Source organism: Heloderma suspectum, chromosome 2 (genome assembly GCF_057233095.1).
Source record: "Heloderma suspectum isolate Gila_16-S chromosome 2, 16-S_ref, whole genome shotgun sequence".
Classification (NCBI taxonomy): Eukaryota; Metazoa; Chordata; class Lepidosauria; order Squamata; family Helodermatidae; genus Heloderma; species Heloderma suspectum.
In genome coordinates this window covers 400,674,697-400,746,785 of record NC_139459.1, presented here as the reverse complement: position 1 = coordinate 400,746,785, position 72,089 = coordinate 400,674,697, and the positions used below count along the sequence as shown (strand labels likewise).

Here is a 72,089-nt window from a genome sequence, read left to right as displayed (position 1 = left end):
AAAGGTGTCAAAAGAGTCACATAAGCATGCTTGCTTACGCAGTTTGGGTTTTCAGGGTCTTACAGCTTTAAAAGACATTGAATACTTTATTTGTCTTTCTATTTAGCTTCAACATGCAGATTAGAAATCAGCATAAGATATTTTCATGGTGAGGGCTTCTGCAGTTGTGGTCCTGAGGCAAGATCTACAATTTGCAAGTGTTGACTGAGGAATTAAGGCAATCAGAGCACAGTGGCTGGCCAGAAGGTTTATGCAAGATGTCTGCATCTCCTCTTGGTTTGTGCAAGGCCTTAACATCCTATGGGACCTGTTTTTCTGCCTTCTCCAAGACCAAAAAAACCTAGTCTCCATCCAAATTAGGGATGGCGGAGAATTTCTCCCCGAAACTTTGGGGGGCCAAGCGCCAACGTGTTTGGCCCCCTGAACAAGTTTCGGGGAGAAATTCTCTGCACCCCCCTGCCCCCCGCACCCCCCCGGGACGGGACTTAACTTTGCCGAATGTCCCTCCCGGCGGCGGGTACAGCCGGCGGTTCATCGGGTCTTCGTCAGGGGTGGGGGCGGCAGCTGATCTTTCGACCGGCTGCCGCCGCCGCCATTGCAATAAAAGAAAAAAAACGCCCCCGTGATAAGCTACGTGACGATTAACGTAGCCTATCACGGCTAGATTTGCAAAGTCAGCCGTGATAGGCTACGTAAATCGTCACTTAGCCTATCACGGATGACTTTAAAAAAAAAGCGCGTATGGATAATGGCGGCCCCCATAGGGAGCCGCCATTCCTGTTCCTTATTTGGTCGCTGTAGTCTACGTAAATGTTTACGTAGACTACGGCGAAAATAAGGGCAATGCAATTCGCGTTGCCCTTATTTTCGCCGTAGTCTACGTAAACATTTATGTAGACTACAGTGACCAAATAAGGAACGTGAATGGCAGCTCCCTATGGGGGCCGCCATTTGCGTACGCGCTTTTTTTTTTTTAAGTCACCCGTGATAGGCTACATGGCGATTTACGTAGCCTATCATGGCTGACTTTGAAGATCTAGCCATGATAGGCTACGTTAATCGTCACGTAGCCTATCACGGGGGCGTTTTGTTTTTTTTAACTGTTTAGTTGGCGGCCGGGCGAAGCGAGGCGCCTCCTCCCCGGCATGAATTTCGGCCGGGCGAGGCGGGAAGCCTCCCCCCCGGCCTGAATTTCGGCCGGGCGAGGCAGGAAGCCTCCCCCCCCAGCCTGAACTTCACGGGGGGAGCAACGAAGTGCCTCCCCCCCACCGCGGGAAATCTTCGAGGACAGGTAAGTGACTTTCGTCCACCCCTAATCCAAATACAGGCCACATTTTCCAAGATCAGCAGAATTTGGGGGTACTACATAACAATTCCCCCAGTTCTTGGGGTGAGGACATAAAGCTCACTTCCAACCCTGTAATATCTTTCTGGTGGCTGCCATCTGCCTTTCTATGTCATGGAGTTTCCACATTTGGTGCTTCATCCAGCAGGTCAAGGCTATCATACATCCTCCCAAAATCACTTGCATGGCCAATGTCACCACAGTGGGGTGTAATGCAATGGGGAAAAAGTGCCTCTTGCTGTAGGGCTCCAACCAAGAAGTGTTTCCCACCAAGAATAGCTAGCAGCTGTTTCTACTTTGGCCAAAATTGGATTATCAACTTGATTGGCATGATTGACTTGTAGCACCGCATTGTTACCTAGTTCTTTTACTTGAAGTAGTTCTTCTTGTAAGCAAGGGTGAGAGAGAAAGATATATATATATATATATATATATATATATATATATACCAAGACCAAGAGATACAGGGGGAAGGGTAGTGAAAAGAGAGGGAAATGCTCTTAGGTGTTCTGTAGTCCAAAGAGGTGCGTAGAAAGAAAAATCACATCCTTGCACAAAACTAATATTGCAAAAACAACGATTGATCTAGAGTAGCATAGGCTGCATGGTTACATTGTTGTTGATGATGAAATCACTGTGGATTCAGATGCAAGTACTTCCTTTTCCAACATATACACCTGTTGAACTATTTTCTTGAGTTGCATTAAAAGATCAATAAGAATTGTTTACAAGTTGTGGAGAAAAAAACAATCTTTATAAACTTCAAAACTATCATCTTCACATACAAATCCTAAATCTTTTTGTTTGTTTGTTTCTGCATCCTTCTACATTAACAGTTTCCCAATCACCTTCTCTCATGCGAGCCCTTTTGTCGGTATCCTTTGGATACATTACAAAATTTGTGTCGGTTGGAATCCCTAATGAAACTGCTGGAAAGATGGGAAAGGCATCAGCATCTCCAGTGATTATGAGTAAACGGAGCATGTTTTGGGGATGGTGATCTGCAGCATTTACTAACCTCCACCATGCTTCGAGAGTGATTTCTCTCAAAGAGAGGTTTGGCTGTATTCAGTGCTTTCCTTCTATAGGAATGTGTCCCATCATGAAAGCTGTTCTAATCATTTCCAGTACTATGATCCATGAAAGAGACTGGGGTTGAATGCATGCTGAGGGGAATGAAATGTTGCCTCGTAGTGCTGGTAGGCTCATCGCAATATGAATATTGTCTTGTTCCATTGGGGACTCCCACACTGATAACAGTTTACTTATGGCTTGTGTTTCTTTAGTTAGCTCTGTGAGTGATTTGGTGAGCAGTGATGCCAGCTTGCTGAATTCTTTTGCTGAATATATTAGCTGCATCCCAAAAAGGACACTCCTGTTCCTAGCCATCCTGTCCAGTCTCTTTTAACTCTGTTCTCTAGTTGAATTTTACTCCACATTCTTAGCCATGAATCCCATCCGATGTGTCTGATCCGAAGATAGGGAGCACACTGTGGTATTTTCTTGGAGATGTTTATTCCTAGGAAGTATACTTGAATTTCTTTTAGGGATGTTTTGGGGTGCAAGACTAGTTGTTCATGCTGGTCCCATTTTAGCACACATGAACCTACCACAGGGTTCTTCACATGGCATAAGGAGGTAAGGTCTGAGAGTACTGGGTGAAATGTAAACACTGGTTGAAGTAGTTTCTACTTTACATTCCCCCATTTCACTTTTACCTTCTGCAGTGGTAACACAACCTTAGGATTTAAACTGAACTGGAGATGCTTGAGCATAAGTTCCCTAAGTTCCAGTGAGCCATACTGCGAGAATAGTTTCTTTCCAATGGAGAAATTAGAAATAGCAAGAGTTCATTTCCTGGGGGTGGGTTCCTATTATGACTGTTATGTGGAGGAGTGCATTTACTGTCCAGCTTGCAGCAGCAAGAAAAGCAAAAGCACAGACCTTGTTCTTACTGCTGCTGTTGTGTTCAAGTTCCAGTGTCTTTGATTGAGGAAATATGGGCATACAAAACATTGGTGTGCTGGCACCCCCAGGTACAGGCTTGTGGTAGAAGTGTGCAAATTTTCCTGAGTTAGTTATGGTGCAGTTAGCTAAATGTTCCAGAGGGCAATTGCTTGGGAAGCTCGAATGGAATCTGTAGAATCACTGAGGTATACATGGGTTCTTGGGTTCATTGTCATAAAATCCATGCATGCGGCAGAGCAATCTGGTTTTGCCTCTTAGAAAACAGGTCCAATGACTAACTTGGATGGTGGTGTTGACATCAGGGCCATCATTCCTAGCGAAGATCCATCCACTGCATGTTCTTGCTCCAATACTCAGTATCAACAGTAACTGCCACATCTCATTGGTCAGCAGGTTGTACCTGTTAGGGAAAGGCAGAAAGAGAGATTGCAGTTCCCACACCTCCCCCCGCTGTATACTAAACACATCAACAGTATTACATTCTTAATTGAGGGATAAGATTAGGGGGATTTTCAGGGTACAGGGTGAACATTTAACTTGGCCATCATTTCAGCGCTCTCTCTCTCTCTCTCTCTCTCTCTCTCTCTCTCAGTTCAGTGTTTATTTTGATAGCCTAATGATTTGCAACAACCTAGAGCAAACTTACAAATTGGACATGAACGTGTCCCTTAAAAGTACTTCTTCTGTGTCAGCTACAGCATCTGCTGGGTTGTGGGAGAGAGATGCAGTTGTGCCAGACATATCTTCAGTGGAAGGGATGGCTGATTCAGGAGGAGGAGGAGTGTCTGGGGGTTTTCCCTTCCACTCTTTTAGTCGAGATACATGAAAGTACTTTCCCTATGGCTGGCCTCTTTTCCCTCCTGGAATTTCCACCTGATACGCTGCGGAACTTACTCTGTTTATTATTCGAACTGGACCTTCCCATTTATGTGTTAGGGAATGCTCATTTACTGAAAACTTCCTATACATGACTGCCTGGCCAGTGTCCCATTGGATGGGCTTCTTGACCCATCCCACTCTTTTGTCCACTTGGTCCTGTGCTTCTGCTAGGTGGAGGGCCACTTGTTTGGGCAACTTAGCAATCTCTTCTACTAAAGTTTGCACCCACTGATCAGTCCCCACTTTGTCTTCCCACAAACTAGGAAGCCCTGTTCCGAGCCACCAAGACTCTGGCATACGCATGTTCCTGCCTGTCATTACTTCATGAGGAGTGTATCCATGTCTTGCTTTTGATCCCCTTAGTGCTAGCAAAATTAAGGGCAAATCTTGACTTGTTTGTGAAGGGCTTCTTTGAGAGTTTGATTGGTACATTCTACTAATCCTGAATGTGCAGGGTTATCTGCAATATGAAACCTCCACTGGAACCCAAAGCTTTCCATAGCTCTTGCATTCCTTCTCCTACGAAACGTGTTCCCAAGTCTGAATCAATAGCATGGATGGGGCAATCTCCATCTGCTTAGGACTACATTGAGCAACGACCCTCCAGTGGTGGCTGATGTGCTTGTCTGGCAAGGGACGGCCTCCACCCATTTACTGAATGCATCAACCAAGACTAAGCAGTCACAGTTTCCTCTAGCAGTGACAGGGAGGGGACCTAGGAGGTCCATTTGAGGATGACTCCATGCTCTATGCATCGATGTTGGATTGGGGCCTTGACACTAGTATGATCTGCATTTACCACTGCACATGACAAGTAGTTGTAACACCATTGGTCTACATCTACCTTCATTTTGGGACGCCATCCTGTTTCCTTCACTCCCTTTAAAGTGTCTGCTCTTCCCTTATGCCCTTGCTCATGAAGAAATTGTATTAGATCTGTTCTTACATCACTAGGAACAATCCAGTGTTGTTTGCCAGTTGTGTCTACTGCCCAGCAGATGTTGTCTTTTTGTTCTATGGTGAGTTTACCTGTTGTGTCTCGGCCTGCTGCAATCAAGTGCCTAATTTCCTGCTCTCCTTCTTGTAAGGTACTTAAGTCTAAGATGGTTGTGCCTGGGGCATGTGCTTGCCAGCATGTTGTGACAGGTGCTATTGGTAGGGGATAGACTTCTTCTAGTTCTGGAGATTCATCTATGTTGAAGGAGGAGCTTTCAGCAGCTGCTTCTTTGGGCACAGCACCTGCTTGGTTGTTCCAGTAAGCAGGCTCATCCTGCTTCTCGGAGTGGCCATCAGTGTGTGCAATCCATGTGTCCCTTTTTCTGTTTGGTATTAACAGAGCTATTTCATCTCATTTGTCTGCATGTGCTACCAGTTTCCCATCTGAAGAAGTCATAGTATTGTTCAGCCCGACGGGAAGCCATGAGGTAGTGGCTCTGGCTGTCCAGTCTGAGTCTGCATAAATTGCTAAGGGGGCTTCTGGAGATTCAAACTTAGAGACCTCCAAGACAGCCAGTACTTCAGCTGCTTGAGCTGAGCATGGTCAGGTTGGTCCATGTAGAAGTCGCTCATCTGTTACTCAGACAGCTCCATAGCCAGTTTTGGGACTTCCTTGTTCATAAAAGGAAGATCCGTCGGTGTACCAAATGGTGAAGCCTTGTGCTACTGCCTCTGGGTGCGTCTCTCCCCATTGCACTGGCCAGCCCATTATCTAAATCTGGTAGAGGACAGACATGTTCTTTCCTTCTACTATGAAGCCGTCAGGAGCAGGGGGACTACAACCCCCATATGCCCAACCAGCATATCCAATGGTCAGGAATTATGGGAGTTGTAGTCCAAAACATCTGGAGGGCACCAGGTTGCCTATCTGTGTGATATATGGATAGGGGAATCTTTCTATGTCACTTACACACCCATAATTCTATTCTGTTCTGTTTCTGTATTAATCTGTGATTTTTAGAACACACATACACACAAACAAAAAATATTCTCAAAACACATACATAAGTCATTATTTTCATTATTTTTTTTTCTTAAAATTGACTCCCCTGCTTACTAGTGCTAATGTCCATTGTACAATTCTGGGATTGCTCACTTATCCATCTTGCATTTTACCTGAAATTATGTATTTTAGCAGTGAATGCAATGCTTGCACAATGACCTTTGAACCTCCAATTAGGAATCCCCACTGTTTTAAACTCCATATTAGAGGGAGGCATATCTTTTCACAAGAGCTGTATCTCTGTCCTGCCTTGCCCAGCAATCTGGTAGCACATGCTATTGCGCTCTGCTTCCCAGGTTGCTGCTGTGTGAAAGTGGATCTATGTCTGTTTCTGAGACTGCTAATTGAGTGCAGAAAGGAAGAGTGGGGTTGGGATGTGCTACAGTTGGGGCTTTGAGAAGGTCTTCTTTAAAAGTTGCAAAGGCTTCCTGTTGGGCTGGTCCCCATTTCCAAGGTTGCCTTTTCTTTAACAGTGAGTTAATACAGTGGTCTTGCCTTGTTGGCCAAATTCCTGATGAAATCAGGGGGAAATTTCAGAGTCCCTAACAGTGCTCTGAGAGAATGTCTGTCAGTTGAGGCAGAAATTGGAGGGATGATGTCTACCCTCTGTGCATCCAGGGACCTCCCCTCTTCCCCTAAGGAAATTCCCAGATACCTAACTTGCTGCTGAACTAGCTGTACTTTCTCTCTATTGACTCTGAACCCTGTGTCTTCCATGATGGCTAAGAGTTCATTAGTCAGTTCTCGTGTTAATTCCTCTGTGGGAGAAAGTATCAGAATATCATCAACCTAAAGCAGAATGTGCCTCTTGGAATGGGATTGTAACCTGTCCATCATGTGAATCACCTGAGAGTGGCAGATGCTGGGTGATGAATGGAAACCTTGGGGAGTGCAGCTGAAGGACAGCTGCTTCTCACTTTAGGTGAAAGCGAACTCATACCAACAGGCTGGATGCAATGGGATGCTGAAAAATGCCTTAGCTAAGCCTAAAACTGTGCACCAGCATGACTCTGCAGCCAGAGCACTCCTGATTTCATTACATTTGGTTACCACTGGTGTGACTTGGGGAGTCACAGAATTCAAGGCACTATAATCAACTGTCATTTGGAAAGTCACATTATCGCTTTTTAACTCTGGCCAGATGGGAGCATTGCATGCAAAAAGCATTTTCACTATCAATCCCTGCTTCAGAAACCCTTATAATGCCCCTTTCTCTTCCCCTATGAACAGCACCCCTTCATGGATCACTGCCTTGTTGTGGCAATGGGGCTTGTGTAACTCAGTGAAGCCATAAGCTATGCTGCGCAGGGCCACCCAAAATGGACAGGTCATGGCAGAGAGTTCTGACAAAATGTGGTCCACTGGAGAAGGAAATGGCAACCCACTCCAGGATTCTTGCCAAGAAAACCCCATGGAACGTATCACAAGGCTAAAAGATATGACGCCGGGAGATGAGCCCCTCAAGTCGGAAGGTTTCCAATATACTACAGGGGAAGAGCAGAAGGAATTTCCAAGTAGTGCCAGAAAGAGTGAAGCAGCTGGGCAAAAGGACACTCAGCTGTGGATGTGTCTGATGGTGAAAAGAAAGTCTGATGCTGTAAAGAACAATACTGTTGAGGAACCTGGAATGTCAGATCAATGAATCAAGGTAAGCTGGAGGTGGTCAAACATGAGGTGGCAAGATTGAACATCGACATCTTGGGAATCAGTGAACTAAAATGGACAGGCATGGGCGAATTTAATTCAGGTGACCATTATATCTACTACTGTGGGCAAGAATCCCTTAGAAGAAATGGAGTAGCACTCATAGTCAGTAAAAGGGTGGGAAAAGCAGTAATGGGGTACAATCTCAAAAATGATAGAATGATCTCAGTACAAATCCAAGGCAAACCATTCAACATCACAGTAATTCAAGTCTAAGCCCCAACCACTGAGGCTGAAGAAGCTGAGGTTGATCAGTTCTATGAAGACCTACAACACCTTCTAGAACGAACACCAAAAAAAGATGTCTTCTTCATCATTGGGGATTGGAATGTTAAAGTAGGAAGTCAAGTAATCACCAGGATAACAGGCAGGCATGGCCTTGGTGTACAAAAGGAAGCAGGACAAAGGCTAACAGAGTTTTGCCAAGAGAACACGCTGATCATAGCAAACACTCTTTTCCAACAGCACAAGAGGCGACTGTACACATGGACATCACCAGATGGTCAACATCGAGATCAGATTGATTATGTATTTTGCAGCCAAAGATGGAGAAGCTCCATACAGTCAGTAAAAACAAGACCTGGAGCTGATTGTGGCTCAGATCATGAGCTGCTTCTTGCAAAGTTTCGGCTTAAAATGAAGAATGTAGGGAAAACCACTAAACTATTCAGGTATGACCTAAATAATCTCCCTTATGAATATACAGTGGAGGTGAGGAATAGATTTCAGGGATTAGACCTGATAGACAGAGTGCCTGAGGAACTATGGACTGAGGTCCATAACATTGTTCAGGAGGCAGCAACAAAATACATCCCAAAGAAAAAGAAATGCAAGAAAGCGAAGTGGCTGTCTGATGAGGCTTTACAAGTAGCTGAGGAAAGAAGGAAGTGAAAAGCAAGGGAGAAAGGGGAAGATATATCCAACTGAATGCAGAGTTCCAGAGAATAGCAAGGAGAGACAAGAAGGCCTTCTTAAATGAACAATGCAAAGAAATCAAGGAAAACAATAGAATGGGAAAGACTAGAGATCTTTTCAAGAAAATCAGAGATCTCAAGGGAACGTTTTGTGCAAAGACGGGCATGATAAAGGATAAAGAAGGCAGGGACCTAACAGAAGCAGATGAGATTAAGAAGAGGTGGAAGGAATACACAGAAGAAGTATACAGGAAAGATCTGAATGTCCCTGATAGCCATGATAGTGCGGTCACTGAACTTGAGCCAGACATCCTGGAGAGTGAAGTCAAGTGGGCCTTATGAAGCATTACTAACAACAAAGCTAGCGGAAATGACAGTACTCTAGCTGAGCTATTTAAAATCCAAAAAAAATGATGGAGTTAAAGTGTTGCAATCAATATGTCACCAAATTTGGAACACTCAACAGTGGCCACAAGACTGGAAAAGGTCAGTTTACTAGGGGTGTACAAAACCCCACTTACCTGGCTCCGCCGGGTTCCGCTGGGGGGGGAGGTGCTCCATCCCTCCCCCCGGAATACTTGGTGGGGGGAGGCGCTCTGCACCTCCCCCCGGAATCCTGGATGGCCAGCTCCGCTCCGTGGGGATTCTGTGGAGCCGCTGGCTGGCTCCGCCAGCAGCCGGACATCCGGCCTCTGGCTAGCAGGGACGCAAATGGCCACTGCCGCAGCTGCCGCCATTTGCGTCCCTGTATTCAGCCATGATAGGCTACATAAAGACTTACATAGCCTATCACGTCTGGGTTAAAACAAAACAAAACACGCGTACGCAAATGGTGGCGGCTACAGCCGCCGCCATTTGCGTTCCTTATTTTTGGCCTTCTTAGTCTACGTAAATATTTATGTAGACTAAGATGACGAAAACAATGGGGAACGCAAATAGCGTAGCGGGCGCTATTTGCATTCCCCTTTATTTTCGCCGTAATAGTCTACGTAAATATTTACGTAGACTAAGACGGTGAAAAATAAGGAATGCAAATGGCGGCCGCCATAGCCGCCGCCATTTGTGTATGTGGTTTTTTTTTTAACCCAGACATGATAGGCTATGTAAGTCTTAACATAGCCTATCATGACACTTAAAAAAAAAAACCCGACAAGACTGGAACATCCGCCCCAGGTAAGTCTCGTCCCAGGGGGGATCTGCAGGGGGGCGGGGGTGGCAGGCCGTTCCACCACAGATGGCGGCGGCTCCGGGGGTGGATCTTGTCGGTGGCGGCTGCGGCAGTTGCTGGTCTTTCGACTGGCTGCCACCGCCGCCATTTCCATCTTGGTCTTTGCCATGATAGGCTACGTAAGTATTTACGTAGCCTATCACGGCAAGCCAAGCAAACAAACAAACAAACAAAAACCACGCACACAAATGGCAGCGGCTACGGTGGCAGCCATTTGCGTTCCCTATTTTTTGCTGTTTTATCGTACGTAAATATTTACGTAGGCAATTATCGCAAAAAAAAGGGAACTGCAAATAGTGTAGTGGGCACGATTTGTGTTCCCTATTTTTTGCCATTTTATCATATGTAAATATTGATGTAGGCTTTGACAGCAAAAAAAAAAGGAACGCAAATAGTGCCCACTACGCTATTTGCAGTTCTCTTTTTTTCACCATAATTGCCTACGTAAATATTTATGTAGGATAAAACGTTGAAAAATAGGGAACGCAAATGGTGGCCGCCATGGCCGCCGCCACTTGCATATGCGGGTTTTATTTTTTAGCTTTCCATGATAGGCTACGTAAATACTTAATACATTTGTGTCCGCAGCAGCCTGTCTGCGGCCAGAACTCTGGCTGTGGAAGGACCTGGCCGGCTGCCGTGCAGATCTGCCACGGAGTGGAGCTGGCCAGGCAGGATTCCAGGGGGGAGGACGAAATCACCTCCCCGCCCCCTGTTGAGGATTCCAGGTGGAGGGACGGAGCAAAGGTAAGTGAGTTTCATACATCCCTAAGTACCATACAATTGCGCTCATTTCACATGCCAGCAAGGTGATGCTCAAAATCCTACAAGCTAGGCTTCAGCACTATGCGAACCGAGAACTACTGGAAGTACAAGCTGGGTTTCGAAGAGGCAGAGGAACTAGAGATCAAATTGCCAACATTCGCTGCATCATGGAGAAAGCAAGAGAATTCCAGAAAAATGTCTATTTCTGCTTCATTGACTATGCTAAAGCCTTGGATTGTGTGGATCACAACAAACTGGCAAATTCTGAAAGAGATGGGAGTACCAGACCACCTTACCTGTCTCCTGAGAAACCTGTATGAGGGTCAAGAAGCAACAGTAAGAACCAGACATGGAACAACCGAGTGGTTCAAAATTGGGAAAGGAATACAACAAGGCTGCATATTGTCGCCCTGCTTATTTAATTTATATGCAGAGTACATCATGAGAAACGTTGGGTTGGATGAATCACAGGTCGGAATTAAGATTGCCGGGAGAATTATCAACAACCTCAGATATGCAGATGATACCACCCTAATGGCAGAAAGCAAAGAGGAACTAAAGAGCCTCTTGTTGAGGGTGAAAGAGGAGAGTGCAAAAGCTGGTTTGAAACTCAACATCAAAAAAACAAAGATCATGGCATCTGGCCCCATCACTTCCTGGCATATAGAAGGGGAAGAAATGGAAGCAGTGACAGATTTTATTTTCTTGGGCTCCAAGATCACCACAGATGGTGACTGTAGCCATGAAATTAAAAGACGCTTGCTCCTTGGGAGCAAAGCTATGGCACAGTTAGAAAGCATAGTAAGAAGCAGAGACATCACCTTGCCAACAAAGGTCCGCATAATCAAGCTATGCTTTTCCTAATAGCAATGTATTGCTGTGAGAGCTGGACTATAAGGAAGTCTGAGTGCCGAAGAACTGATCCCTTCGAACTGTGGTGCTGGAGAAGACTCTTACGAGTACCCTGGACTGCAAGGAAGTCAAATCAGTCAATCCTAAAGGAAATCAACCCTGACTGCTCATTGGAAGGACACATACTGAAACTGAAGCTGAAATATTTTGGCCACCTAATGCAAAGAGAAAACTCCCTGGAAAAGACCCTGATGTTGGGAAAGATTCAAGGCAAAAAAAGAAGGGGACAGCAGAGGATGAGTTGGCTAGATAGCATCACCGATGCAATGAATATGAATTTGAGCACACTCCAGGAGAGAGCGGAGGACAGGAAGGCCTGGCGTGCTATGGTCCATGGGGTCATGAAGAGTCAGACACGACTGAACGACTGAGCAACAACAACACGCACAGCCCATTCCATGTGTCAGTTTAGATGACCAGTTTGAAAAGGGACATGCTGCCAAAAGGGGGCTTCCTGGGTTTCCCCTCTATGCCCACTGAGGTGAACTCACCTGTTAGTCTTTTCCCATGTTTTCCCATTCTGGATCTAGGATATTTAATGAAGTGCCAGTATCTACAAAAAGAATGGCTAGTGGTCCTGGACTCCCTATAACAGTCCTGGGAAATTTTGTCCAGATGAAAAAGTTTCACTAGGTTTTTCATCCCTTCTTCTGCATAAACAGACTGCAAATTCATCATACTAATTCCTTACTCTACATGAGTTCCGGCCGCAGACGGGCTGCTGCGGACGCAAATAGCAGCCGCCATAGCGTCCGCCATTTGCATCCAGCCAGGCTGCCATGATAGGCTACGTAAGTATTTATGTAGCCTATCACGGCTGGGCAAAAAAAGAACAGACAGCGTAAGCAAATGGCGGCGGCTACAGCCGCCGCCATTTGCGTTCCCTATTTTTCGCCGTTTTAGCTTACGTAAATATTTATGTAGGCTATTACGGTGAAAAAAAAGGGGAACGCAAATAGCGTAGTAGGCGCTATTTGCGTTCCCCTTTTTTTCGCCATAATAGCCTACGTAAATATTTATGTAGACTAAAACGGTGAAAAAAAGGGAACGCAAATGGCAGCCTCCGTAGCCTCTGCCATTTGCATATGCCGTTCTTTTTTTTTTTTTGCTTGGCTTGCTGTGATAGGCTACGTAAATACTTACATAGCCTATCACGGCAAAGACCAGGATGCAAATGGCGGCCATGGCAGCCGGTCAAAAGACCAGCCGCCGCTGCCACCACTGGAGCCACCGCCATCCGGAACATCTGCCCCAGGTAAGCCTTGTCCTGGGGGAAATCCACGGGGGGAGGCAGGGAGGCAGGCTGTTTCACTGCGGATTTCAGGGGGCCGAATGCCAGTGCAGTCGGCCTCACTGAAATCCATGGTGGAATTCTCCGCCATCCCTAGTAAATTTCCTTCTTTTGTCAGCGATTTCTTTAGTGTAGTCCAGAAATAACATAACTTTGTCTAATGTCGCCCCCCCAAAAAAAATTCTCCCCCTTCCCTTGCCAAAAGCAAAATAGGATTTTTTGTGGAAACTCTTGCATATTGAACTATAACAGTATAGGCAGTCCCTTTGGTGCCACAAAGTGGACCTGGAACATGGTATGCATGCTCAATATCAAGTAAATAATCAGATGGCAGAGTGAGTTGCCCATGCAGAAATTTATCCAAGAATTTAAACAGTCTTACATCAGGAGGCAGATCTTTGATACCAATGATACGCAGATTAGCTCTATGAGTCTATGCCTCCAGCTGGGAAATTCTCGCAGACAGGATATTATGAGAGCCATGCATAGTGGTCTCTTGCACAGACACCTGGTCTTGGAGACCATTAACCTTCAATTCCATCTTTTGGAAAGAACTATTAATTAAATCCACAGCCCCTTGAAGGTTAGTAATAGAATCTTGGATTGTATCCAGCCTCTTAGCCTGTTCTGTTAATTGAGAAGACAAAGTTTTTATCAGAGCCAGCAACTCCTCTACATCTCTGGCATCTCTAGAAACCTTTGCCAAGGGAGGTGTTGGGGGAGTTGGTGGTGGTCCTGCAGCCATTTTACTTCCCCTTGATGCTGCCATCCTCCTCTTCCGTAAAGAATGCAAATAAGTATAATTACAAACAAACAGTCACTTCAACAGATTTTGCAGGTCCTCAGATGTTGTTGGTATTTTTAATCCATAAATACTTGTGGAACTTGTCAGCTCTGAAATCTCCTAATTACATAGGAGTTTCAAAACAGCTTTGAGTAGATGATGCTCCGGAAAACTCCCCTTAGAGTCCAGCTCTTCTGCTGCTCCGCAAAAGGAGTTGTTCTTCCAAGATCTCATCCAGATGGTACTCTAGCTTCCTCTTTTAATTCCAGGGGAAGATGAAAAGGTTTTTCAACCTTTTAAAAGCTGTTTGAGGAGGCAACCTGCAGAGCCTCTGCAGGACACTTGCCAGGGTGACATGGCTCCTCCCGGAAGTCCCCAGCTTGGGTCATTCCCAATTCTGTGTCTGTATTGAAAAAGTAGTCCTACCCATGTTCCTTGATATCCCTTGTTTTTTTGTGCTTAGTCCCTGCCCCATTCCAGATGTGTGGAAAGCTGTCACCCCGGGTTCATGAAGGCAGTTCAGGAAGGAAAGCCATCTTGCTGCTATGACTGTGTCCCCTGTGCAGAAGGAACCATCTCCACTCAGGAAGGTGGGTGACTCAGAAGGTCATCTTGTGGATTAGGGCAAGGGCAAAGACTCACCCAGATATTTCCTGTGAAGTATTTGTACAGACATTTCTAAACATGGTGCAAGACATAATCTTGGGAGACGGACTGGGCAGGGGGCAGGCAATGGATTGGGCAGGGCTCAACTTTAGGGCGAGGGCAAAGACTCACCCAGATATTTCCTGTGAAGTATTTGTACAGACATTTCTAAACATGGTGCACGAAATAACCTTGGGCGATGGACTGGGCAGGGGGCAGGCAATGGATTGGGCAGGGCTCAACTTTAGGGTGAGGGCAAAGACTCACCCAGATATTTCCTGTGAAGTATTTGTACAGACATTTCTAAACATGGTGCAAGAAATAATCTTGGGAGACAGACTGGGCAGGGGGCAGGCAATGGATTGGGCAGGGCTCAACTTTAGGGCGAGGGCAAAGACTCACCCAGATATTTCCTGTGAAGTATTTGTACAGACATTTCTAAACATGGTGCACGAAATAACCTTGGGCGATGGACTGGGCAGGGGGCAGGCAATGGATTGGGCAGGGCTCAACTTTAGGGCGAGGGCAAAGACTCACCCAGATATTTCCTGTGAAGTTTTTGCACAGACATTTCTAAACATGGTGCACGAAATAACCTTGGGCGATGGACTGGGCAGGGGGCAGGCAATGGATTGGGCAGGGCTCAACTTTAGGGCGAGGGCAAAGACTCACCCAGATATTTCCTGTGAAGTTTTTGTACAGACATTTCTAAACATGGTGCACGAAATAACCTTGGGCGATGGACTGGGCAGGGGGCAGGCAATGGATTGGGCAGGGCTCAACTTTAGGGCGAGGGCAAAGACTCACCCAGATATTTCCTGTGAAGTTTTTGTACAGACATTTCTAAACATGGTGCACGAAATAACCTTGGGCGATGGACTGGGCAGGGGGCAGGCAATGGATTGGGCAGGGCTCAACTTTAGGGCGAGGGCAAAGACTCACCCAGATATTTCCTGTGAAGTTTTTGTACAGACATTTCTAAACATGGTGCACGAAATAACCTTGGGCGATGGACTGGGCAGGGGGCAGGCAATGGATTGGGCAGGGCTCAACTTTAGGGCGAGGGCAAAGACTCACCCAGATATTTCCTGTGAAGTATTTGTACAGACATTTCTAAACATGGTGCAAGAAATAATCTTGGGAGACAGACTGGGCAGGGGGCAGGCAATGGATTGGGCAGGGCTCAACTTTAGGGTGAGGGCAAAGACTCACCCAGATATTTCCTGTGAAGTATTTGTACAGACATTTCTAAACATGGTGCACGAAATAACCTTGGGCGATGGACTGGGCAGGGGGCAGGCAATGGATTGGGCAGGGCTCAGCAGAACCAGCAGCCCAAACACTCATCCTGCACATGAGCATTCCCTCTGTGTTAAAATAATGATGTCATAGACTTCTGTTTCAACACATGAGACACAGAGTGTGGCTCCTTCACAGATTGAAAGTTGACACCAGGTGGACCTGGCTGAGCCCTTCCTACAGTGCATACATGATGCAGACTGGGGGTGCTCAGAGAGCCGATCAGACACTGACCACCTCAGCCTGCAAAGTGTGGGGAGGCAGGAAGGAGGAGAGCAGCAGCGAGGTGGCAGCAAATGGGTCTGGTGAAAAGCAGCTCTATCTGTCTTCTGCAAATCTGAGGAACAAAAGCCATTCAAAATAGCACTCTAAGAAATACCCCCCCCCCTCAATTGTGGCAGGCTCAGCCTTCTGACACTCACTGGCAAATTGACACAGATCACAACCAAGCCGTTTGTTGCACTGATTCTGGTTACGCAGTTCAGCTTTCCAGAGCTCCTGGCATTTATAATCCTCAATACATCAAACTGCCAGCATAGAAGCTATCGGCACAATGCTATTTTCAAGAGGCAGCCTCAAGGCTAGAAATCATACAGAGTCAGAGTCACAGCAACACACTGCAAGTCACAGTCCGAATGATACAAGATTCAAGGCAGAGTTGAGTTCAAGACTCCATATAAGTCCAGTCAACCTTCCAAGCCTCCAGCGTCCCATGACTGGATTGGGTTCTCAATCCTCCTCCTCAGTCTCCAAATCAGACTCTGGCTCTGAAACCAGAGCGCCCACCGCAGCACTGTAATGGCCCCAGGCCTGTAACCAAGTCACCTGTAGTTTCAGAGGGGCCCAGAGACCCATAATGCTCTCTTTTGATTCATGGGCTGCAATTCTCCTGCTAGTGGGCCTCTTGGCTGGCAAGATGAGTCAAAGGTCGGTATCGCCACCTCAGCACATTCCATGCTAATGAGCTCTGAATCTTATCAGGGCCTGGGAATAGGGATAGCGGATAATTCCACCATGGATTTCCGTGAGGCCGAATGCATTGGCATTCGGCCGCCTGAAATCCGTGGCGGAACAGCCTCCCACCCCCTGCCTCCCTGAGGAATCCCCTGGAACAAAAACTTACCTGGGGCTCCGGGCGTGACGGCGGCGGCAGCTCCGGGGGCAGCAGCTGGACTTTCGACCAGCTGCCGCGGCCGCCATTTCCATCCTGCACTTTGCCATGATAGGCTATGTAAGTATTTACATAGCCTATCACGGCAAGCAAAAAAAAAGGGGAAAAAAACACGTACGCAAATGGCGGCAGCTATGGCGGCTGCCATTTGCATTCCCTTTTTTTCGCTGTTTTAGCCTACGTAAATCTTTACGAAAGCTATTACAGCAGAAAAAAAGGGGAACGCAAATAGCGTAGTGGGCGCCATTTGCGTTCCCTTTTTTTCCGCTGTTTTAGCCTATGTAAATATTTACGTAAGCTGTTACGGTGGGAAAAAAAGGAATGCAAATAGCGCCCAATATGCTATTTGCATTCCCTTTTTTTTCACCGTAATAGCTTATGTAAATATTTACGTAGGCTAAAACAGCGAAAAAAATGCAACGCAAATGGCGGCCACTGTAGCCGCCGCCATTTGCGTACACCGTTGTTTTTTTTTCCCGGAAGGCTGCCCAGTGGCTGGATTTCCGGCTGCGGGCGGCCCTGTCCGGTGACTCTGTGGAATCTCCGTGGAGCGAAGCTGGCCGGGTCAGGATTTAAGGGGGAGATGCGGAGCACCTCCCCCCCCCCACGAATCACCCTGCCGAAAAGGTAAGTGACTTTCGTACATCCCTACCTGGGAAGCACCTGAGAAGTGAGGCTCTGTTTGGGCTCTGTTTACAGTTGTCCATGCTGGGAAGGGTCTGATTGTTGCCCCTCTGATGTGGGGCTGTTAGCCTATGCTGGAAAAGTAGCAGATGAATGCTAATTAACGCTTGATGCTGTCATGCTGCCTCACTGCTAACTTGTATGGCATAAGACCCATTTTACCCCTTGGCTCTGTGTTCAAAGAAGCTGTCTGATCCAACCATGGGTACACCTGTGTGCTGTACGTACTCCATAAAGTCTCCTTGTAAGTAAATCTGGATCTGGCTTATAATTTCTGCGGCACCTCCAAACCTTAGCAGCCCACGGCCGGGGCATACAGGCACTTGGGCTAAGCCCAACAAGTTCTTGTGTCAGGTTACATTCTCTCTCTCTCTCTCTCTGTGTGTGTGTGTGTGTGTGCCTGCCTTGTTCTCATCCAAGATGGAAATAAATTAGAGGGGTGGGCTGGCAGACAACGGTTGCTCTGCCACTGCCACCATATAGGTCTGTGTGATTTTTTGGCTCAGAGGGGGATGCACTCTCTTCCCCTTTCCAGGGTTTGCCTCCCCTTCCTATCCTAGCTCACCAGCGGCAACTTCCCCACTCTGGAAGAGTGGTACACAGATGCAGGAAGAAGGGGGAGGAGTGGTAAAGGCATAGCAATGTGGAGCTCCAGACCCATCAATTCACCCGGGAGCTTTGGTTTTCCCATCCTGGGTGCAAGAAAGCACAAACACCTTCTTCCTGGCTTCCCCTCTATGGCCTCCTTCCCACCAGCAGGAGAGGGCCAGGGCTCTCCTCTTTGCCATGGCAATGTTACAGCTCCTCCTCCAGATATCCCTCCACCTTTGGGTGTGAGAGGGAGGATTGGGCGAGAGTTCCACTGTTTGATTTAATATAGATGATGCCTGATTCTATTTCTTGATTACTCAAAGAGGAATCTCTTTAAGTTCACTAGGATTTATTCGCAGGTGACTGTGTGTAGGAGTGCAGGTTCACCTTACCAGCCACTCCACTTTGATCCAAACAACACATAAATTCTTCCTTGTACACATTCACCACATGTGTCCATCCATCCCCACCCATTCCTGTGGTCCCTGGCGAAGATTCTCCAGTTCCTTCATCAGATGGACTGCTCACTTTGCTGCATCCATTTAGGTCCAAATGTGCAGGAGAAAACCTGGAGTTTCTGACATCGGAGCAAAGCCTCCTCTATTAATGAGCATGCTCCCCCTCACTGCCCAACTGAAAATGGACAGTTCCTGCCCCCTCCCCACCCCCAATCCCAACTTGGTTCTTCTAGCTCTTGGACAGAAACGGTCATCTCAAATATATCTTTCCTTCAGGGTGAAAGAACAGAGACTCTGATGGATTAATAAAGTGGATGTATCTCTCTTTTTTTCTTTTTTTTTCTTTTTACAGATGCAGAACATTGCAGTAAGTGTCCAGACCATCAGCACCCAAACAAGGACCATGACCTGTGTATCCCCAAGGCTATCACCTTCCTCTCCTATGGAGAATATTTAGGGATCCTCCTGGCCTCCTTTGCCCTACTCTTATCCTTCGCCACTGGCTTTGTGTTTGGCATCTTCATAAAATTCCGAGAAACCCCAATAGTCAAAGCCAACAACCGGGACCTCTCCTACGTTTTCCTCATTGCCCTCCTGCTTTCCTTCTTGTCCTCCTTCCTGTTCATTGGCCAGCCAAGGAAAGCGACCTGCCTCCTGCGACAAACAGCCTTCAGCATCATCTTCTCGGTGGCCATCTCTTCACTGTTGGCCAAAACAATCACTGTGGTGTTGGCTTTCCTGGCCACAAAGCCCGGGAACAAGGTGAAAAGATGGCTAGGAAAGAGTTTGGCCAATGTGATTGTCATTTCCTGTTCCAGCGTTCAAGTGGTCATCTGCACCATCTGGTTGGGAGTCTCTACCCCATTCCCAGACTCTGACATGCACTCCCAGCCAGGAGCGATCCTACAGCAGTGTAATGAAGGGTCTGTTGCCATGTTTTATGGTGCCCTTGGCTACATGGGCTTCCTGTCTGCCATCTGCTTCACAGTGGCTTTCCTAGCCAGGAAGCTGCCTGGGGCCTTCAATGAAGCCAAGTTGATCACCTTCAGCATGCTGGTCTTTTGCAGTGTTTGGGTGTCCTTTGTGCCCAGTTACCTGAGCACAAAGGGGAAATACATGGTAGCTGTGCAGGTCTTTGCTATTTTGGCCTCCAGTGCTGGATTACTGGGCTGCATCTTTCTTCCCAAGTGCTACATTATTGTCTTGAGGCCTGATCTGAATACAAAGGAGCATCTAACAACAAAAAACTAATACTGGTATATGATTCTTATGGAATTCTTGTATAGGGATGTGATTTAGCAAGCAGCTGCTTGACTCCAAGAGTGTTTCAGATCATCTATGATTCTTCTTCTGGAAAACTTATATCTCTGGCTACTTTGCTGGATCTTGACATGGAATGATAATTGTACACTTCTGATATAAAAACATAAAAAACTTTTTGTTTTTGTTTTTTGGGTTGGTTGGTTGTTGTTATTTTGTTTTTTATACAAGCCATGACATATTTTGGGAAATCACAAATTAACCCACAAGAGCTGTAAGACTAATAATAATAATAATAATAATAATAATAATAATAATAATAATAAAATAAAACATACCAATCAGGGTGTGTGTATTCAAGTTGAATTATATGACATTATTGCCTTCCAACTTGTGGATGGAACATAGCAGGGAATATCGATACAAAAGTGCAATACCTAATGAAATGTGGAAACGCTGTGTCAGTTCCACATGTAACTTCCAAGTAGGGCTGGTCATGAACACCCCCCACAACCCAATCCAGGAGCCTATTCAGAGCTTTAGATTGGACCCCAATCTACCTTGGGGCGATCTGGAGCTGATCTGAACAGATCTGGATCCTGAACCCTCATCCTATATTGTTTTTAATATCAGGATATGCACTTTTCCTGACATGGGGGTAGCCCCTTCAGAGCTTGTTGATGACCCTGGCAAGTTTCAAAGGCATATCCAGTGGGATTTGCAAGAGGTAAATAATTTCTTTTCCAATGATTCTTTTAAAACAAAATAAGGGCCACCTAGAAGGCAGCTATGTCATAGCCCCCAGCAGTACCAGCCATCCACCACTCAAGTGTGCATATTCATTGCTGCCACAGTCCCCCTGGAGGTGGGGAAAAGCAGATACTGAACAAAAGAAATAATAACAACAAAAACAACAACAATAATAATAATACACAAGCTAAAGGGTTTGGGAAGAGAATTCCTGAACTGAGATGCCACTACTGAGAAGCCCTTTTCTCTCTTAACCCCTAATAAAACATAGGGCAGTGGAGGTAGCTAGAAAAGGTGTAATTAGCAAAGGAACTTAGAATAAAACAGACACTATCATACTGCCCCTATACCAATCTATGGTGCAAACTCACTTGGATTACTGTGGACAGTTCTGGTTACCACACCTCAAAAAAAAAAAAAAAGAAAGAAAGAAAGAAAAGAAAAGAGTAGATCTGGAAAAACTGCACTGAAGTCCAACTGAAAATCAAGGGGCTGGAGCATTTCCCCTATGACAGAAGTTTCCAACAGCTGGGATTATTTTGCTTGGGAAAAAAGGAGGGTAAAGGGAAACGTGATAGAGGTGTACAAAATTAAATGTGGCTTGCCGAATGTGGATAGGGAGACATGTTTCTCCCTCTCTCGATATACTGGAACTTGGGCTCATCCATGAACCTGGCTGGTGGGAGATTTAGGACAGATGAAAGGGGAACTCCTTCACACAGCGCAGAGTTAAACTATGGAATTTGCTATCACAGGATGTAGTGATGGCTGATTTTTTGATGACTTTAAAAGGGGGTGGACAAATTCATGAGGAAAAAGCTATCAACAGCTACTAGTCTTGATGGCTATGTGCTGCCTTTTCCATTTTGGGGAGACTTTTTTCTCTCTTATTTTTAATACACACACACCCCACCAGGGAGCGTGGAATTTCAGGACAAAGACGGGCAGGTGGGGAAACTTACACCCACCCCCCGATTGCCATTGTCTCTATCTAAATTGGGACTATGTACACTTAATCTGGAGTAAATAAACTGAGATGGGCAATCCTTCAGTCCCCAAACCCCAAACCATGGAGGGCTTTCAGAACAGAAGAAGAGTCCTGATACCAGATCAGACCAGGGGTCCAGTGAACTTAACATTCTGATGACACAGTGGCGAACCAGCTGCCTGTGGGAAACACACAAGTAGGACATGAGTGCAGTTGCACCCTAGTGTCCCCAGCCACTAGTGCACATAAGCGTACTACCCCTCATACTGGAGGTAGCATATACCCATCAGAGCTATTAGCCACTGTCCGCCTTATCCTCCATGAATTCACCCAATCGCCTTTGAAACCATCCAAAGTGCTGCTCATCACTTTGTCTTGTAGAAGTGAATTCCATAGTTTAACGATGCATTGCGTGAATGAGTGCTTCCTTTCATTTCTCCCATTCCTGAATCTCCTTTTCACCTTCACAGTCTGCAGACTGAGATGGACTGGCCATTGCTTTTATGCTCTCATTATGGGAGTCCAGAGGCCTTTGGTGGGCTGCCCTTGGGCACAGAATGATGTACTGGATGGACCCTCCTTGCCCTGATCCAGCGGTGCTTGGGTCAAATGCCCTTCTTGCCTTCAATTGGGAGTAATTAGTTGGGTTTATGGATGATGATTAGCAAATTGTATTTTGTTCGCTGCTTCTAAGGCTTCATGTACTTTTTTTTCTTCTTAAACATTTTTGTTGACAAATATTTACTGACACCTAAACAGAATATTGAGCAGCTTCAATAATGACCTTGCACAAACTTGTTTTTCTCCAGCTGTGCACCTCTGCTTGGAGCCACATGGACTTCAGGATATTGCAGCGGTCATGGTTCTTCTCGTAATTATCTAAATCATATTGACGTATTCTTATGCTTGCCAAAGCTCCCCCCCCCCCACATGCTTTACCTGGGAGTCCAAACCCATCAATATTACATCTGAATCAAGAGCAGCATGACGCAACATACTGAACTTCTTACATCTGAAGAACATCTTACAAAGTTTGTTCCTAAATGACTCTTGGTCCACTGAGAGCCTGGACTGAGATTAAGCACACGTTGTGGGTAGGGATGTACGAAATTGCCCTTACCTGTGTCCGCCGGGTTCCGCTGGGGGGGGGAGGCGCTCCGTCCCTCCCCCCGGAATTGCTCCGCGCCTCCCTCCTGGAATCCTGGCCGGCCGGCTCCGCTCAGCGGGGAGTCCGCAGAGCCGCCAGCCAGCTCCGCCAGTAGCCGGACATCCGGCCGCTGGCTAGCAGGGACGCAAATGGCGGCGGCCAAAGCCGCCGCCGTTTGTGTCCCTGTAGTCAGCCGTGATAGGCTACATAAATCTTTATGTAGCCTATGACATCTGACTTAAAAAAAACAACAACACGCATACGCAAATGGCAGCGGCTATGGCCACCGCCATTTGCGTTCCTTATTTTGGCCCGTCTTAGTCTACATAAATATTTACGTAGACTAAGACGGCGAAAATAAGGGGAACGCAAACAGCGTCTGCTACACTATTTGCGTTCCCCTTATTTTCGCCGTCTTAGTCTACGTAAATATTTATGTAGACTAAGACGGGCCAAAATAAGGAACGCAAATGGCGGCGGCCGTAGCCACCGACATTTGCGTACGCGCGTGTGTGTTTTTTTTTAAGTCAGACGAGATAGGCTACGTAAAGATTTACATGGCCTATCACGTTGCTGTTGTTGTTGTTTTTAACCTAGCCATGATAGGCTATGTAAATCTTTACGTAGCCTATCATGTCTTTTTTTTTTTTTAACACTGGAAATGGCGGCAGCCCAGCCGGTCGGAAGACCGGCCGCCGCTGCCATCGCCGCTGAACCATCACCGCCACCGCCACTGGAGCCGCCGCCGCCCGGAAGATCCGCCCCAGGTGAGTCTCGTCCCGGGGGGGGATCTGCGGGGGGGCAGGGGGGCAGGTCGTTCCGACATGGAGTTCGGGGGGCCGAATGCACTGGCATTCAGCCTCAGCAAGATCCATGGCGGAATTCTCTGCCATCCCTAGTTGTGTGGGGCAGATGAGAAACTTGGGATCTGAAGCCATGGAGGAACACCATATCTCTGAGCAAAGGCCCTGCAGTTCAGGCTTCAGTGTCAAGGTGTTGCCAGACACACACACACACACACACACACACACACTAATATTCTGCTGTTTTTGAGGTGGAAGGGAAGATTTCATGCAGGAGAATCTTGGAAGTGTAAAAGCCAGGACTGACAGAGACTTAATCCCTTGACCTCTCCCCTTCCTTGGACCCTATTTTCAATTTACATTAAGGCTCCAAAATGTCAGCTCAGGAAAAGTCAACGGGACTTTTCCTCAGCTAATAGGTATATTTAACGTACCCATTTAAGTTGAGGAAAGGGAAAGATGGTCAGTGTATTCCCAAACCAGCACACATCAGAGTTTGGATGAGCCAGGAGAGACAGCATTTTTCCATGCTTTGCATTTTAACAATTAAATTCACATTTTGGCCCAACTAGTGACACCCAGCCAACCCAATGGTTAGGACTCTTTCACCCAAAGTAGCCTTACTCTCTCACACACAAGAGGAAACTCAGGATCCTCTCTTTCCTCTACCTCTCCTCCATTCCTCAGTCTTGGTTGAAACAGAGGCACCCCATTGCCTCCAATTTCATGACGCCCCACACTACACTGAGGAAGATTCAAAATGCTCCTTCCTTACTATCCTCTCCCCTGCCAGTCCATTAGATTTCCAGATCCCCTTCCTTCACGATTCCCACTTTTCTGAAGAAGCCAGAGTTTTTCAACAAGAGGCATTTAGGGTGCACTTGTCATTTCCTACTTTTTTACGGGTTCTTTAGAGAGCATTGCGACCTCCAGTTTCACTTCTGTACCTAAAGGGCACTTTCAGCACATTGGAAAAGAGCAGAAGAAATGTAGTGTTCAATTGTAAATGGGAAAGAAACCTCTTTTTCACTTCTGTATTTGTGCTATTCAGCTATACCACGATGCCACCTAGAGGTTATGTATTGGAAAACAGGAAAAGAAACACTCTTTATGTAATGCTTGTATCTCAATCCTGGGGAGAAAGCAAAAGTGGATACAGGAGATTATGAGCCTCATGCAGAAAAGCTCCCAATCAGCTTTTCCCTGCTTCTTTTTTTGTATCTCTTGTCTATTTATTATTTATTTATTTTATTTATTATTGCATTTATATCCCGCCTTTATTCCTCTTGCAAGGAACCCAAGGCGGCTTACATTATCCTCCTCCTCTCCATTTTATCCTCACAACAACAACCCTGTGAGGTAGGTTGGGCTGAGAGCTTGCACATCTCCAGGGGTAAGCAGCTTGCTCACTTTTTCTCCTTGCTCTCAAGCTCAGCACGTCCATTCTCAGCTTGGTTCCTTGCCAGCCATTGTTCACATCCATCACCTGCCTCCTTCTCCCCACTGCCAAGAATTTTTCTCCCCCATTACCACCTGCTAGTCGACAGCACAAAACTATTGCGTTTGATGTGTCTGTCTTAATCATTAGAACTGTTATCTTATATGAATGGAATTTAACTTTTATGAAAGAAACCTATTGCCTCATTGTGATCTTTTGAATGTACTTTTCTATTTCCTCTCAATGAAATATGCCTTGGCTAAGCAACTGTGTCTACGCTACCCAAATCCCCGTAACGCCTTGCAGTATGGATCTTTGGGATGCTCGGTGTTAAAAGATCCCCTCAAATGTCAAGGCTTTATCTCTGAAGATGCATGTTCAGGCATACATACATGGGAAAAGGGGTCACTGGCTAACCAAGGACAAGGCTGCAGTTGGTTCTAGTTCCCAGTTCTGGATTCACCATTGCCCTGTTCTGTCATTATATCCGAGGAGGGTGCAGGAATGCATGCAAGAGGTTCTGGGCTCTGTGCAGGGAGTATGGTAGAGAAGGAGAACAGGAGACAGTCTGCTGATGGGTAATGCCATCTCTTGCTTGACTGAGGAGAACTGGGTTTCAAACGGGGTGCAGTTCACTCATCACTTCAGTGTAGTAAATGACGATGACTCACAATCTCTCTCTCCTCACTCTTCTCCTCATGGCTGTAGACAAAGAGGCATGGATGAATAGATGGCCAAAGTATGGGGCGGGGGGCGAGAGAGTGAGATCAGGGTTACCACATTTCATTTCCACATAGTTCAATGTACTATGACTAATACATTCTTCCTCTTTGGGGTGGGGAAGTCTGGAGTGTGTAAAATCATTTCCTTGTGCATTTCACAGGTAGGGATGGCCGAGAATTTCTCCCCGAAACTTCGGAGGGCCGAGTGCCAATGCATTCGGCCCACCGAAATTGGTGGGGAAATTCTCTGCCAGAATTTTCTTTGTGAGGAAGAAAAGGTGGAGCTGACCTTCTTCCTGTGGACTGTGGGCTCCATTTTCTATCAGTGTTGCCTGATCAGAACAGATTTTTTGTTGTAATAAAGGATGCTTGAATGTACACACTTAATGAAGCAGCATATACCTTTCCCAGAAAATGTGGGTGGACTCATAAGTGACTTTGCTGGGCAAAGTCTAAGAACAACTTGTATATAATATGGCATGCAAATGCTTTCTAGTGCAAGGGAGTGACAGCATGAATGTGAGGGATGGGGAGAGATCCTGAGATTTTCCCCAAAGAAAGTGCCCCTTTTGGACCGACCCATCTGGAGTTCCTTCGCTGCATCCACATGTTGGACCTCCCCCCCCCCAGGCTTTCTGTTAAGCCCCAAAGTCCTGACATAACCATCCTGAGGTAGAACTCAAAGAGTTAGTTCTCTGGGAGTACTTGGGATACATTACTGGCTTCAAATCAAAGTGAAAGATGACAGTGCAAAGAGGTCTTGTTGTTGAAGGAGGGATGGAAGTGATCCAGACACAACTGGCTGGGGTGGGGCGGGGGGTGTCAAGTTAAAGACGGAAAGGGGTTGTTAGGCTTGGTCAATAAGAATAGAAGAAGAGCCCTCATGCTGGATCAGACCAAGGTCCTACCAAGGCAGCATTCTGTTCACACTGTGGTCAACCAGCTGTGGTCAACCAGCACAGGAAACTCCAAAGCAGGAGATGAGTGCAACAGCAGCCTCCCACCCATGTTCCCCAGCAACTGGTGTACATAGACATACTGTCTCTGATTGGAGGTAGCATATACCCATAAGGATTAGTAGCCATTGGCAGCCTTCTCCTTCTGCATGAATTTGTCTAATACCCTTTTTAAAGCCATCCAAATTGGTGGCCATCACTACATCTTGTAGTACTGTGTTCCATAGTGTAACTGTATGTTGTGTGCAGAAATACTTCCTTTTATCTGTCCAGTCCCCTAATCTTCTTCTCACTCCCACTGCATCCACACTGTCTTGATGGCTGAAACACACTGGTTGTCACTTTTGTGTGCTCCTTGTGGGAATAGGGAAGAATTTGATGGGCTGTGCTTGGGCTGATCTCTTGGATGGACCCACTTTGGTCTTTTCCAGCCATGCATTCCTTGTGTTAAATGCTTTTCCTGCCTTTAATTGATAGTAGTTAGTTGGGTATATGGATATTTTTGTTTGTGTTTTTCTTGTGGAAGTGATTTCCATAGTTTAACTATGCACAATGTGCCAATATGTACATCCTTTCATGTGTCCAGTCCCCTCATCTGCTTCTCACTCTCACTGTCCGCAAAATGTTTTGACCACTGAGATGGACTGGCCATCACTTTCATAGCCTCCTTATGGGTGTCTGGAAGCCTTCTATGGGCTGCACTTGGGCACAGAAAGATCTACTGGATAGAACCACCATGGCTTCATCCAGCAGTTCTTGGGTCAAAGGCCTTTCCTGCCTTCCGTTGGTAGTAGTTAGTTGGGTTTATGGATGATTATTTGCAAATTGTATTTTGTTTCTGTGCTTCTAAGGCTTCATGTACTTTTTCTTCTTAAACATTTTCGGCCGTCAAACATTTGCTGACACCTCGTCCAAATACTGAGCAGCTTCTTTGCACAAACATGTTTTTCTCCAGCTGTGCACCTGCTCTTGGAGCCACACAGAGCTCAGGATGTTGCTAAGGTCATGCTTCTCCTCCCTATAATTATCTAAATCAAAGTGATGTATTCTTATTCTTGCCAAAGCCCATGGGTCCCCACCACCACCACCACCACCAGGTTACTTGGGAGTAAAATAACATCAACACCAGAATCAAGAGTGGCATGATACCAGGTATTGAACTTATTACATCTGAAGAACTTCTTACAAAGTTTGTGCCAAAATTACTCCTGTGACAGTGAGAGCCTGGACTGATGTTTATGGAAGCTGGAGCAGGGTGGGTGGTGGGGTAAACTCTGCCAGGGTGGAATTCACTATCATTCCCTTTGGTTTTATAGCCGTGGCTGGATTCTCTCTTTATGAGTAAAGGCCTCGCAGATCAGGCTTCAGTGACAAGGTTTTGCCAGTCACCCCAGTATTCTGCCGTTTCTGACTTGGAAAGGAATGTTTCATTCTTGCTTGGGAAAGCACACGAGATGTTTGCCATCCTAAAAGTTGGCTGTGACTAGGGATGTATGAAAGTCACTTACCTTTTCGCAGAATTGATTTGCGGTGGGGGGGAGGTGCTCCATCCCTCCCTCCAGAATCCTCAATGGGGGGGAGGCGATCCGGTCCTCCCCCCCCCCCCGGAATCCTGCCCTGCCAGCTCCTCTCTACGGAGGCTCTGAGGAGCAGCCAGCCAGGGCCTTCCGCAGCCGGAGTTCTGGCCGCGGATGGACTGCTGTAGATGCAAATGGCAGCCACCATAGTGGCTGCCATTTGTGTCCAGCCAAGCTGCCGTGATAGGCTACATAAGTATTTACGTAGCCTATCACAGCTGGGCAAAAAACCCACAAAAACCAGCATACACAAATGGCAGCGGCTACAGCGGCCGCCATTTGCATTCCCTATTTTTCGCTGTTTTATCTTACATTAATATTTACATAGGCTAAAACGGCGGGAGGGAAAGGAACGCAAATGGCGCCCACTACACTATTTGCGTTCCCCTTTTTTTTCGCCATAATAGCCTATGTAAATATTTATGTAAGATAAAACTGCGAAAAATAGGGAACACAAATGGCAGCCGCTGTAGCCACCGCCATTTGCGTACTCTGTTTTTTTTCCCTCCCAGCTGTGATAGGCTATGTAAATATTTACGTAGCCTATCACAGCTGCAAGGACGCAAGTGGCGGCCTCAACAGCCTGGCCGCAGCCGCCCAGCCGCAGTGGGCCAGGAGACCAGCCGCCGCCACCAAAGCCGCCGCTGCCGCTGCCTCCACCCCAGGTAAGTTCCATCCCAGGGGGATTCCGCGGGGTGCCGGGGGGGCAGGAGGCCATTCTGCCATGGATTCCGGGGGGGGGGCGGATTCTAAAGGATTCTCACTGGAATCCGTGGTGGAATTCTCTGCCATCCCTAGCTGTGACGCTAAAAGCAGAATGGTGTACATGATACAAATCCATCACCTCCACCACACCAAACCCCTTGGCATGACCACGGTTCTCCAGACTTCATCCCTTGGCCTCTCATTCTCCTTGGACCCTATTTTCAATTTACATCAAGGCTCCAAAACATCACATCAGCCCAGGAAAAGTTAACAGGGAAATCTCTGTAGCAGCTTGTTAGTTTTTACCTGTCTCGTTAAGTTGGGAAGAAGATGGTCAGTTTATTCCCAAACCAGCACACATCATACTTTCAAAGAGGCAGCAGAAACAGAATATTTGTCATGGTTTAGGCTTCAATTAGTAAACTCAAACGTAAGTAGCACCTGGTCAGCCCAACCATTAGGACTCTTTCAGACAAAGAAGCCTCACTCTCACTCACAAGAGCACTCTTGTGAACCCTCCCCCCCCACCACTTTTCTCCCTTTGTTGCTGAAGAGGCAACCCACAGCCTCCAACTTCATTGCACCCCAGGCTGCACAGATTGGAAACACCCCTTCCTTTATTAACCCTTCCCCTGCAAGTGCACTAGCTTGCCAAATTCCCTCCCTTCATTGCCACTACTTTTCTGGAGAACTCACCCAGCTTTTTTTATACTCTCTTTTCTATCTCTACCCCAGGTGTGTACATCTCCACAGGTAAGCAGCTTGTTTGCTTCCTCTCATAAAGGTGTAAGAATGTAAGAGGAGCCATGCTGGATCAGAACAAGGGTCCATCTAGTCATAAAATCATAGAATCATAGAATAGTAGGGCTGGAAGGGGCCTACAAGGCCATCGAGTCCAACCCCCTGCTCAAGGCAGGAATCCAAGTCAAAGCATCCCTGACAGGTGGCTGTCCAGCCTCATCTTGAATGCCTTCAGTGTGGGAGAGCCCACCACCTCCCTAGGTCATGCATTCCATTGTCATATTGCTCTAACAGTCAGGAGGTTTTTCCTGATGTTCAGCCGGAATCTGGATTCCTGTCACTTGAGCCCATTATTCCATATCCTGCACTCTGGGATGATCGAGAAGAGATCCCAACCTTCCTCTCTGTGACAACCTTTCAAGTCCTTGAAGAGTGCTATCATATCTCCCCTCAGTCTTCTCTTCTCAAGGCTAAACATGCCCAGTTCTTTCAGTCTCTCTTCATAGGGATTTATTTCCAGTCCCCTGATCATCTTTGTTGCCCTCCTCTGAACCCTCTCCAGCTTGTCTGCATCCTTCTTCAAGTGTGGTGCCCAGAACTGGACACAGTACTCAAGTACAGGCCTAACCAGAGCTGATTAGAGGGGGACTAGTATTTCATAGCATTTGGAAGCTATACTTCTATTACTCCAGTCCAAAATAGTATATGCTGTTTTTGCAGCCACATCACATGGTTGGCTCATATTCAGCTTGTGATCTACAAGAAATTCATAATCCTTCTCACTTGTAGTATTTTTGAGCCAAGTATTCCCCACCTTGTAATTGTGCATTTGGTTTCTTTTTCCGAGGTGCAGAACTTGGCATTTATCCCTATTAAATGTCATTCTGTTGTTTTCTGCCCAGCACTCCAGCCTATCAAGATCACTTTGAAGTTTGTTTCTGTCTTCCAAGGTATTAGCTATCCCATCCAGTTTTGGGTCATCTGCAAATTTGATCAACATTCCTTGTACCTCTCTCTCCAAGTCATTAACAAATGGTAGAAGAGCACTGGGCCAAAGACTGAGCCCTGTGGTACCCCGCTCGTTACCTCTCCCCAGTTTGAGAAGGTCCCATTGAGAAGCACTCTTTGAGTCCGATTCTGTAGCCAAGTGTGGATCCAGTGGATTGTTGTTTCATCTAGCCCAGTTTGAGCTAGTTTGCTCATCAGGAGATCATGGGGCACTTTTTTGAAAGCTTTGCTGAAGTCGAGGTATATGATGCCCACAGCATTCCCACAGTCCACAAGGGAGGTGACCTGATCCAAAAATGAGATCCGATTCATCTGTCAGGATTTGTTCTTGACAAATCCATGTTGGCTTCAAGTAATGACTGCATTGCTTTCAAGGTGCTTCCAGATGGATTGCTTTATCATCTGCTCCAGAATTTTCCCAGGGATTGATGTCAGACTGACTGGTCTGTAGATCCCAGGTTCCTCCTTTTTACCCTTTTTGAAGATAGGGACAGCATTAGCCCTCCTCCAGTCATCAGGCACTTCCCCCGTCCTCCATGATTTCTCAAAGACAATAGACAGCGGTTCTGAGAGCTCTTCTGCCAGTTCCTTTCTTACTCTAGGATGCAGTTCATCTGGCCCTGGAGATCTGAACTCATTCAAAGTAATTAGGTGTTCCTTAACCATATGCCTATCCATCTCAAGCTGCAGTCCTGCCCCTTCAGCCTCTTCTTCGCCTTTGCCAGGGGGGTCATAGACCCTCTTTTGGGAGAAGACTGAGCCAAAGTAGGAATTGAGCACCTCTGCCTTTTCTTTGTCATCTGTTATTGTTTTGCCATCCTTATTTAATAGCTGAACAACCATTCCTTTCCTCTGTCTTTTACTGTGCATGTAGCTGAAAAAAAGCCCTTTTGTTGCTTTTAGCATCCCTCGCAAACCTCAGCTCATTCTCAGCTTTAGCCTTCCTGATGACATCCCTGCAATTCATTGGTACCTGCCTGTAGTCCACCATTCTGTTCACACAGTTGCCAACCATCTGCCTTTTTTTCACAGCAGGTGCACATTGGGTCGACATTTTAATCAAGGTGTCCACCACAACTCCAAGATCCCTTTCTTGGTCAGTCACAGCCAGCTCAGACCCCTCCTCTACCTCTCTTTGCTCACAAGCTCAGCTAGGTCCATTCTCAGCTTGGGTCCTTCATAGAATACTAGTAGGGTTGAAAGGGGCTTGTAAGACCATTGGGTCCAACCCCTTACCAGCCTGCCCCACTTCCCTGGCTAGGGATGTCAGAGAATTCTGCCACGGATCTCAGTGAAGCTGAATGCCAGTGCATTCGGCCCCCCGAAATCCGTGGCGGAACGGAGCCCCCCACCCCACCACTCCGTGGAAGGTGCGTGAAATGGAGCACTTACCTGGTGCCATTTGCGCTGCTTTGTAAATGGCAGCCACATCTGCAGCCGCCATTCACTTCCCCATTTAGGCCATGATAGGCTACATAAATACTTATGTAGCCTATCATGGCAAAAAACATGCACACAAATGGCAGCCACCGTAGCCACCGCCATTTGCGTCCACAGGCTCCTGACACCTGAGAATGCACCCAGCCAGGGGCTCCACGGAGGTGCCGCAGAATGGAGCCAGCTGGGTTAGGATTTTGGGGGGAGGTGCGGAGTGCCTCCCCCCCACCGCAAATCACCCCTGAGAAAAGGTAAGTTACTTTTGTACATCCCTATCCCTGGCATTCCCCACAATAGGGATGGGGGAGAATTTCTCCCCGAAACTTCGGGGGGGCGAATGTTAACGTGTTCGGCCCCCCCGAAGTAGTTTCGGGGAGAAATTCTCTGCACTCCCCCACCCCCCGCACCCCCCCCGGGACGGGACTTACCTTTCCCGAATGTCCCTCCCGGCGGCGGGTCCTGGCGGCGGTTCGTCAGGTCTTCGACAGGGGCAGAGGCGGCAGCCGGTCTTTCGACCAGCTGCCGCCACCGCCATTCCAATAACAGTAAAAAAAAAAAAACGCCCCCATGATAGGCTACATGACGATTAACGTAGCCTATCACGGCTAGATTTGCAAAGTCAGCTGTGATAGGCTACATTAATCGTCACGTAGCCTATCACGGGGGCGTTCTTTGTTTTTTGTTTACTTTTTATTTCGTGGCCTGAATTTCGGCCGGGCGAGGCGGGAAGCCTCCCCCCCACCTGAATTTCGTCCGGGCGAGGCGGGAAGCCACCCCCCCGGCCTAAACTTCGGGGGGAGCAGCGAAGCACCTCCCCCCCACCGCGAACAAGCTGCGAGACCAGGTAAGTGGCTTTCGTGCACCCCTACCCCACAACAATCTCCCTCCCCCTTCTCCCCAGTGCCAGGACATCTTCTCTCCCACCCCCAACCTGCTAGTCAACAACACCAAACCATTGCTTTCATGTGTATGACTTGATAATTAAAACTGCTACCCTCTGTGAATGAAATTTAACTTGTATTAAAACCTATTGCCTTCGTCTCATCTTTTGAATTAATGTTTTAATTCCTCTCAGTGAATTAGACCAGGATTAAAAACCATGTCTTCAGTCTCAAAATCTCGGTGTTCAGTGCTAAAAGATCCCTTGCAGTGTGGAGGTTGCATGTCTGAAGATGCCCACTCAGGCACGCATTCCTGCAAACAGGAACTTCTAACAAAGGCTGAAGCTGGGTACTAGTTCCCCGTTCCTTATTCACAGTTGCCCTATTCTTTCATCATATCCAAGTAGGGTACAGGAACGCATGTGAGAAGCATTGGACTGTGTTCGGGGACAATGGAGGAATTGGAGAACTGGAGAGACTCTGCCAATGGCTGGTGCCACCTCTCAGTGTACTGAGGAGAACTGGATGTTAATGGAACTGGAGTTTAACTTTTGACCTCAGTGCAGAAAATGAGGATGCCTCGAAATCTCTCTCTTCTCACTCATTTCCCATTGGCAGAAGACAAGGAGGCATGAGTGAACATGAGTAGAAGGCCAACATAAGAGAGAGAAGGGGTGACCACATTTTGTACACACATAGTTCAGTGTACCATGACTAATACCTATTTGGGGTAGAATCTATACTCTGAAAGTGAAGGATTCTCTGTTTTGCACCCCTGTGGGGGGAATTTAGAAGTGACCATGTCTACCCCCAGGGTGAACTTCACATTCCACACATCACCCAGGGCCTCAGCAGAATCATCACCTCTTGTGGTTGGGAAATCCCATTCAGCAAATCTGCCAGGACCCATCCGTTTCTGAGGGCAGTCTGGTTTAATGGGTTCCCCACCCCTGCAGGAGTAATCTGACCTACACACTCTAAAACCTTTTAGGTTATGATGAATCCATGACAACAGAATACTTTGGAACACTCCAAGAACCCACAGATCTCTTTCATCCTGACTAGCAAAGATGCACTCAAGTGTATATCCTGCCATATGTGTAGGGCCAGATAAAAAGTGAGAGAAGCCCATGGCTGTCCTGGAATTATGGAAATTTGAGCTGCACCAGGTGAGGGAGTTTCAGCATGAATGTTCAAGTTGGTTCATGGGAAACCAACACAAGCTGCGAGACAACCTCCGGCAAGCTCCAACATGTGGATGGTTGGGCAGTGGGTTGGGCACTACACCAAGAGAATCCCTATCTCAGGTGTCCCCAAAGTGGAGATTCCAGATGTGTGGGGCTGCAACTCCCCAGTGCAGCATTATGGATGGGGAATGTGGTCCAGCACATCTGAAGAGCAGAAGGTTGGGGAAGGATTCCCAGGTGTATTCAGAGATGCTTCCATTCACTCTGGCCTTCTTACCTCACTCCTGTCCAGACACCTCACACTCGTAACACCATATGTCCTCACATGAGGTCTTGCTCCTGTCTCTTGTGAATGTGCTTTTTCACAAAAGGCTGGCCAAAGCTTACTGTCCCCTCAGTAATCTCGGCCAGATGAGGGAGCCACGCCTGGGAATTTGTACACACAGGTTGTCACCAGTTGTGCATGAATAGAGAGTTTGGCCCCTTCGTGGATTACTGCCTTGTTGTGGCGAAGGGGCTTGTGTACCTCAGTGAAGCCATAAGCTATGCCATGCAGGGCCACCCAAGATGGACAGGTCATGGAGGAGATTTCTGACAAAATGTGGTCCACTGGAGAAGGAAATGGCAACCCACTCCAGGATTCTTCCAAGAAAACCCCATGGAACGTATCACAAGGCAAAAAGATATGACGCCGGAAAATGATCCCATCAGGTCGGAAGCTGTCCAATATAGTACTGGGGAAGAGCAGAGGGTATTTCCAAGTAGCTCCACAAAGAGTGAAGCAGCTGGGCCAAAGCCGAAAAGACACTTAGCTGTGGATGTGTCTGGTGGTGAAAAGAAAATCCGATGCTGGAAAGAACAATATTGTTTAGGAACCTGGAATATAAGATCAATGAATCAAGGCAAGCTGGAGGTGGTCAAACATGAGATGACAAGATTGAACATCAACATCTTGGGAATCAGCGAACTAAAATGGACAAGCATGGGCAAATTTAATTCAGGTGACCATCATATCTACTACTGTGGGCAAGAATCCCTTAGAAGAAATGGAGTAGCACTCATAGTCAACGAAAGGGTGGGAAAAGCAGTACTGGGGTACAATCTCAAAAATGATAGAATGATCTCAGTACGAATCCTCTTCATCATAGGGGATTGGAATGCTAAAGTGGGAAGTCAAGAAATCACTGGGATAACAGGCAGACATGGCCTTGGTGTACAAAAGGAAGCAGGACAAAGGCTAATAGAGGTTTGCCAAGAGAACACGCTGATCATAGCAAACACTCTTTTCCAACAGCACAAGAGGCAACTCTACACATGGACATCACCAGATGGTCAATATCGAAATCAGATGGATTATGTCCTTTGCAGCCAAAGATGGAGAAGCTCTAGACAGTCAGTCAAAACAAGACCTGGAGCTGACTGTGGCTCAGATCATGAGCTGCTTCTTGCAAAATTTCAGCTTAAATTGAAGAACGTAGGGAAAACCACTAAACCATTCAGATATGACCTACATCATATCCCTTATGAATATACAGTGGAGATGAGGAATAGATTTAAGGGATTAGACCTGATAGACAGAGTGCCTGAGGAACTATGGACGGAGGTCCGTAACATTGTTCAGGAGGCAGCAACAAAATCCATCCCAAAGAAAAAGAAATGCAAGAAAGCAAAGTGGCTGTCTGATGACGCTTTACAAGTATCTGAGGAAAGAAGGGAAGCGAAAAGCAAGGGAGAAAGGGGAAGATATATCCAACTGAATGCAGAGTTCCAGACTATAGCAAGGAGAGACAAGAAGGCCTTCTTAAATGAACAATGCAAAGAAATGGAGGAAAACAACAGAATGGGAAAGACTAGAGATCTCTTCAAGAAAATCGTAGATCTCAAGGGAACGTTTTGTGCAAAGACGGGCATGATCAAGGACAAAGAAGGCAGGGACCTCACAGAAGCAGATGAGATTAAGAAGAGGTGGAAAGAATACACAGAAGAACGATACAGGAAAGATCTGAATGTCCCTGATAGCCATGATAGTGCGGTCACTGAACTTGAGCCGGACAACCTAGAGAGTGAAGTCAAGTGGGCCTTAGGAAGCATTAGTAACAACAAAGCTAGCGGAGATGACAGTATTCCAGCCGAACTATTTAAAATCCTAAAAGATGATGCTGTTAAAGTGCTGCATTCAATATGTCAACAAATCTGGAACACTCAACAGTGGCCACAAGACTGGAAAAGGTCAGTTTACAGCCCAATTCCAAAGAAGGGCAACGCCAAAGAGTGTTCAAACTACCGTACAATTGCACTCATTTCACATGCCAGCAAGGTGATGCTCAAAATCCTACAAGCTAGGCTTCAGCAGTATGCGAACCGAGAACTACCGGAAGTACAAGCTGGGTTTCGAAGAGGCAGAGGAACTAGAGATCAAATCGCCAACATTCGCTGCATCATGGAGAAAGCAAGAGAATTCCAGAAAAACGTCTATTTCTGCTTCATTGACTATGCTAAAGCCTTTGATTGTGTGGATCACAACAAACTGTGGCAAATTCTTAAAGTGATGGGAGTACCAGACCACCTTACCTGTCTCCTGAGAAACCTGTACGAAGGTCAAGAAGCAACAGTAAGAACCGAACATGGAACAACCGATTGGTTCAAAATTGGGAAAGGAGTACGACAAGGCTGCATATTGTCACCCTGCTTGTTTAACTTATATGCAGAGTACATCATGAGAAATGCCGGGTTGGATGAATCAGAGGTCGGAATTAAGATTGCCGGGAGAATTATCAACAACCTCCGGTATGCAGACAATACCACCCTAATGGCAGAAAGCGAAGAGGATCTCAAGAGCCTCTTGTTGAGGGTGAAAGAGGAGAGTGCAAAAGCTGGTTTGAAACTCAACATTAAAAAAACGAAGATCATGGCATCTGGCCCCATCACTTCCTGGCATATAGAAGGGGAAGAAATGGAAGCAGTGACAGATTTTACTTTCTTGGACTCCAAGATCACCGCAGACGGTGACTGTAGCCATGAAATTAAAAGACGCTTGCTCCTGGGGAGGAAAGCTATGGCCAACCTAGACAGCATAGTAAGAAGCAGAGACATCACCTTGCCGACAAAGGTCCGTCTAATCAAAGCTATGGTTTTCCCAGTAGTAATGTATGGCTGTGAGAGCTGGACTATAAGGAAGGCTGAGAACCGAAGAATTGATGCTTTCGAACTGTGGTGCTGGAGAAGACTCTTACGAGTCCCCTGGACTGCAAGGAGGTCAAATCAGTCCATCCTAAAGGAAATCAACCCTGACTGCTCATTGGAAGGACAGATACTGAAGCTGAAGCTCCAATATTTTGGCCACCTAATGCGAAGAGAAAACTCCCTGGAAAAGACCCTGATGCTGGGAAAGACTGAAGGCAAAAGGAGAAGGGGACGGCAGAGGATGAGATGGCAGGATAGCATCACGGATGCAATGAATATGAACTTGAACACGCTCCGGGAGAGAGCACAGGACAGGAAGGCCTGGCGTGCTATGGTCCATGGGGTCACGAAGAGTCGGACACGACTGAATGACTGAACAACAACAACAACTGTGATGCTGGAGAAGACTCTTATGAGTCCCCTGGACTGCTAGGAGGTCAGATCAGTCCATCCTACAGCAAATCAACCCTGAGTGCTCATTGGAAGGACAGATACTGAAGCTGAAGCTCAAATATTTTGGCCACCTAATGCAAAGAGAAAACTCTCTGGAAAAGACCCTGATGCTGGGAAAGACTGAAGGCCAAAGGAGAAGGGGACGGCACAGGATGAGATGGCTAGATAGCATCACCGATGCAATGAATATGGACTTGAGCACGCTCTGGGAGAGAGGCAGAAGGCCTGGCGTGCTATGGTCCATGGGGTCACGAAGACACGACTGAACAACAACAAAAAACAATCATTCTGCAAAGCGCTTTAGTGGGGCTGCCCTTGAGGCTGGTCCGGAAGTTGGAGCTAGTGCAGAACGCCGCAGCTCGGCTGTTGTCAGGAGCTGCCCCCTTTCAGCATGTAACTCCTTCGCTGTGGGAATCTGTTCATTTAAAGTGTTATAGTTTCTTTAATTATTGGGAGAAGGGGACGGCACAGGATGAGATGGCTAGATAGCATCACCGATGCAATGAATATGAACTTGAGCACGCTCCGGGAGAGAGCGCAGGACAGGAAGGCCTGGCGTGCTATGGTCCATGGGGTCACGAAGTGTCGGACACGACTGAACGACTGAACAACAACAACATTCTTTTATCTTGTAGTTCACCACTCTGAAATCTTTGATGTGGAGCAGTATATAAATATTGTAAATGAATAAATACATGTCTAAATGAATAATACAATAAATAAAGGAAGTAGTGTGTGGAGAGGATGACACTGACAAGGATATTTACAAAAGGGGGAAATGCCAGTGCTGGGTTACATTGCTAACAGCCAGACTTGAGATCATGGGCACTTGATCATGTGCCATCCTCACAGGAGCACCTCGGGACTTCATGGAGACCATGGCCTCCTGGGAGCTGCACCATATTCTAACTGGGCCCGCCCATGTAGCCGGTCATGCATTAGACCTTGTGTTTGTTTCTGGAGAAGCGGGGAGTGATCTGGAAGTCGGGGGTATATCCACCACCCCCTTGTCATGGTCAGATCACTTTCTGGTGACATTGGACTTCTCAGTTCCACAACCCCTCCGCAGGGGTGGAGGATCCATTAAAATGGTCCGCCCCAGGCGTCTTATGGATCCAAATGGATTCCTGAACGCGCTTGGGGATTCTCTGGGGCATGCCACTCGGTCGAGACCCTGGTGGGTGGCTGGAATGCCGCAATCACTGGGGCATTAGATCAGGTGGCTCTGAAACGCCCTCTTCCCCTGAACAGGGCTCAGACCGCACCATGGTTCAATCCTCGGTTACGAGCTCTGAAACAGGAGGTGAGACGGCTAGAGTGCCGGTGGTGGAAGTCTCGCTCCAAAGACGATCAGACATGGGCTAGAGCTGTATCTTCAGCCTTTCACGTGGCGGTGAAGGCAGCAAAAAAGGAATATTATGCTGCCTCCATCGCATCTGCAGAGTGCTGTCCCAGGAGGCTGTTCCAAGTGGTCCGGAGCCTGGTCAGTCCTGTGGCTCCGGAACCACTGGAGCATTCTAAGGCCTCCTGTGAGGCCTTGGCAAGGCACTTTGCAGATAAAATTGATCAGATTAGGTGTGTTACTCTGCACGCTGTGGATACAGTTAGTGAGCAAGAGGCAGCCTGTGGCTTTTGTGGGATTGGTTCCAGCTTCTTCCTCCTGATGAAGTGGACAAGGTGCTTTCATCGGTACGGCCGACCACCTGCTTACTTGATCCTTGCCCATCTTGGCTCATTATGAGCTGCAGAGAGAGACTAGGTGAGGGGATCAAGGCGGTGGTGAATGCCTCCCTTGAGGAGAGAGTGATGCCATCAGCCCTCAAGGAGGCAGTGATAAGACCGCTCTTAAAGAAGCCCTCCTTGGATCCTCAAGTTTTGAACAACTTTCGCCCAATCTCAAATCTGCCATTTTTGGGCAAGGTGATTGAGCGGGTGGTGGCGGTGCAGTTGAAGGCACACTTGGAAGAAACTGATTATCTAGACCCATTTCAGTCGGGTTTCAGGCCTGGGCATGGGACAGAAACGGCCTTGGTCACCTTGGTAGATGATATGAGGAGGGCTCTGGATAGGGGTGAATGCTCCTTCCTTGTTCTCCTCGACCTCTCAGCGGCTTTCGATACCGTTGACCACGGTATCCTCCTGGACTGCCTGGAGGGGTTGGGCATTGGGGACACCGTATTGTGGTGGTTCCGGTCCTTCCTCTCCGGCAGGTACCAGAGGGTAGCACTGGGAGAGGAGGTTTCGGACCCGTGGCCACTTACTTGTGGGGTGCCACAGGGTTCCATCCTCTCCCCGATGATATTTAACATCTATATGAAGCCGCTGGGGGCTATCATCAGGAGGTTTGGGGTGCAGTGTCATCAATATGCGGATGACACGCAGCTCTACCTCTCGTTTAAATCTTCACCAAGGTTGGCCGTAGAATCCCTGTCCAAATGTCTGGAGAGGGTGAGTGGCTGGATGGGGAGGAATAGGCTGAAGCTAAACCCTGACAAGACCAAGGTACTTTTGGTGGGAGACAAGAGGAGGCTGGGGGATGTTGACCTGGTGTTGAATGGGGTACGGCTACCCTTGAAAGACCAGGTCCGCAGCCTGGGGGTCATTTTGGGCTCCCAGCTGTCCATGGAGGCTCAGGTGTCAGCTGTGAGCCGGACAGTGCTGTATCAACTCCATCTGATACGGCGGCTGCGCCCCTTCCTTCCTGGCTCCCATTGGTAGTACATGCCCTGGTCTCCTCTCGTTTAGACTACTGTAATGTGCTCTACGTGGGGTTACCCTTGAAGACAGTTCGGAAACTGCAGCTGGTACAGAACGCGGCGGCTCGCCTGATTAAAGGCAGCCGCCGGCGAGATCACATCACTCCAGTGCTGAAGGAGTTGCACCGGTTACCAGTTGTTTTCCGGGCCAAATTCAAGGTGTTGGTTTTGACCTTTAAAACCCTATATGGTTCCGGCCCAGCCTATCTTAAGGAGCACCTCCAGCAGCACCAGACAGGCCGCTTAACAAGATCAGCCTCAGATGGCCTTCTCTCTGTCCCATCAGCCAGGACAGCTGGACTGGTGGGGACGAGGGAGAGGGCCTTTTCTGTGGTGGCCCCCACTCTGTGGAACTCCCTCCCTAGGGAACTCCGTCATGCCCCCTCTTTAATGAGTTTCCATCATGCATTAAAAACGTGGTTGTTCAGGCAGGCGTTTGGGGTGGGTTAGGGTATTTTAGAAAATGTTTTTATTATAGAATTTTATTCCTTTAAACTGTTTTTATTGTGTGTTGTACATCGCCCAGAGTGGCTGGGTGACCAGCCAGATGGGTGATTAATAAATTTAATAATAAAAGAATAAATAAAATATCCATGACAACTTCAGTACTGTCAATCTCACCATATCTTCCTGCATTTGTTGACGTGATTTCTTATGATTCAGTTCTGGTATTTCTTGTGCTATCCAGATTTCAAGATATTTAATTCTGATAGATTTATGTTGTATATTAAAATCTTTAGATAAATAGTTCTGATACAAAATAAACCATCCAAATTCATTTTGAAAAAATAACTTTATATACTCGGATCACTGAAAAGGCATTTACAAGATCTCCGTTACCATTCAATAAACTTGCTGAAATGGTATTATCCTCTTTAATCTTGTCTGAACACGGATCATTTATGTGTGAGAATTGTCTTAGCCATAGAGTCTCTATTTGTCAGTATTAAACATTCACTCATGGGGAATGGGTGTCATGTCAGAAATCTGGACATATGGCTCAATGGGAGCACATTCGGTAACAGAAGTGCCATCAGATTAATTGGATTAGGTTCAACTGCAGGTTAATTGGATTAGGTTCAACTGTGCAGGCTTCAGGTAGACCCTAGAGCCGCTGGGTATGCAAGTCACACAACTACCCCATATTTGAAAAGATAAAATCCAGTGGTCATCCTAACAATGCCACTGTCATTGTGACAAAACCATTTAGCTTTAAAGGATTTACATCTAATTTTGAGGGAACCTGAATCCTTGCCTTTAGAGAGGGATTAAAGGTTTTAGTAGGGATGTCAGAGAATTCTGCCACGGATCTTGGTGAGGCTGAATGCCAGTGCATTCGGCCCCCCAAAATCTGTGGCGGAATGGCCTGCCCCCCCACCCCCCCCCCACGGATCCCCCCCCGGGATGAGACTTACCTTGGGCGGATGTTCCTGGTGGTGGCAGCTCCGGCGGCGGCGGTGGTGGCTGTGGCGGCTGGTCTTCCGACCGGCCGCCGCTGCCACCATTTGCAGTTTTGTCTTCTTCTTTTTTACAGAGGCGTGATAGGCTACGTAAGTTTTTATGTAGCCTAAAACATCTGGGTAAAAAAAAAAAAAAGGCGTACGCAAATGGCGGCTACGTTTTTTTTTTTTTTACCCAGATGCGTACACTTTTTTTTTTTTTTTTACCCAGACGTGATAGGCTACATAAGTTTTTACATAGACTTACGTAGACTAAGCCGAAGAAAAATAAGGAACGCAAATGGCGCAGCCGTAGCCGCCGCCATCTGCATACACATTTTCTTTTCCTTACCCAGAGCCCTCCACGGCCGGAAATCCAGCTGCGGATAGCCCTGTCCTGGGCCTGGCCGGCTGCTCCGCGGAGCTGCCGTGGAGCACAGCCGGCTTTCGAGGATTCCGGGGGGGAGGACCGGATTGCCTCGCCCCCCCCATCGAGGATTCCACAGTGAGGGACGGAGAGCCTCCCCCCCACAGCGGAACCCGGCGGAGCCAGGTAAGTGGGGTTTCGTGAACCCCTAGGTTTTAGTAAATTACAAACAGTTGGTTCCCCAGGAACAGAGTTCATGGAGAAAAATAAAATCTAATGGAAGGTTTAACTTAAATAACCGTGTTTATCAAAACATTCATACTTCCTTTATCTTCACAAAAGATCCTTAAATACAATGTTCTTGGCATAAAGTAAACTTTGACTGGATTACTTTTAACTGAAGGTGTCTCTTCATCCCTTCATGAATTGATTACAGGCGGTATGTTACTGGCATATCATTGTACTTGGATGCACGGCTGTGTTTATAAAGGTGTACAGAGACTTTTGTGTGTGTTTGTATTCCATTTTGCTCTGATTTGCAATTAATTATGTTTGTTTAATTATACTTCAAATCTTTTTTATATAAAAAATAAACCTTTACAGTATACTGTTATAGAAGATACCCTAATTTTTAAACTAAAAGGCTTTATGGGCATAAATTAACTCCCAACTTTGAATTATAGTGAAACCTGTTGTTATTTGTGGGATCTGCATGTCAAGAACTTTCCAATGAAGTGTGTTTCATGAGAATTGGTCAATGGAAAATCAAAAAGGGATGACCAACTAACTCCCAACTTTGAATTATATATATAAAATAAGATTACAGCTATTTAGTTCCCATAGGGGTGTAGGTGCCAGATATTTTGTCCTGTTGGACACCTCAAAATAGTCACTTTGCATTGCCACTAGGGATGTACGAAAGTGACTTACCTTTCGCGGATTATGTTGATGGTGGGAGGGAGGCGTTCCGTCCCTCCCCCCAGAATCTTGGCTGGGGGGGGAGGCGCTCCGTTCCTCCCCCCGGAATCCTTGAATGGCTGGCTGTGCTCCGTGGCAGCTCCGTGGAGCAGCTGGCCAGACCCAGCCCGGCCAGGCCAGAGCCGTCCACAGCCAGATTTCTGGCCGCAGAGGCTCTGGGTAAAAAAAACAAAACAAAATACACAACCACGTACGCAAATGGTGGCGGCTATGGCCGCCGCCATTTGCATTCCTTCTTTTTGGCTGTCTTAATCTACGTAAATATTTACGTAGACTATGACAGCGAAAATCAAGGGGAACGCAAATAGCGTAGGGACGGTATTTGCATCCCTTTTTGATTCACTGTTTTAGCCTATGTAAATCTTTACATAGGCTAAAACGGTGAATGAAAAAGGGACACAAATAGCGCCCGCTACGCTATTTGCGTTGCCCTTGATTTTCACTGTCATAATCTATGTAAATATTTACGTAGATTAAGATGGTAAAAAGAAGGAATGCAAATGGCGGCGGCCGTAGCCGCCGCCATTTGCGTACACTTTTTTTAAAAAAAAACCCACCCCCAACCATGATAGGCTACGTAAAGATTTACATAGCTTATCACATCTTTTTTTTCTTTTTTTAAAAAACCTAGCCATGATAGGCTACGTAAATCTTTATGTAGCCTATCAAGTCTTTTTTTTTTTCCCCACACAAGCCTGGAAATGGCGGCGGCGGCAGCTGATCGGAAGACTGCTCGCCGCCGCCGCCGGAGCCGCCGCCACTGCCAGAGCCGCCGCCGCCCAGAAGATCCGCCCCAGGTAAGTCTCGTCCCAGGGGGATCCATGGGGGGGCGGGCTGTTCTGCCACAGATTTCGGGGGGCTGAATGCACTGGCATTCAGCCTCACTGAGATCCATCGCGGAATTCTCTGACATCCCTAATTGCCACAATTGTTTTCTTTTACCAATCCAAATCACATTGCCATATCACTAGAAGATGGAAGGTACTTCCGGATGGATACCTCCTAGAGAATATAAGCCACAAGTGGAATTGCAGTTGACTTTCCACACTTCAGGAGGCATTGTACTTTCCTATATGCATATGTGCATATCCTTCTATGTTCCATCCACAGGTAAGAATGTGGTACAATTCATCTGAGCAACCAGGTATTTGGAACTCCCCCCCCCCTTGTCTTTTCAAATTTATGCTATTTTGATTGAGTAGGATCTCTGCAAATTCTGAAGTCCACATGCAGGGGACAAGCCTCATTGACCACAATGGGAGTTACTTCTGAGTAGACACTACTTGGTTTGTGCTGGGAAACACAGGGCTGGGAGACAGGAAACACTCCTGGAGCAGGGTCACAGTGAAAAGCACACCCCTGGGCAGGGCAAGCATACCTGAGATAAATGTGGGGGTTCGGGCATGCAACAATTATACCACCAAGAAACCAACTTCAGGAAAAGAATTGAGCTTTGAGGCCCATTCCCCCTCCCTCCCAAGATAAGCTCCAGGGTGGCTGCTGGATGGCCATGAGGCCATGTATACTTAATGACCTCCAAATGCAGCCAGCTCAGAGTAAATCACTAGTGGAGAAATGCCCAAACGTCTCCTTTGTCAATCAACAGGTGACTGGAAAAAACATTTCTCGAATCTTATCTTATATTGTTTTAATACTTCTTTTTTTCCCCTTCCTCTGTCGGGTAGGGATGTACGAAAGTTCCGCCATGGATCTCAGGGAGGCCAAATGCCAGCACATTTGGCCCCCTGAAATTGGTGGCAGAACGGCCCCCCAACACCTGCCCCCCCGGGACGGGACTTACCTTAGGTGGATCTTCTGACTGCCCGCCGCCGCCGCCATTTCCAGGTAAAAGAAGAAGAAGAAAAAATGTGATAGGCTACGTAAAGATTTACGTAGCCTATCACAGCTAGATTTTTTTTAAAAAAACACACACATACGTACGCAAATGCCAGCGGCCATTGCCGCCACCATCTGCGTTCCTTATTTTGGCACATCTTAGTCTACGTAAACATTTTTTACATTTCTACGCTATTTGCGTTCCCCTTATTTTAGCTGTCTTAGTCTACGTAAATGTTTACGTAGACTAAGACATGCCTAAATAAGGAACGCAAATGGCGGCGCCCATGGGCGCCGCCATTTGCGTATGCTCGTTTGTTTTTTTAAATCAGCTGTGATAGGCTACGTAAACATTTACGTAGCCTATCATGGCTGACTGCAGGGACGCAAACGGCGGCGGCTACAGCTGTTCGCCATTTGCGTCCCTGCTAGCCAGCAGTCAGATGTCCGGCTGCTGGCGGAGCCGGCCGGTGGCTCCACAGAATCCCTGCAGAGCGGAGCCGGCCAGCCAGGATTCCGGGGGGGAAGAACGGAGCACCTCCCCCCCCAGCCAGGATTCTGGGGGGAGGGACGGAACGCCTCCCCCCCAGCATCAGCATAATCCACGGAAAGGTAAGTACCTTTCGTACAACCCTACTGTCGGGTTTTTCCATGGTGATGTAATCTGGCCAAGGTCTCAAACCTGCACTGTGCTGTGATATGTAAGGAGTGTAGAGATGTCAGAGAATTTCGCCACGAATCTCGGGGAGGCCGAATGCCAGCGCATTTGGCCCCCCAAAATTGGTGGAGAAATGGTCTGCCCCCCGCCCTCCCCGGGACAGGACTTACCTTGGGCGAATCTCCCTGGTGGCAGCGGCTCCAGTGGTGGTTCGGCGGCAGTTTGGCGGCGGTTCGGCAGCGGTTCGGCGGCAGTTCAGCGGCGGTGGCTGTGGCAGCCGGTCTTCTGACCGGCTACCATCGCCACCATTTCCAGTAAAAAAAAAAAGTGATAGGTTACGTAAAGATTTACGTAGCCTATCACGGCTAGATTTTAAATTTTTTTTGGCACGTCTAGTCTATGAAAACATTTATGTAGACTACAGCGAAATCTTTATGTAGACTACCTGTGCCCAAATAAGGAACGCAAATGGTGGTGCCCATGGGTGCCACCATTTGCGTACACGCTTTTTTTTTTTCAAAGTCAGCCATGATAGGCTACGTAAATCTTTACGTAGCCTATCACTTTTTTCTTTTTTTTTACTTTACTTGGAAATGGCGGCGTGAGAGCCAGTCGGAAGACCGGCCACCGCCGCACCGCCGCCGGGACCCGCCGCCGCGAGGGACATTCACACGAGGTAAGTCCCATCCCGGGGGGGGGCGGGGGGTGTCAGAGAATTTCCCCACCAATTTCGGGGGGGCCGAATGTGTTGGCATTTGGCCTCCCAGAGATTCGTGGAGAAATTCTCTGACATCCCTACATAGCTTACGTAAATATTTACGTAAGGTAAAACTGCGAAAAAAGGGAACGCAAATGGTGGCCGCCATAGCCGCCACCATTTGCGTACGTGGTTTGTTTGTTTTCTTTTGCTTTGCCGTGATAGGCTATGTAAATACTTACGTAGCCTATCACAGCCTCCGCAGGGATGCAAAAGGCGTCCCTGTGTTAGCTGTGATAGGCTACGTAAGTATTTACATAGCCTGTCATGGTTATGATGAAGAAGGAAATGGCAGCCACAGGGCAGCCACCATTCGCAAATCAGCGCGGATGGCAGCAGGTAAGTGCTCCATTTCGCACACCTTTTGGGGGTTGGGGGCTCCGTCCCATGTGCCTTTCATGGGTCGGGGGTCAGGGACTTCGTTCTGGCATGGATTTCGGGGGGCCGAATGAACTGGCATTCGGCCTCACCGAGATCTGTGGCGGAATTCTCTGACATCCCTAGATATGATAGACAAAATTATGCATGGTGTGCAGAAGGTGGAGAGGGGACATCTCCCCCCCCCCAAAAAAATGCTAGAACCTGATAGAGTTATTCCATGAATCTGATCAGAGGTGGAATTCGCCACCATGAGATGTAGTGATGGCCACCAGTTTGGGTGGCTTTAAAAGGAGGTTGGAAAAATTCCTGGGGGGAAAGGCTCTCAATGGCTACTAGTCTTGATGGCTATGTGCTGCCTCCAGAACCAGAGGCAGTGAGCCTCTGTACACCAGTTGCTGGGTTAAATGGGTGGGAGAGTGCTGTTGCACTCATGCCCTGCTTGTGGGTTTCTGGTGGGCAGCTGGTTGGCCACTGTGTGTACCAAATTCTATCTAGCCATCTCTTTCCAAGTCTCACAAAATGGCATTCAATATCCCTTCACCCCAAGGGCCTCTGTCCCATGAAGGTTCAATGTGCTCTATGGTGTGCCTTTTGGACACCCCAAAAGAATAACTTTGAATTCCAAAATAACATTTTTTTCCCCCAGCCAAACCACATGTGCACATCTCCAGGAGACTGAAGGTACTTCCAGATGGGCGGCTTCTAGAGCTTTTAGGCAGCAAGTGGAATTGCAATTGAGTTTCCACACTTGAGTAATTACTGCCATTTTCTGTGTGTGTAACCAGGTGTGTTACGATCACACAAGTAGACAGGCAACAATAACGTACTGTTTATCTGACTAGCCTGGTTTTTGAAACTTTATTTCTGATGGATTGGTCTTCTTTAGATAATCCATTATTTTATTTGTCCTACAGCACTTCTGTGTTAAAGAATGATTGCCCAATTTCGGTCATGGCCTTTACTAAAACAATGTATCTTCTGGGTGCATTTTTAGATCAGAAATATACAAATTCCACTCAGTGCATAGTAGCAAGATATCTACGTTTCCCTGAAGAATACTTGTATGTCTTCTGAAACACATGGGGGAGGGATGCTTGCTAAATGCAGAATCAGATGCCATTTTTAGGTTTTCTTTGTTAAATGCTCCTTTGTATTCAAATCAGGCCTCAATACAATAATGTAACACTTGGGAATAAAGATGCAGCTGAGCAATCCAGCACTGGAGGCCAAGATAGAGAAGACCTGCACGGCTACCATGTATTTCCCCTTCGTGCTCAGGTAGGAGGGCACAAAGGACACCCAAACAGCACAAAAGACCAGCATGCTGAAGGTGATCAGCTTGGCTTCATTGAAGGACCCAGGCAGCTTCCTGGCTAGGAAAGCCACCGTGAAGCAGATGGCAGCCAGGAAGCCCATGTAGCCAAGGGCAGCATAGAACATGATGACAGACCCTTCGTTGCATTGCAGGACAATCTCTCCAGGCTGTGAGTGCTTGTCAGAATCTGGGAATGGGGGAGAGATGCCCAGCCAGATGGTGCAGATGACAACTTGGACACTGGAACAGGAGAGGACAATAGCATTGGCCAAACTCTTCCCCACCCATCTCCTCATCCTATTCCCAGGTTTTGTTGCCAGGAAGGCCAGCACCACAGTGATTGTTTTGGCCAACAGAGAAGAGACAGCAACTGAGAAGATGATGCTGAAAGCTATTTGTCGTAGAAGGCAGGACACTTTCCTTGGCTGGCCAATGAATAACAAAGAGGACAAGAAGGAAAGCAGGAGGGAGACAAGGAGAATGTAAGAGAGGTCCCGGTTGTTGGCCTTGACTATTGGGGTGTCTAGGAATTTAATGAAGATTCCTAAAACAAAGCCTGTGGCGAAGGACAAGAATAGGGCAAAGGAAGCCAGGGTGATCCCCAAATATTCTTCATAGGAGAGGAAGGTTATATTCTTCGGGATACATTCATTTCTGTCCTTGTTTGCATGCTGATCACCTGGACACATGGTGCAATGCTCTGCATCTGCAAAGAACAACAGAAACATCTACTTCATTCCTCCATGATAGTCTCTGTTCTTTTACACGCAATGACAGATATATTTGGGGGGTGAATACTTACGCCTAAAAGCAAGAACATATATGTGGGGATTTAGGGTGGGGAGAGGTCCGGAACTGATCATTTGTAGTCAGATGGTGAGTGGGGATGGCATGTTCATTGGTAGAAGAGTTTCTGCTTGGATTGCAGAATCCCCAGCTTCTGCCATGCATATCTGTGACTAAGCAGATGCAGCAACGGTAAGAAGGCCATCTGATGAAGAAACTGAAGAACCTTGGCCAGGAACCACAGGGTAGAACTGTGCTGGATGGAACAGCGTAGGACATGTGCATAAGCTTTCATGTGCTGTTCAAATCACAGTGGGGTCACATATAAGGCAGACTCCCACTGTGTAAGAAAACAAGTGCCATAAACAATCTTCTGTATTCACTCATCAAAATGCTGCCCTTTTAAGACCATAGTTAACCCATTGGAGTTAAGGCTACTTCATGTTGTCTCAAGTTTAGGGATGTCAAAGAATTCCACCATGGATCTCAGTGAGGCTGAATGCCAGTGCATTCGGCCCCCCAAAATCTGTGGTGGAACGAAGCCCGCCCACAACTAGGGATGTACAAAAGTCACTTACCTGTTTGTGGATTATGTTGATGGTAAGGGGGAGGTGTTCCATCCCTCTTGCTGGATTCCTCGCCGGGGGGGAGGCACTCTGTGCCTCCCCCCAGGAATCCTCCGTGGCTGGCTGTGCTCTGCAGCAGGTCCGTGGAACAGCCGGCCAGGCCCAGCCAGGCCAGAGCCATCCGCAGCTGGATTTCCGGCCACGGAGGGCTCTGGGTAAAAAAAAAAAAAAGCGTACGCAAATGGTGGTGGCTACGGCCACCGCCATTTGTGTTCCTTATTTTTGCCCTCTTAATCTATGTAAATATTTATGTAGAGTATGACGGTGAAAATCAAGGGGAACGCAAATAGCGTAGCGGGTGCTATTTGCGTCCCTTTTTGATTCCCTTTTTAGCCTACGTAAATATTTATGTAGGCTAAAACCGGGAATCAAAAAGGGACGCAAATAGCACCCACTACGCTATTTGCGTTCCCCTTGATTTTCGCCGTCATACTCTACGTAAATCTTTACGTAGATTAAGAGGGCAAAAATAAGGAACGCAAATGGCAGCAGCCGTAGCCACCGCCATTTGCGTATGCGGGTGTGGTTTTTTTTAAACCCATCCAGCCATGATAGGCTACGTAAAGATTTATGTAGCCTATCACGTATTTTTTTTTAAAAAACCTAGCCATGATAGGCTATGTGAATCTTTATGTAGCCTATCACATCTTTTCTTCTTTCTTTTTTTTTTTACAAGAATGGAAATGGCGGTGGTGGCAGCCGGTTGGAAGACCATCCATCACCGCCGCTGCTGCCGCCTGGAAGATCCACCCCAGGTGAGTCTCGTCCCGGGGGGGATCCACGGGGGGGCGGGGGGAGCAGGCCGTTCTGCCATGGAGTTCAGGGGCCAAATGCACTGGCATTCGGCCTCACCATGATCCGTGGCAGAATTCTCTGCCATCCCTACCCACAACCCACCCCACGAAATGGGCCCAGAACAGAGCACCTACCTGCTGCCATCTGCGCTGCATTGCGATTGTCTGCAGCCACCACTCGCTTCTTCCATATAGCCGTGATAGGCTATGTAAATACTTATGTAGCCTATCACGGCTACCGCAGGGACGCCATTTGTGTATTTATGTAGCCTATCATGGCAAAACATAGCCGTGATAGGCTACATAAGTATTTACATAGCCTATCACAGCAAAACTAAGGGAATGCAAATGGCGGCGGGTACAGCGGCCGCCATTTGCATTCCTTTTTTTTTTTTGCCATAATAGGCTACATAAATATTTACGTAGCCTATCATGGCAAAATACAGGGATGCAAATGGCGGCGGCTACGGCAGCCACCATTTGCATCCCTGAATGCTGCCCAGCGGCTGGATGTCCATCTGCGGGCGGCCCCAGCCAGCAGCTCTGCGGAATCTCCGCAGAGTGGAGCTGGCCGGAGAGAATTTCGGTGGGAGGGATGGAACGCCTCCCCACCACCACGAATGTCACCCTTCGAAAAGGTAAGTGACTTTCATACATCCTTACTCAAGTTCCACAAAGGCAGGAAACTGGACACTGAGTCTGATGCCTTCACATGCATACCTTGTGATCAGTCATAATGTTTTGCGATGTTACTTTTCCTAGCTCTTTTGGGCCCAAATCCAGATGGGGAGGATGGAGTGCCTGGGACAAGCAAAGATGTCCCATGTTCTCCTGGTCCTGCTCTGTTTTTTGAAGCATGTGAGCCTCACCGTATTGCTAGAAACATCCTCCTGTGAGTTGACCGATGCCTGTTTTTGCTTGAGACTACAGTGCCGTAGTGGGCAAACTATAAAAGTGTCCAAGATAATTCCAGCCATCAGTCTCTTTCTTTCACTGCACACTGCCTTGGCAAGCAAGAATAAAGTACATCAGTATTTCTCACAAGACTTAGAATGTTTCATGAGAAAGAAGTACATGATAATGCTGAGCCACAGCAAGGAGTAAAAAGAACAAACCGTTCAATTTTCAGCACTTTTATCTGTAGCAATTTGCCTCTGATCAGTTTGCACAATTGTAGTCCTCATCAGGTAGCTCACAGATGCCAAGTTTTGTTATGGTGCAATCCTATGGCCGCTAGACAGTGGCTAGATGGCCATAGGGTTTTTCCTTTCCTGGGAACTGACCTTGGAGCCAATGGTCCGAGGTGAGTTCCCAGGAAACTGCTTCCCCTCCCCTCCCCGCTGCTTCATAGGTGGTATGGTTCATCCCCAGCTCTGTGCTCATATGAGCAGTGCAGAGCGGGGAAAATGGGGTGTTCCTGGGGGCAGGGAGGGAAGGGGATGGCCGAAGCACTGGTACGATATTTCCTATGCACCATCTGGGTTTCCCCCACACCCACCCACACTCCAAACTGCTCCAGCTAGAGAGCCGAAATCGACTGTCTAGCCACAAATACGAGGTGGCTGGAGCATGGAGGAGAAGATCCCCCACACGCTCTCCCTGCACTGCATTGGATAGCCAGCACCTCCAGGTTCAGGGGCATCTGACTCTCTCCATAGGATTCTGTCCTTATGCTATTAGCTCAACAGGTTTAATTTGTATAAGCAATAGAATTTTGAGGCTTATAATGGCACAACCATGTGTTTTTGCTTGCTGGTTCGTTTTTGCAACTCACCATAACTAAAGTGGCACTCCTGTGCCCCTTTAATAGATAGAGATACAGATGTATTGCATACATAAAACAAAGCTAAACAAACATAGGAGTTCTACTAGAGTAATATTTATGGCAAGGTGAGGCTTTAATAACGCACATTTTAATATAATTCTTTTCAGAAAGTGAGAACCATAAACCAATACTTTAACATAAAAAGCAAATGATATACCTAACTTAAGTGATGATCCATTAGAAATCAAAAACTAGAAAAAGGACAATTTTAAAACAAATGAGGTAAGCGGTGGATTCAGAACATAGAAAGGATATATTTTAAGGGAGGTAGTGAATTGATGCAGGGCATGGTCAGGTCTACTTGGCCTCACCATTCACCTGTGTGAACATACCACATTTTGTGTTCTGTGCATTGCAACAAGAGTCTATTAAAGAAATGTATTCAGCACAGAGGACATGCATGTGATTTTAAGTGTGGAAGGGCGATTGGGCTGCTAATGATGTTGATCCCTGCCCCATCGACTGCCTGTGCTCAACTAGGGGTGTACGAAGCCCCACTTACCTGGCTCCGCTGGGTTCCGCCGGGGGGGAGGTGATCTGGTCCTCTACCTGGAATCCTCGACAGGGGGGGAGGTGATCCAGTCCTTCCCCCCGGAATCTTGCCTGGCCAGGTCCGCTCTGTGGCCAGTCTGCAGAGCTGCCAGCAGTGCTGATCTACAGCAGGGCCTCCATCCGCTGCCAGGCAGCTGCGGACGCAAATGGCATCCTGCGTAGGGAATGCCATTTGCGTCCCTATGCTAGGCCATGATAGGCTACATATATATTTACATAGCCTATCATGGCTAAAGCAGGGATGCAAATGGTGGCCCCTATGACGGCCACCATTTGCAGCCGCAGCACACCAGAAGATGCCCCGGAGCCGCTGCTGGAGCCGCTGATGCCACCGGACTGCTGCCAGGTAGGTCCATTCTGGGGATTTCGGGAGGTGGCGGGGGGGGGTCCTTTCCACCAAGGACTCCGGGGCCCCGATTCTAAAGAATCCGGCCTCACAGGAGTCCGTGGCGGAATTCTCCAACATCCCTACCCTCAACACAGTCCATTTTTCAAGTTTTTTTTCCTTGCAAGATGTTGAGAAATGGATTTAAGAAAACATTCTCAGAAAATGTCTGTATGAATCTTTGCCTTCCCCTCTTGAGTCACCCACCTTCCTCTGTGGAGATGGTCCCTTCCGCGCATGGAACACAAACATAGCAGCAAACTAGCTTTCCTTCCTGAAACACCTTGACAAATCCTGGGCGACAGCTTTCCACGCACCTGGATCGAGGCAGGGGCTAAGGATTAAAAAAGGACCATGAAGGAAAATGTGTTAGAGCTAGGGATGTCAGAGAATTCCACCACGGACTGAAATGGGATCGAATTCCCTTCAGTCCGTGCCATGGAATCCTCTGTGGAACGGGGCCACGAGGTCCTTCGGAGCCAGCAGATATGCAACTTATTTTTCATCATCCGCAAAGAGTTGAGAAATTTTCATAAATAGAAACGCAGTGTAGTATATTTTGATAATAAATACGTACGTTTTTTTAAAAAAAATGAATTGGACTCACCGCCATGTTTGTGGGTGTTATTTTTAAATTGAAATCCTCCGTCTCCATTTACTTTCAGCCAGTACACTTCCTCTTCTTAGGGGCTTCCCAAAAGAAGGCTGTCTTCAGTGTGCCTGAGCGATAAACTCTTTGTTTATAGGGATGTCAGAGAATTCCGTGATGGATCTCGGTGAGGTCAAATGCTAGTTCATCCAGCCCCCCGAAATCCGTCATGGAACGAAGCCCCCGCCCCCCCAACGCACGAAAGGCGCATGGGAGAAAGTCACCGCCTCCCCCAACCCACAAAAGGCACGCAAAACAGAGCACTTGCCTGCTCCCGTCCACGCTGCTGTGCGAATGGCGGCCATCCTGCAGCCGCCATTCACTTCCTCCTTCTTCAGCCATGATAGGCTACGTAAATACTTACGTAGCCTATCACAGCTAACGCAGGGACACCATTTGCGTCCCTGCGGAGGCCGTGATAGGCTATGTAAGTATTCATGTAACCTATCACGGCAGGGGGAGGGGAAACCCAGCATACGCAAATAGTTCTGCCAGTCCTGGAGCTGCATGATCATTTTAAAAGGTCTTTTCTTTCTTTAAAACACTGTTGCTTTGAACAAATAGTTTATTGCTCAGGCACACCTAAGGCAGCCTTCTTTTGGGAAGCCCCTAGGAAGAGGAAGTGTTTTGGCTGAAAGTAAATGGAGAAGGAGGATTTCACTGAAAAAAACCCACACAAATATTTACCCAAAATAGCAATTCTTACAGAAGTTATGCAGACTCATGGAGACAGCTGGGCACCAGAATTATGGTTTTTGGTATGGATTTATCTTCATAATTTTCAGAGCGGAAGAAAAGAGAAGAATTCCAGGGGCCTGTGAATGGCAGAACTGGCCACAAACTGCGGAAGTCAAGCGGCACTTCATCCCTAGTTAGAGCTAATCTATCTATTGAAAGGTAGGAATGTCTGTCGTCAGGAAAATCAGTTCTACTTTGAGGTGATGGAGCTTTTGTGGCATTTTCAACTCAGTTTGCATTTGCAAGCTGAGCTGCAGGCTTTTCCAGGAACATTTCTGGAAAAAATGTTTTTTCTCCAGGAACATTTTTTTGTGCATTTGTGGTGCAGGTTTCTCAATTTGCACAAATATCTGACCAATCTGCACAAGTGGGGCCACAACTTGCACAAATTGCTCAGAAATTTCCCCCAAAAGCAGAACCTGCAGAAAAAATGCAAAATGCCCAGAAAATCCACAAATTGGCCCAACTCACAGCAGACCGTGTCAGGCCCCACAGCAGGAAGCAGAATGAAATACAGGAGGATGAAACAACTCACCAAACTCCACCCCCCAAATGAATTCCTCTGACATCCCCATGGAAAGGAGACATGGAATTGGAAAGGATCCCACAGAACCACCAGCACCATGTTTAATTGGAGCCCTCCAACCGAACCGAAGCACTTGCTCCTGAAACAATTGCAGGCATATTGGTCCCCAGTTCGGAGCTTCACCTCCTCTCTTGTTTCTTCTGTGTGCAGTGTAATTTAGGGATGTACGAATAGTGTACCTTCCGTGCCACTTGACTTCAGCAGTTTGCAGCCAGTGCTCTGTACTGTCGTTCGCAAGCCCTGGGAATTCTCCTCTTTTTTTCCTCTCCAAAAATTACAAAGATAAATCCGTACCGACAGCCGTAACTCTGCATAACTTCCGTAAGAAAGGCTATTTTTCGTAGATATTTACGTATTTTTTCCCCTGCCCTGAGATGTGCGGTAATTACTTTCAGCCAAAACACTTCCTCCTCCTCTGGGCTTCCCAAAACAAGGCTGCCCTAGGTGTGCCTAAGCGATGCACTCTTTGTTGAAAGCAATGCTGTTTGAAAGGAAGAAAGAAAAAACTTTTTGAAATGACCATGCTGGTCTGGAGCCCTGCATGAGTATTATTCCCCCTGCTAGGCTTTCTATTTCCACATCCAGCCTTGTTGGTGACGTTGTGAAGCTAAAATGGAGAGGAGAACCAACTCTGTGCATGTCTACTCAGAAGTAAGTCTTACTGAGTTCAATGCGACTTACTCCTACACATGTCAGCACCCCACTTGCCCCCAGCTCAGCTTTGTATTTCCACATCCAGCTCATTAGCAAACTTCCTGTTAGTTATCTCACTGGATGACTTTGGGCTGGACTCTAACCACTACACCATACTTCCGGTATATGAAACTCATGAAGAAAAAGAGACAGTATAATGGAAAGTTCTTTCTGAAGCAGTCACACTTCACTTGTACAAATGCAGAATGAAGGGAAAGATCAGCAACCTTCTCTTTGTTTGAATAAAAAGCACACTCTGCACATGCTCAGGGAATGGACAAAATGAGGAATAGACATACCAGGGAAGATGAAGAACTGTATTCTTCGTGTGTGTGTGTGTGTGTGTGTGTGTGTGTGTGTGTGCGCGCGCGCTAATAAACTAACAGGAGGTTTGCTAATGAGCTGGATGTGGAAATACAAAGCTGAGCTGGGGGCAAGTGGGGTGCTGACATGTGTAGGAGTAAGTTGCATTGAACTCAGTAAGACTTACTTCTGAGTAGACATGCATAGAGTTGGTTTTCCTCTGCTCAGCTTTGTATTTCCACATCCAGTTCATTATCAGACCTCCTGTTAGTTATCTCAGAAGACCCTTGGGTGAAGGGGGGGGGGTTTCCAGGGAACAGCTGGATTGAGGGAGATTACACACACGCACGCGCACACACACACACACACATAATGGAAGAATATAGTTCTTCATATTCCCTGGTATGTTTATTTCTCATTTTGTCCATTCCCTGAGCATGTGCAGAGCGTGCTTTTTATTCAAACAAAGAGAAGGTTGCTGATCTTTCCCTTCATGCTGCATTTGTGCAAGTGTGACTGCTTCAGAAAGAACTTTCCATTAGGATTCCGTGGCACAGACTGAAGGGAATTCGATCCCATTTCAGTCCATGACTGAATTCTCTGACATCCCTAGTGTAATTTGCAATCTCCTTAGGGCAGGGACCTGTCCTCCTGTACTAAGCAAAGTGTCATGTACACTGAAGAAACTTCATAAATGGATAATTAATTTAACTAGCAAGAATGTGTGCGACATATAGGGATGTACGAAACTCACTTCCCTTTCCGATGGGGTGATTTGCGGTGAGGGGGAGGCGCTCCGCACCTCCCCCCGAAATCCTGATCTGGCTGGCTCCACTCTGCGGAGATTCTCTGGAGACACCGGCTGGGGACACCCGCAGCCGGACATCCAGCCGCTGGGCAGCCTTCCGGAAAAAAAAACCCCACTTACGCAAATGGCGGCAGCTACAGTGGCTGCCATTTGCATTCCGTTTTTTTCGCTGTTTTAGCCTACGTAAATATTTATGTAAGCTATTACGGCGAAAAAAAGGGGAACGCAAATAGAGTAGTGGGTGCTATTTGCATCCCCTTTTTTTCACAGTTTTAGCCTACGTAACTATTTAGCGACATAGGGATGTTAGAGAAATCCACAATGGATTCAAATGAGTTGGGAGGTCTATTTTTTAAAATGTTTTTGTTATATTTATATCCCACCTTTCTTCCATTATGGAACTCAAGGTGGCTACTTGTATTTCCCATACATGCTGGTGTCCCCTCCAAGCACTGACCAGGCCCAGGCCTGCTTAGCTCCAGGTGGCCACATGTGGTTCCCAGATGGTCTCCGCTCCAAGCACTGACCAGGCCCAGATCTGCTTAGTGTCACCTAGGTGGTTGCCTCATGTGCCTTCAGATTTCTATGAACCTGAGCTACCAATTCTGCATCAAAGCAGCTTTTTCCAAGTTGTGTGGATTCCATGAACATATGGATGTTTCTTGGATGTTTCTTTAAAAAAAAAAGGCATTTGGGGAGGATTTGGGCGGATGCACTTTCATGAAAATGGACATTTGCACAAGCGTACTGAAATTACCTTAAAACACACATACACACACAGTCTGATTTCATCAATGAGCAGATGACCAAATGAAAGACTGAAGGTGGCGTTTTATGCTGAATCACTTCACATTTTAAAATCTGTTCTAAAATACTGAAAAATATTTATTTTCAAGCATCCTGAGAGGTACAAGGAGATAAAATGAATCATTTCCCCCACCTTGTTGAGCTGTTTGGGCCACACCAGGGCATCCTCGTTGATAGTGACCTTGAGGTCTGCAGATCCCCATCTTCCTATACTCCCAAATTTCTCTCTAACAACAGACATGTTGGGAAGCACCACCCAGCTCACGATGTCAAAGTCTGCTGCCAGGTCTCCATTCTCATCCAAATACATTCCATCCATGATCGAAGTATTGTAAAACAGGGGAGTTCTCAGGAAAGGATCAAGCTAGAATGGCAGAGGAAACACCAAGCGTTGAGGAAACAGGAACACGAATTCAAGATTACGGTTCTGCCCATTTCACTCTTGAACATCCACTAACTCAAATGGCTGTGTGGGTCTTCTCAACATTTGCAAGGGCCCTGGTTTCGTTGTTAGTGTACCTCAATCCAATATACATCCACTCAGAATTATGCTCCATGGAATTCAATGGGACATTTTGACAATACACACTTCACTGTGAGTCTTAATGGGATATCAGAGCAGCCATGCATGGGATTATGCTGTACATATTATATTTCTCATGTAAAAATTAGGGATGTCAGAGAATTCTGCCACAGATCTCGGTGAGGCCGAATGCCAGTGCATTCGGCCCCCTGAAATCCATGGCGGAACCCCCCCGCCCCCAACGGGCAGTCCCCGCCCCCCCAACCCCCGAAAGGTGCGCAAAACGGAGCACTTACCCTGCGGCCGCTATTCGCTTCTTCATCATAGCCGTGATAGGCTATGTAAATACTTAAGTAGCCTATCACGGCTAACGCAGGGACACCTTTTGCGTCCCTGCGGAGGCAGTGATAGGCTACTTAAGTATTTAAGTATCCTATCACGGCAAGCAAAAAAAACAACAACTGCCTACACAAATGGCGGTAGCTACGGCGGATGCCATTTGCATTCCCTTTTTTCACAGTTTTAGCTTACGTAAATATTTACGTAATCTATTACGGCAGGGGAAAAAGGGGAACACAAATAGCGTAGTGGGCGCTATTTGCGTTCCATTATTTTTCGCCGTAATAGCCTACATAAATATTTACATAGGCTAAAATGGTGGAAAAAAGGAACGCAAATGGCGGCCGCCATAGCTGCCGCCATTTGCGTATGCGTGGTTTTTTTTTACTTTGCCGTAATAGGCTACGTAAATATTTACGTAGCCTATCATGGTTAAATACAGGGATGCAAAAGCAGGATTTTTTTTTTTTTTTTTTTACGGCCGGGCCCCCCGTCGAGAGCGCCTCCCCCCCGTCGAGGATTCCAGGGGGAGGGACGGAGCTCCTCCCCCCCCCACCGTGAAGCAGATCCATGAAATGGTAAGTGACCTTCATACATCCCTAGTAAAAATAGATAAAACAGCCAATGCTATATAAAGCAAACTTAGGTAACTTAAATGTGCAAGACTGGAAAAAAAAGTGCCAGATGGCACAGGATAAAAAAATAATCCAATAAATGAATAATCAATACTATATTATGAGGGAGGGAAGGAGGGTGGTGCCACAGTGGACTCAAAGCAGGAGGCAGGAAGGTTCCGAGAGAGCCAGCAAGATGGCCGACTCCAGTGGGGGAGCTCGCTATGACTTTGGGTGTTTCAACAGAGTACAATGGAACATCATGTTCAGCAGGGATATCTGGGATGGGAAAGGGAATACCTGCCATGGCTGCAGCCTTTGCACATCCAGCCTGTCTCCACCCTCCACCACCCTCCACTTGGACCTGGATGAATAAGAAGCATCCAAGGCATGGGCCACAGCCTGGACGGTGTTGTAAACAATGTAGCTGTCTCGAGACAAGATTCTCTCCTTGTCCTCTTGGGGCAGCATCTCCGGCTTCTTCTTCTGTATGAATCTTGTCCAGCCTTTCAGAGGCAATGCACGCTTTGAATAGAAATCATTGAACAAGTTGAACAGAAAATGCAGGGTAGAACGAGAAAAATTTGGCAAGTCATCATACTGGAGCCTTTTATTTGTCTGGATCAAGAAGGAAAAAATGTCGTGGTTGTGCTCAGAAGATAAATAATAAATTTTCAACTCCATGGTGATATCCCACAGAGAGGTTGCAATCCAGACTTTCCCTGGAATGGGTTCCATACCAAAGTCAATGTACTGTTGTATACTGAATATCCCATCTGCGAAGGACCTAGTTTCTGCACCATAAACATAGACATTCACTAGTGTCCACTTGCTGTATGAAACAAGATGGAACTCCATCTGGTTCGTATTCAGTCCTGTGATGCTTTGTGTGAAAACAACACAAACACCATTCCTGATGAGTTCAGGCATGAAGGTCTGCACGAACCTCTCTCCATTTTGAGTGTCTGGAGCAAAGAGACCGATCCACGTCCATCTGAAATGCAGGAGGAGTTTGACAACCCCCTGGTATGGGGTTGGGGACCATTGGATAGAAAAAAGGGAGTTGGGTTTTATCATTCAGAACACGAGAAATAAAAGCATAACTGACCTGTCAAGGAAAGGCAGAAATGAATGGTGTATTTTGTTTCAGAGCCAAGCTCAAATATGTCTTACCCTAAAATTATTAATAATGACTGGAGAGATGCTGGTCATTGTGACGGACATAGTGACATGATTTTACCTCCTCCTAGTGGGGCTTCTGCCAGTGGACTTTAATCCAGAATATGCCAGTTTTTATACCTCAGCCATTCTTCATCAGATAGTTCTGAAATCTGGCAAGGTTATACTTCTTAGCAGGTCGATTTTTTGTACTACATTTCATGGTGATGGAACAGATGATCTTAAGTTTATGATGACTTAAATTGTGAGGCGTCATTACTACAGAACAGTGAAAAGCTAAGATGTCCCTGAGTACCCATCTTTACTTTTTCAGCTATAAGCATATGGCTGCCATTCACCTCTATGGCATGGGAGTCAGCTGAGACCCTTGCAAACAACATTGTTGTAGGGAAAATATGTCCATTATCCCCTCCCTCCAGTTTTTGCCATGAAATATAAGAATCTTCCCTGCTAGATCAGACCAAAGGCACCCTTAATCTAGTTTTCTGTCCACACAGTGGTCAACCAGGTGATCTGAAACCCACAAGCAGGAAATGAGCAGAGTTGTGCCCTCCTCCTCATAGAATCATAGAATAGTAGGGCTGGAAGGGGCCTACAAGGCCATCGAGTCCAACCACAACATGAGTGGACTCATGTTCCCCAGCATCTGGTTTACATAGGCATCCTGCTTCCAATGGTGGAGGAGGTAACATATAGCCATCATGACTAGTCACCAATGGTAGGATTGTCCTCCTTTAATTTTTCTAACCCCTTGTAAAGCCATTGAAGGTGGCAGCCATCCCTACACAGACAGTTCTACAGATTAACTATACATTGTTAATGGATGGTTAATGCACTGGCTACCTATTTGCTACCAGGCCAGGTTGAAGGTATTAGTACTAGTGTGAAAAGCCCTGAACTACTTGGGACCAGGCTATTTGAACGAGCACCTTCTTCTTTACCAACCTGCCTGGTCACTGAGGTCATCAGAGGGCATGTCCCTGGTGGTTCCAAATGGACCCATGGCCTGACGTAAGTCCACCAGAAAAAGAGCTTTCAGGGTGGTGGCCCCCTTCCTCTGGAACTCCCTGCCTTTGGAGGTCAGGCAGGCACCAATGTTGTGTTCCTTCTGGCGCCTCCCGAAAACATTGTTCTTTCAAGAGGCTTTTTGAGTGACCAGCCACAGTTCATTACATTCAGAATTTGTTTCTTTTAAAATGTTTTAATTGTTTAAATATGGTGTTTTATTCTTTTCTCTTTGTTGTTCACTGTCCTGAAATCTTTTGATGGGGAGTGGCATATAAATATTGTAACTAAATAGAAAAAATAAACTATGCATTTGTTTGACAATGTACTTTCCTTGAGAAGTCTGGGCAAGCTGCTTGCTTGCTTGCTTGCTTGCTTGCTTGCTTATTTATTTATTTATTTATTTATTACACTTTTATACCACCCAATAGCTGAAGCTGTCTGGGTAGTTATTGACCCAAACATCTTTCTTGTCCACCCCTCCCTTTTTACTTTTAAGTAAAATCATAGAATAGTAGGGTTGGAAGGGGCATATAAGACCATCAAGTCCAATGAAAGAAAGATTCCTAAAGCTCTAAATAAATAAAATATGTTCTTACAAAACAGGTCTTCACAGACATCAGAGTATTAACAGTAGGGAAGGCCCTGTTCTACGGGCTGCAAAATTCTCAACACCCCCTGGCAAAGGCAAAGTACAGGCTGAAGGGGAAGGATTGCTGCTTGAGATTGATAGGCATATGGTCAAGGAACACCTAATTGCTTTGAATGAGTTCAAATCTCCAGGGCCAGATGAAATGCATCCTAGAGGTATAAAGGAACTTGCAGAAGAACTCTCAGAACCACTCTCAATTATCTTCAAAAAGGGCCAAAAGGAGGAATCTGGGAAATGCACAGTTACAAGATGGGTAATATGTGGCTGGCTCAACAATAATACAAGTGAGAAGGATCTGGGAATTGCTGTAGATCATAACCTGAATATGAGCCAACAATGTGATGTGGCTGCAAAAAAGGCAAATGCTATTTGGGGCTGCATTAATAGAAGCATAGCTTCCAAATCCTGGGATGTACTAGTTCCCCTCTACTCAGCACTGGTTAGGCCTCATCTGGAGTACTATATCCAGTTCTGGGCACCACACTTTAAGAAGGATGCAGACAAACTGGAAAGGGTTCAGAGGAGGGCAACAAAGATGTTCAGGGGACTGGACACAAAACCCTATGAAGAAAGACTGAAAGAATTGGGCACATTTAGCCTTGAGAAGAGAAGACTGAGGGGAGATATGATAGCGCTCTTCAAGTACTTGGAAGATTGCCACAGAGAGGAAGGCCAGGATCTCTTCTTGATCATCCCAGCATGCAGGACACGGAATCATGGGCTCAAGTGACAGGAAGCCAGATTCCGGCCAAACATCAGGAAAAACTTCTTGACTATTAGAGGAATATGACAATGTAATAGGGATGTCAGAGAATTCCACAGTGGACTCAAATGAGGCCGGATTCCAGAGAATCCAACCTCCGGGTTCCACCCCGGAACGACATCACTTACCTCCAGCTCTGGAGGATTTTGTGTGGAGTGCCTCTCTGGAAGACAATACGCTAATGGCAGCTGCCATTAGCCTATCCCTGGGATAAATACAGACAAATACAGACACATGCCTGCCGATTGCGTCTCTGCCTCTGCATTTCTCAATCAGAAGAGGGTAAAATGCCTCCCTGCAATGAAGGGAGACACATCGAATCTCCCACCCCACCAAGCTCAGAAGCAACATCCTCTGTGTTTCAGAGCACCATATTAAGTTCAATGGGGCTTACTCGAGGGTTGCAGACTTACAGGGTGATCTTATGTCGACTCAGAAGTAAGTCCCATTGAGTTCAAGTGGCTTACTCCCAAGTAAGTACATGCCCAGGATTGGGGCCTCAGGAAAACAATATTTATTTATTATTATTTAATATTAAATTTATTAATCGCCCATCTGGCTGGTCACCCAGCCACTCTGGGCAATGTACAACATACAATAAAACAGTTTAAAACAATAAAATTCTACAATAAAAACATTTCTAAAATACCCTAACCCACCCCAAATACCTGCCTGAACAACCATGTTTTTTATGCACGACGGAAGCTCATTAAAGAGGGGGCATGATGGAGTTCCCTAGGGAGGGAGTTCCACAGAGTGCGGGCCACCACAGAAAAGGCCCTCTCCCTCATCCCCACCAGTCTAGCTGTCCTGGCTGATGGGACAGAGAGAAGGCCAGCCAAGGCTGATCTTGTTAAGCGGCCTGTCTGGTGCTGCTGGAGGCGCTTTTAAGATAGGCTGGGCCGGAACCATATAGGGTTTTAAAGGTCAAAACCAACACCTTGAATTTGGCCCGGAAAACAACTGGTAACCAGTGCAACTCCTTCAGCACTGGAGTGATGTGATCTCGCCGGCAGCTGCCTTTAATCAGGCGAGCCGCCGCGTTCTGTACCAGCTGCAGCTTCCGAACCATCTTCAAGGGTAACCCCACGTAGAGCGCATTACAGTAGTCTAAATGAGAGGAGACCAGGACATGTACTACCGATGGGAGCAGATGGTCGGGAAGGAAGGGGAGCAGCCGCCGGATCAGATGGAGTTGATACAGCGCTGTATGGCTCACAGCTGACACCTTAGCCTCCATGGACAGCTGGGAGTCCAAAATGACCCCCAGGCTGCGGACCTGGTCTTTCAAGGGTAGCCGTACCCCATTCAACACCAGGTCAACATCCCCCATCCTCCTCTTGTCTCCCACCAAAAGTACCTTGGTCTTGTCAGGGTTCAGCTTCAGCTTATTCCTCCCCATCCAGTCACTCACCGTCTCCAGACATTTGGACAGGGATTCTACGGCCAACCTTGGTGAAGATTTGAACGAGAGGTAGAGCTGCATGTCATCCACATACCGATGACACCGCACCCCAAACCTCCTGATGATAGCCCCCAGTGGCTTCACAAAGATGTTAAATAGCATCGGGGAGAGGATGGAACCCTGTGGCACCCCACAAGTAAGTGGCCACGGGTCCGAAACCTCCTCTCCCAGTGCTACCCTCTGGTACCTGCCGGAGAGGAAGGACCGGAACCACCGCAATACGGTGTCTCCAATGCCCAACCCCTCCAGGCGGTCCAGGAGGATACCGTGGTCAATGGTATCAAAAGCCGCTGAGAGGTCGAGGAGAACAAGGAAGGAGCATTCACCCCTATCCAGAGCCCTCCTCATATCATCCACCAAGGCGACCAAGGCCGTTTCAGCTGCAGAAGTTACAGCTGCAGCAGTTAAGCTACCAGGAGACCGGGAGGGGGAGTAAGGGGGGGTAAGGGAGCAAGTGTAAAAGCAGCCAGTTGTGATCCTGCATTTAAAACAGAAGCAGAAAACCCCATTTTAAATGCAGAATTTTAGGCTGGTGGACGATCCTTTTTTCTTTTTTTTTCAGTCAGTGGAGACAGACATGCTCTGTGATTGAAAACTGATTTGGTGGGTCTCCCCTTTTCATATGAAATTATGAGGATCCAGTTTTTTTTTATTTTATGTACATTTGTTTTACCCAGTCTAGGGGTGTATGAAACCCCGCTTACCTGGCTCCGCTGCGTTCCACTGGGGGGGGGAGGTGCTCCGTCCCTCCCCCCAGAATCCTCGCTGGCCGGCTCTGCTCCATGGGGATTCCGCGGAGCAGCCGGCTGGCTCCGCCAGCAGCCGGTAGGGATGTCAGAGAATTTCGCCACTAATCTCGGGGACGCCGAATGCCAGCGCATTTGGTCCCCCGAAATCAGTGGCAAAACGGTCTGCCACCCCCCCGCCACCACCGGGACGGGACTTACCTTGTGCGAATCTCCCTGGCGGCGGCGGCTTTGGCGGCGGTGCGGCGGTGGTACGGTGGCGGCAGCTGCAGCGACCACTCTTCCGACCGGCTGCCGCCGCTGGCATTTCCAGTAAAGAAAAAAAAAAAAGCCAAAAAAAATGATAGGCTACGTAAATGTTTAGATAACCTATCAGGGTGAGTAAAAAAAACAAAAACCCAACTGCGCGAACACAAATGGCGGCGCGCATGGGCGCCGCCATTTACGTTCCTTATTTTGGCAAGTCTAGTCTATGTAAATATTTACGAAGACTACGGCGAAAATAAGGGGAACGCAAATAGTGTAGACACTATACTATTTGCGTTCCCCTTATTTTCGCCGTAGTCTACGTAAATGTTTACGTAGACTAAAAAAGGTAAAAGGTAAAGGTGTCCCCAACCAGTCGTGTCTGACTCTAGGGTGCGGTGCTTATCCCCATTTCTAAGCCGAAGAGCCAGCGCTGTCCGAAGATGCTTCCATGGTCATGTGGCCGGCATGACTGAACACCGAGGTGTACGTAACGCTGTTACCTTTCCCGCTGAGGCGGTACCTATTTATCTACTTGCAATTTCTTGCTTTCGAACTGCTAAGTTGGCAGAAGCTGGGACTGAAGACGGGAGCTCATTCCGTCATGCAGCACTCGGGTCTCGAACTGCTAAAATGCCGACCTTCCAGTCTGCAGTTCAGCGTCTTAACCACTAAGGCACCGCGGCCCCTATTTACGTAGACTACACGTGCCAAAATAAGGAACGCAAATGGCGGCGTCCATGGGCGCCGCCATTTGCGTACACGCGGGTTGTTGTTTTTTTTTACTCAGCCGTGATAGGCTATGTAAACATTTCCGTAGCCTATCATGGCTGACTGCAGGGACGCAAATGGCGGCTGCTACGACCGCCACCATTTGCGTTTCCGGCCAGCCAGGATTCGTGGCGGGAGGGACGGGGCACCTCCCCCCCGGCCAGTATTTCGGGGGGGAGGGACTGGGCGCCTCCCCCCTAGCCAGAAACTTGGGGGGAGGGACGGAGCGCTTCTCCCCCACCGCAAATCAAATTTCGGTTCAGGTAAGTGACTTTCGTACATCCCTAGCAGACGGACATCTGGCCGCTGGCTAGCAGGGATGCAAATAGCGGCGGCCGTAGCCACCACTGTTTGTGTCCCTGAATTCAGCCGTGATAGGCTACATAAAGACTTATGTAGCCTATCACGTCTGGGTTAAAAAAAAAAAAAAATACGCAAATGTTCTTTATTTTTGGCCATCTTAGTCTACGTAAATATTTATGTAGACTAAGACGGCCAAAAATAAGGAACGCAAATGGCGGCAGCCGTAGCTGCCACCATTTGCGTATGCGTATGCGTTTTTGTTTTTGTTTTAACCCAGACATGATAGGCTATGTAAGTCTTTACGTAGCCTATCACGAATAGGGGGGGGGACAGACTGCAAATGGTGGTGGCAGCCGGTCAGTAGACCAGCCGCCGCCACCGAAGCCGCCGCCAGAGCTGCCGATGTCCGGAACATCCTCCCCAGGTGAGTCTCATCCCGGGGGGGGGGTCCGCGGGGGGGCGGGGGGGCGGCCATTCCACCACGGATTCCGGGGGGCAAATGCACTGGCATTCGGCCTCACCGAGATCCGTGGCAGAATTCTCTGACATCCCTACCTCCCAACACTTGGCTCCCTGGGTGAATGGAGGAGTTTTTTTTTTTCAGCCGAGCAGGAGAAAGCTTTCAAAGTTTGGATTTCACTGGCCATTTAGGGCACAACCCTATGTATGTTCAGCCATAAAAAAATGTCCTACAACTTGGGTGGGAAAGCAGTGTCTGCCACCTCCAAATCAGAAGGCAATTTGCTTTCAATGGGATTTCCCTCCCTCCTTGAAAAGAGGCAGACACAGGCAAACTTCTGGAGATTGCAAATGGAGAACTGGAAAACACGGACCAGATTGAGTACACTTTCTCAAATCACTGCAGATGACAGAACAAAAAATCCCTAACAAGCTATGAAAAAGAAACTGAACGGATTTCATAACATTCGTACCTCACTACAATGGAACCATTTACCTAGGGAGGTGGAGGGCTCTCCCACACTGGAGGCATTCAAGATGAAGCTTGACAGCCACCTGTCAGGGATGCTCTGACTTGGATTCCTGCATTGAGCAGGGGTTGGACTTGATGGTCTTATAGGCCCCTTCCAACCCTGCTATTCTATGATTCTATGAAATAACAGGTCCCATTGAACTCACTGAGACTTACTTCCAAGTAAAACTCCATAGGAATGCACTGCACATGTTATCTAACTGTCATAATGGCAGGTGGTTTTTCCAGAGAGTGGAAGGCTATTTAAACCTCAGATCACTTAGACCATTCTTAAAAAGTAGGTCTCCAGACTCACTGTGAATGTCCACTGCCCACTTTTCCAGTTACCTGGGAAATTACCAAGTGGAATTAGACTCAGCTTGCAAATGGCCTATCCCCTGCATCCTCACCTGTGGAATTTTGTAGATGCCCAGCATGGTTGAAATCTGGATGGAGATGTCAGAGGGAGATTCTTCCAGAACAGCCAATGGGTGATGGTGTCTTCCACATTTGTAGTTGGGAACGTTCACCTGCCCAGCAGACAGCAGGTCTATTAAGGCATCGGAAGTCATTCTTGCATCAGAATAGGTGTCATAGATGTTGTAGCCCAGGGTGATGTTGGGTAAGAGCCTGGGGTTTTGGTTGATCTCCCAAATGGAAAACAGGAAGGACAGGATCTTCCAAATCTGTCTGCCAAATCCCTTGGAAAAATATACAATGGGAATACTGTAGTCAGACCTTCCTTCTTTGAAGCCATGAGCTTTATCCACACAATACGGAGCTCTATATTCTCTTTCTAGAATGTCACTCATGCTAACACTGATTTAAGGTCCAAGCCAGCTGCACAACAGCTAATCCCAGTTAAGTGTGTGTGTGTGTGTGTGTGTGTGTGTGTGTGCATGCACATGTCTGTTGGCAACTGCAGTGGGTGGAATATCCTTGTTCCATAGTCAAAAGCCATAAACTATCTGAAAACAAAACCCGGGCGGATGTACATTCCAGTGCCGGAATTGGCCATGCAGATCCACTCTCTTGTGACCTGCCTGGCATCTCCTTTGAGATTTCTGCCCCATTGACTTCACAGAATAGTGATAGAATAGTAGGTTGGAAGGGGCCTACAAGACCATCTAGTCCAACCCCCTTGATTTGGAGTGTTTAATAAGAACTGTGAGATCCATCCCAGGGTTGTTAAATCACTTGGTCTCAGCTTAAGCTATCAATTGCCTCACACCCTAGAATCTTGTTGTTGTTGATGTTGCTGTTGTTGTTTTAAATGAAGCCAAGTACTTAATGTATTTATTGTGAATTTAGGGATGGACGAAAGGGACTTACCTGGTCCCGCAGCTTGCTTCGCGGTGGGGGGAGGTGCTTCGGTTCTCCCCCTGAAGTTCAGGTGAGGGGGGGGGAGGCGCTCCACCCCACCTGGCCGAAATTCAGGCCGGGGGGGAGGCGCCCCATCCCTCGCCGCCGAAATTCAGGCCGGGGAGGAGCGCCCCGTCTCCCCGGCCGTGAAAAAAAAGTTAAAAAAACAACACACACACACCCGTGATAGGCTATGTAACGATTTACGTAGCCTATCACAGCTAGATCTGCAAAGTCAGCCGTGATAGGCTACGTAAATCGTCATGTAGCCTATCACGGGTGATTTTGGAAAAAAAAAATAAAAGCGCGTACGCAAATGGCGGCTCCCATGGGGACCGCCATTTGCGTTCCTTAGTTTGGCACGTCTAGTCTACGTAAAGATTTACATAGACTACGGCGAAAATAAGGGAACGCTATTTGCATTGCCCTTATTTTCGCTGTAGTCTACGTAAATCTTTACATAGACTAGACGTGTCAAAATAAGGAATGCAAATGGCGGCGCCCATGGACTCCACCATTTGCGTACGTGCTTTTTTTTTTCAAAATCACCCATGATAGGCTACATGACGATTTACGTAGCCTATCACGGCTGACTTTGGAAATCTAGCCGTGATAGGCAACGTAAATCGTTACGTAGCCTATCACGGGTGTGTGTGTGGGTTTTTTTTACTTTACTTTTTTTATTTTGCAATGGCAGCATCGGCAGCTGGTCAGAAGACCGGCCACCGCCCCCGCCCCCACTGAAACACCGCCGAAACTCCGCCGGGACCCGCCGCTGAGAGGTACATTCGGCCACGGTAAGTCCCATCCCGGGGGGGGGCTGGGGGCCAGCGGAGAATTTCCCCACCAATTTCAGGGGGCCGAATGCATTGGCATTCGGCCTCCCGGAGATTCGTGGAGAAATTCTTCGCCATCTCTAATTGTGATCAGCCCAAAGCATATAAATTTTCTTCAAAATCTGACATCTCAGGTCAAGGAAGAAAATTGGATAAAAGTCCTTCTCATGGTGCCCTACACAAAGAGCAGTACAACTAATAAAGTCTGTATATACACATTGCCTTGACCCTGCCAGGCACTTTGCATCAAGGTGGCGCAGAGTAAAGCACTCGTCAATCGCACTTTTCTGATTTTGGCAGCCTGCCTGCTCTTCAGCAATCCAATGAACATTCTTCCAAATGAATTAATTAAAATTTCATCAATTTTGGAGGTTACATCATATATATATATATATATATATATATATATATGAATGACTCCATCAGAGTCACACCCTTTGACAGCCATGCCTGCTTTATTTGCATATCCACCCAGAGAACATTACTTATTGGGAAGGTTCGACATGTAATACATAAATAATAAAATAAATAAATATGCAATGAGCTTCGCAAGGATAGGGGCTCACCAAGGTGGGCTTAACTTGAACAGTTCTGGGGGAATCACTTCTCACAACCCTGGAATGTAGTCCACCTCAGTTGGAACCAGATTGGGGGGGGCTTGGCTTAGCATGCAATGCCTTAAGTGGCCCACCTTCTCACTACTTTCACCACTACCCATAGTCTGCCCTCTCCCTCTGTGCCCAGAATTTTGTTGCCCTCTTTTTTTTCTTTTTTTTCCCATACACCAATGAGCTCTTTCCCTCCCTTTTTTCATTCTATTCAATCCCATCGTCAACTCCAAAACCCTCCAGCACTGGTCCTCCTGATCTTTTAGGACTCCCCATCTATTTCCTTTAAAAAAACACTGCATTTCCTCAGCTCCCCTTTGCAATGCTCTCCCATTGCCCAAACCGTAGTTTCTACATCATTCAAATCAGCCCAGACAGAAACTATTTTCCTTCCTCCCCACTTTTCTCCCCCTTCTCTTCCTCTTTCTCTAAGATCAGCTACACACACACACACACACACACACACACTTCTATTTGTCCCACTGCACCTAGCTTTACTTGTGTTTTGTGAATATTTGTCTTTTACCCTTTTTAATCTCAGTGTCTTTCGGATGCATGATTCTAATTCCACTGTTGTATGTAAGGAAAGCTATGGCAAACCTAGACAACGTAGTAAGAAGCAGAGACATCACCTTGCCGACAAAGGTCCATATAATCAAAGCTATGGTTCCCCCCCGCCCTTCATGGATCACTGCCTTGTTGTGGCGAAGGGGCTTGCATAACTCAGTGAAGCCATAAGCTATGCCATGCAGGGCCACCCAAGATGGACAAGTCATGGCAGAGAGTTCTGACAAAATGTGGTCCACTAGAGAAGGAAATGGCAACCCACTCCAGAATTCTTGCAAAAAAACAAACAAACCCATGGAACGTATCACAAGGCTAAAAGATATGACGCCGGAAGATGAGTCCATCAGGTTGGAAGGTGTCCAATATACTACTGGGGAAGAGCAGAGGGTATTTCCAAGTCGCGCCAGAAAGAGTGAAGCGGCTGGGCCAAAGCTGAAAGGACACTCAGCTGTGGATGTGTCTGGTGGTGAAAAGAAAATCCGATGCTGTAAAGAACAATATTGTTTAGGAACCTGGAATGTCAGATCAATGAATCAAGGTAAGCTGGAGGTGGTCAAACATGAGATGGCAAGATTGAACATTGACATCTTGGGAATCAGTGAACTAAAATGGACAGGCATGGGTGAATTTAATTCAGGTGACCATCATATCTACTACTGTGGGCAAGAATCCCTTAGAAGAAATGGAGTAGCACTCATAGTCAACAAAAGGGTGGGAAAAGCAGGTGTTGTTGTTCAGTCGTTCAGTCGTGTCCCACTCTTCGTGACCCCATGGACCATAGCACGCCAGGCCTTCCTGTCCTGCGCACTCTCCTGGAGTGTGCTCAAGTTCATATTCATTGCATCCGTGATGCTATCTAGCCATCTCATCCTCTGCCGTCCCCTTCTCCTTTTGCCTTCAGTCTTTCCCAGCATCAGGGTCTTTTCCAGAGACTTTTCTCTTCGCATTAGGTGGCCAAAATATTTGAGCTTCAGCTTCAGTATCTGACCTTCCAATGAGCATTCAGGGTTGATTTCCTTTAGTATGGACTGATTTGACCTCCTTGCAGTCCAGGGGACTCGTAAGAGTCTTCTCCAGCACCACAGTTCGAAAGCATCAATTCTTCGGTTCTCAGCCTTCCTTATAGTCCAGCTCTCACAGCCATACATTACTACTGGGAAAACCATAGCTTTGATTAGACGGACCTTTGTCGGCAAGGTGATGTCTCTGCTTCTTACTATGCTGTCTA

The 72,089-nt window shown here is 47.1% G+C and overlaps 1 protein-coding gene across 3 annotated transcripts; it reads right to left on the bottom strand.

The window, feature by feature from the left end:
- Nucleotides 1-47,871: 47,871 nt before the first annotated feature.
- On the bottom strand, nucleotides 47,872-54,313 carry LOC146356632 (vomeronasal type-2 receptor 26-like). Of its 3 annotated transcripts, XM_084832644.1 has the most exons (4): nucleotides 54,246-54,313; nucleotides 53,936-54,048; nucleotides 53,536-53,662; nucleotides 47,878-49,066 (listed from the first exon to the last, which is right to left on the bottom strand). In XM_084832644.1, exons 2-4 carry the CDS (start codon nucleotides 53,981-53,983, stop codon nucleotides 48,168-48,170), a joined length of 1,074 nt encoding a protein of 357 aa, XP_084688770.1. In that variant the 5' UTR covers nucleotides 53,984-54,048; nucleotides 54,246-54,313; the 3' UTR covers nucleotides 47,878-48,167. The 3 variants fall into 3 exon arrangements, with proteins under 3 accessions (XP_084688772.1, XP_084688770.1, XP_084688771.1); XM_084832646.1 differs by lacking the exon at nucleotides 53,536-53,662 and having other exon boundaries at nucleotides 47,872-49,066; XM_084832645.1 differs by lacking the exons at nucleotides 53,536-53,662; nucleotides 53,936-54,048; nucleotides 54,246-54,313 and adding an exon at nucleotides 49,163-49,402.
- Between the last annotated feature and the right edge of the window lie 17,776 nt (nucleotides 54,314-72,089).

Excerpts from the sequence above, each read along its gene's own strand:
- LOC146356632 (XM_084832644.1), bottom strand. The coding sequence starts at position 53,983 with ATGGAGACGGAGGATTTCAATTTAAAAATAACACCCACAAACATGGCG. Across the intron at positions 53,663-53,935 it reads TAACACCCACAAACATGGCG|CCCCTGCCTCGATCCAGGTG; the intron begins GTGAGTCCAATT and ends TTTAATCCTTAG. Across the intron at positions 49,067-53,535 it reads GACCATCTCCACAGAGGAAG|ATGCAGAGCATTGCACCATG; the intron begins GTGGGTGACTCA and ends TGTTCTTTGCAG.